The sequence below is a fragment of the Xenopus laevis genome, chromosome 3L, assembly GCF_017654675.1.
Source record: "Xenopus laevis strain J_2021 chromosome 3L, Xenopus_laevis_v10.1, whole genome shotgun sequence".
Classification (NCBI taxonomy): domain Eukaryota; kingdom Metazoa; phylum Chordata; class Amphibia; order Anura; family Pipidae; genus Xenopus; species Xenopus laevis.
Window position 1 is genome coordinate 136,677,528 of NC_054375.1, and position 72,089 is coordinate 136,749,616.

A 72,089-nucleotide genomic window follows, 5' to 3' on the forward strand; every position below is an offset into this window, starting at 1 on the left:
AATAAATCTGCCCCATAGACTCCTTCCTGTCACTCACTAACCTGTGTCCAGCCCTGACAGGGTTGAAGGAAAGCACACATAATGCAATTCCAATGTTTTGTTCTAATACTAAAAAAGGGCATGTGGTCTTAACCTTGTAATTATAGGTCTTTATGGTTGAAATTTGTAGTGGTTGAAATTTGTAGTGGGGGTGTTATTTCATTAGTTTGATCTTGTTAAGAAATCACATTCAAGATCATGAGGTTGATTATCAATTCTCAAATTACATTTTCTTCTGCAATTTTAATTCTTGAATTCAAATGAGAGTCTCCAAAACTTGAATGTTCAATGGTTATTAAGTGCAAAATTTTAAAAACTCAAATATAAAAGTTCAGCACTAAAATTTTGCAAGTTCATTTAGAAGTCAAAGGCAATAGTCCTAGCCAAAACACACGTGTGTAACGGTTTGGCACCCTAAATCTAGAACCGATGCCAAGCACCCTGGTCTCGGCTCGTGCTTCTACCTGTAGCAGCCGCCTTTGGCCTCGGGAGGAGCCCCCAGCTACTTGGATGCCGCCAGGTCTTAAAACGAGAGGTGCAAGGCGAGGGGTTCTAGACAGGCAGAGGGGCACAACTGTAGTAAAGTCTTTGGGCAGAAGGTCAAGGTACAAGGCATTAGGCAATAGAGTAGTCAGATCAGGCCGGGTTGGGGCAGGCAGAGAATAATCATAGTCAGGCAGGCAAGGGTCAAACCAGGTAGTCAATCAGAGGATTAAGCAGAATCAAAGTCAGTAATCAGGCAAGGGGTCAGGATACAGAATCATCAAAAGCCAGGCAGGGGTCAAAACAGGTAATCAGAATCAGTTTCAAACAGAATAGCAACAGCTAACAGCACCAGGAAACAAATACTATCATGGGCAGTTTGCACCAGACTGAATTCCCCTTTTTTACCCTGTTGTTTTCGCGTCATTGCGTCTTTTTGTGCGACGGCGTCATCACGCAAGTGCGTCAATAAAGGAAATGAGACGCGGACGCGTGCGCCCTAAGAAACAGCAATGGCGGAGGAAGAGGAAGCACGTGGCGGGCGTCCCTGCCACACCAATGGACCACTGGACCACCAGGCTGAGTTGTTTTCTGTTTGAGCACTCGAGGCTCAAACAATTTCTGTTTGAGCACTCAAGGCCAAAACTGTACAGCATATTCTAGATGGGGCCTTACCAGTGCTCTATACAGTGGAAGAATGACCCATTCCTGCCATGAATCAATGCCCCTTTTAATAAAGCTCAAGACCTTATTTGCCCTTGATGTTGCTGACTCGAATTGCTTGCTACAGCCAAAATTATTATCTACAGGGACTCCAAGGTCCTTTTCCTAATGGATTTGCTTTGCGCAGTCCCATTAAGGGTATAAGTGGCTTGGATATTTTTACATCCCATGTGAATGACTTTACATTTATCAACATTGAATCTCATTTGCCACTTAGCTGCTCAGATTGCGAGTTTGTCAAGACCCTGTTGCAAGGATGCCACATCCTGGATGGAATTAATTGGGCTGGATAATTTTGTGTCATCTGCAAACACTGATACATTACTTACAATACACTTCCCTAAGTCATTAATAAACAAGTTAAATAAAAGTGGACCCAATACTGAACCATGAGGAACCCCACAAAGAACCTTACTTCAAGTAGATAATGTATCACTATCAACCGCCCTCTGTACCCGATCCTGTAGCCAGTTTCCTTTCCATGTGCAGACGACTTTATTAAGCCAAACAGACCTTAGTTTAGAAAGCAGTCGTTTGTGGGGCACGGTGTCAAACTCTTTGGGAAAATCCAAATAGATATTGGCTTCATAAAGTCTGCTGATGTCACCATGTGGCGCCGATGTCATAGCCCATGCAGGTGCCTGAATGTATACCATGCCAGGACGTGCACCGGAGCAGATGAGACCAGGAGCTTGTGTCTGGAGGTAAGAACATGTTGGCTTCCCTGACCCCATGACAATTTTACAATTTGCAAAGGACAGTTTCCACTGACTTCTACATGACCTCATCAGCTTTTAGACAGAAAATATTTATTCTGGCCGGCCTGAACTAAGACTTCATGTGTATGACTTCCAGGCTCCTTTATGTTATTCTTCAGCACAGCATGCTTAGTTTAAAAGGCAGTTCACAGTAAATGTTTAAAAAATTATAGTCTGTATGTATACCATATGCTTCTCCTTGTAGGAAACAGTTTTCATCTTTACTTTCAAAGTGATACTAAACCATGATACTTTATGAATGTATATTTATTTTGCCTTACTTCAAGGATGTGTCTACATAGAACTTGTTCAGCAGTGCTTAAAAGTAAAAATATAACTTAATACATTGCTTCCCTAGTCTTTTGTCAGACACTACAAGCATTTCAGACAATTCAAACCTCTTACCTCTGTCATAGCGTTGTGTAATATCTCTTGGTAGAGGGGTAGCAGAATGACTTTCAACACCCAGGCTATCTTACTGTACTGTCACCTGAGATATCAAGAAAATAGGGTCAGATTTATTAAGGTTTAAGTTGTGTTTTCCACAAAAAAAATTAGTTCTCTAGGTTATTTTCAAGTCAAAAATCAATTTTTCAGGTAAAAAAACAAAACCTTGGATTTGTTGAGTTTAAAAAAAAAAACCCTGACCCTGGAAATAGCTAGAATTCAAAAATACACCATCTAAAACCTGTCAATGTCATGTAGAAGTCAATGGCAACGGTCCCTTAAAACATTTGAAGATGTTAATAGCCTTCATGATGTTCAAGTTTTTTTTTGGTGGGTTTCGCTCAATTCAAGTTTCTGGGTTGTTAACCACGAACTCACTGATTCGAGTCTTTTTCATTTGTGTTTTTTTGATAAATAACCCCCTTAACATATACAGTTTACAGAGAGGAAGAAGGAATGTTTCATGAGTAAAAAAAGGGGATGCATTGGGTTGAATAAAGGAAAAGGGAACAACGCGGATAAATAAGGGTAAACAAAGATATATGAGATGATTTACAAAGATAACACTAAGGTAATAGACAGAATTGGAAATAGGAGGAGAGACTGCGCTGATTAACAAAACAAATAAAAGATAATTATATAATATCGTTATACATTTGTTTAATATGTTTGTCAAAATGTTGTACTTTTCACGATTCAAAAAAACAAAAATGCAGCGGAAAATGCAAACGTCATCAAATCATTCAAAATTTTCCGACTGTGTTTTGTGATATCAATAAGTGACATATGATTAAACACCAAAAAATCCTTTTCATTAGATTACAATCTAACCAAATTTATCGAAGAGGTGGAGACTACCCACTTAACATCTACAGATGAAGCCACTTGGATTTGTGAGTTAAATGCGTCATGACTCAGAGTTAATTGAAGAAACTGTGTTATCTAAAGTTATCTTAACTCATTTAATGCATTTAACCTTTTCATTAGCATACCAAAGCACCATTGTTCACAATGGTGAATGCTTTAATTAGATGGGATGTTGTGTCACAGTTTTCTGTGTTAAATGAGATAAATGGGATATCTGTGTTTAGTTATTCTGTGTCAAACAGACAAACCAAAGTGGCTGCATCTGTACCATGTAAACCAGGGGTTCTTAACAGACAATACTAAATCTTTTAAAGTTTTTTTTAATCAAGGTCCTTTAAACTTTTGCCGTTTTTAAAGTGTGAATTAGGATCCCATTAGATCATTTGCACACAATGAGCCCAAGCACTGTGTCTTCATGAGAAATTAATCTTATATAAATAAAACTGATAGTGTTTTTATGCCCAAACTGTACATTTTTAATTAAAATTATGCTTGAAGATAGACTCCTTTCATGCACCAAAATGTTGGCACAAAATAAATGTTTACAAGGAAAAGCATGTGTGACGCAAAGGACTATTCAAAAATATTGTTCAACCACAGTACCAGACATCTCCCCTTTGCACGGAAATCCATGTAGTTGTCCTACATGGAACATATTATCTGGCCAATATCTAACTAATTATTCTCTTCATAATTCTTTTAACAGCCGTTTTTACTTCTTTATTCCTGAGACTGTATATTAATGGATTTAACATGGGAGTCACTACAGTATATAGCATAGACAACACTGGCTCAAGAATATTTGATTTTGATGGTGGGCTCATATACATCCAAACTATAGCCCCATAGAAAAGCATCAGCACAGTGAGGTGGGATGAACAAGTGGAGAAAGTCTTTTTTCTGCCATGTTGGGACTTGATTTGCAGAATGCTGTGTATTATGTTTATATATGAAATTAGGTTTAGGGAAAATGGAATGAGTGCAAATAAAACATTTTCCACATAGATGAAAATAGAAATCTTGGTCACATCACAGGAGATTTCTGCCAGAGCTTTGACATCACAGAATACATGATTAATCTTATTGGTCTGACAAAATGGCATTTTAGAAGCAAGATTAGTAAATAATGATGAATTCACAAACCCTGAAATCCAGGTCCATATAATTAGCAGCACACAAACTCTCCTGTTCATAATGAGGTGATAACTTAAAGGCTTGCAGATAGCAACATAACGATCATATGCCATTGAAGACAATACAATTACTTCTATCCCAGCCAAAACTACAAAAAAGTACATTTGAGTAAAACATTGAATGAAGGTTATTAGATTATTCCCTGAAAACAAAATGTCAATCAGTTTGGGAAGAATGGTAGTAGGTAAACTGATGTCTACGAAGGCCAGGTTGCAGAGAAAGAAGTACATAGGGGTGTGTAATTGCACATCATTGTATATAACAGTTAATATAAATAGATTTTCTGTAACTCCAACTAAATATATGAAGAGAAAAACAATGGAAAGAGGGGGTTGATTCTCTCCGTTACTAAAAAATGCATAAAGGTAGAATTCTTTAGAAATGGTCTGGTTCGCCATTTTTTTGAAGTTCTTATGAAAAGAAAATGTTTGTTGTGTTATTTAATCTAAAAGACTCTGTACTTTTGATTAGCATTTAATATGATCAGGAAGGTGGTTCAAAATCGGCAATAGCAACTGGAGCCACATTTATAGAAAAATGTAAATGACTAATTTATTACCCAAAAGATCTTTTTTATCAGGGGATTAATTATTCAAGTGACTGTTTGTATTGTGTGAAAAGAACCTATCTTACTATGAGATATGAATATATTACAGTAAACCAATTGGAACTATATATTATACTGCTGGAATACAGTACATGCAATATATAGAACCCTTGATTCCTGAAAATTTATTTAGCTTTAAAAAAAACAAAAAAAACTTTAAATACTTTCCTCCTACATACACAACTCTATGGGGCACATTTACTTAGCTCGAGTGAAGGAACAGAATAAAAAATAGTTTGAATTTCGAAGTATTTTTTGGCTACTTCGACCATCGAATTGGCTACTTCGACCTTCGACTACGACTTACAATCGAACGATTTGAACTAAAAATCGTTAGACTATTCGACCATTCGATAGTCGAAGTACTGTCTCTTTAAAAAAAACTTTGACCTCCTACTTCGCCACCTAAAACCTACCGAGCATCAAGGTTAGCCTATGGGGAAGGTCCTCATGGGCTTTCTAGCAAATTTCTGATTGAAGGAATTTCGTTCGAACAATGGATTAAAATCCTTCGAACCGTTCGATTTGAAGGATTTAATTGTTCGATCGAACGAATAGCGGTAAATCCTTTGACTTCGATATTTGAAGTCGAAGGATTTAACTTTGATAGTCGAATATCAAGGGTTAATTAACCTTCGATATTCGACCAATAGTAAATGTGCTCCTATGTTTTAATTTACAATCAGTAGGCAGATTCACAATATATTTCTTTAAAGAGACACCTGAAATAAAACCATTTTTTACATCTATCATAACAATGTCTTTGCATGCTATTTATCATTTTGCCATAAAAGTATTTGCCCGATGCTTTTATACTACCTATCTGATCCCCCATGTTCCTCAATGAGGGGGCTGCTGTATTGGTTCAGCAGTAGTCCATTAGTATTAGAAAATCTGACAGGTTAAGAAATGACAAGTTGGCAAAAATGTCAGTTTTAGAAACTTCAAGTTACTACTTACAAAAACAAAAACTGATCAATATGTTCTATAGGTAACTTTAAGGTGGCTATTTACTAAACCTTAAATTTATCTGGTCAGGCTTTTTCGGGCAAAAACTAAAATTTTCATGGAAAAAATCTGACTATATCAGGGTATCCAGGCAAAAACTCGAAAAAGATCAATCAACTTATGAAAAAAGCTCAATGTTGATTTTTTCATCGATCTGATTAATTTGGGTTATTTTATTAATTAATAATGTCAAATCATGCATGGACATTTGGTCACTGTTTTTTTTTTTAATAACATTTTAGATAAACTTGGATTTTATTAAATAACCCCTAATACAAGCCCAGTTTCTGTCTCCTGTGTATGGATATTTTGGCCATGCATGATTCCCCAGGGTGAGGACAGGTCTTTCTTGTGTAACTACCATGTGGGAGGAGCTACTAAATCCAAATGGAAAGGTACCTTGGGGCAGGTAGCACTACCTGGGAACAAAACAGCTTTTGGGGGAGGGGACAAATTACCTGGAACTGAACTGTGCTAATTTGCATTGGTCCACCCAGAGTGGATTGTGGGACTGTGGCATTGAAATACTATGCTAGGGGTTTGATAGTCCACACAGGTTCACCAGAGCAAATTTATATTGTGTTATTTCTATTTACAGGTATTGCATTCAATTTTATATAAAGTTATATTTGGTTACTGCAAAATGTGTGTTTATTTTCCTATTGGAACCCCCCTGAGGTATGCTCCTCAGTGACCACCAAGTGGAGGCACTGTCCTGTAAATCCCAGTTCCCAGCAAATCCCATTTCATGCAAATGGATTTCAGGGCCCTGGATTGAAAAGCATTAATTGCTATTTAAAAGTGTGTGATCCAATTCTACAAACAGTGTGGTAAGGAAAAAGTTACATTTATCATGTCAATGGTACATTCTCTACTTGGAGCAGGGTTCTTAAGTGGGGGCCCACAGGGTTCTGTATTGGTTCCACATTTATTTAACTTGTTTAAGAATGACTTAGGGGATGGTTTTGTAAGTGATGTGTTAGTGTTTGCATATGACACAAAATTATGCAGCCCAATTTATTCCATCCATAAACATATCCTTCCAGCAGCATCTTGACAAACTGGCAGATGAGAGTCAGGTGGTGGAAATTTGAAGATTATGCGCCTGGGTTTTGATATGCAAGCCACATATACCCTGAATAGGACTAAATAAGGCAAATCCATAATGGAAAAGGACCTAGGAGTCTTTGTAGATAATACACATAGCTGCAGCAAGCAATGCCAGTCAGCAGATGAAAAGTCAAACAAGGATTTGAGCTGTATTAAAAGGGACATAGATTCATAGGAGGAGAGCAGAATTCTACCACTTTACAAAGTGCTTATAAGGCCTCATCTAGAATATGCTGTGCAGTTTTGGTCTCCAGCGCTTAAACTGGATAGTATTGGACTCTCTAATGCTTTATTTACCAATAGGTCTTTCAAGAAGAGATGAGGACACCCATTCAGGATATCTAGCTTAATATTCAGAAAGGGTTTTTTTTACAGTGACAGCTGTGAAGATGTGGAATTCAGGGTTTCTGAAAATAACAAAGATGATCTAGAATTGCCACCTCACCCTTTAAAACCAATCACATATGGATTCCACAGCCTACATGGCTAATTAACAATTCATTTAGATGCATGACCGCACATAAATCAGTACAGTCTGCAGCATGCATCTAAATGAATTGTTAGTTAGCCATGCAGGCTATGGATTCCATATGTGTTTAGTTTTAAAGAGGTGAGCCATCAATAGAGATGTCGCGAACTGTTCGCCGGCGAACTTGTTCGCGCGAACATCGGGTGTTCGCGCTCGCCGGAAGTTCGCGAACGTCGCGCGACGTTCGCCATTTTGGGTTCGCCATTGTTGGCGCTTTTTTTTGCCCTCTCACCCCAGACCAGCAGGTACATGGCAGCCAATCAGGAAGCTCTCCCCTGGACCACTCCCCTTCCCTATAAAAACCGAAGCCCTGCAGCGTTTTTTCACTCTGCCTGTGTGTGCTGAAGAGATAGTGTAGGGAGAGAGCTGCTGCCTGTTAGTGATTTCAGGGACAGTTGAAAGTTTGCTGGCTAGTAATCGTTTTGATACTGCTCTGTTATTGGAGGGACAGAAGTCTGCAGGGGTTTGAGGGACATTTAAGCTTAGGTAGCTTTGCTGGCTAGTAATCTACCTTCTACTGCAGTGCTCTGTATGTAGCTGCAGTGGGCAGCTGTCCTGCTTCTGATCTCATCTGCTGACTGCTGCAATAACAGTAGTCCTTGTAAGGACTGCTTTTATTTATTTTTTTGTTGTTTTACTACTACTACTACTACTACTACTATAAGAGCCCAGTGCTATTAGTCTAGCAGTGTTGGGGAGTGGGACTGGTGTGCTAATCTGCTGCTCCTAGTAGTTCAGCAGCACCAACTTTAATTTTTTTTTTTAATATTCTTTTTTTTTTTATTTTACTTTTTTTTATTTTACTACCGCTGTAGTAGTGTATAAGTTGACCTTTTAGGCATTATTTGCCCTGTAGGCATTATTTGCACACTGTTTTCTTCAACCCGCCATCGAGCTGTGTGACCTTGTTCACATTCTGTCTAAATATCCATAATATTACCGTCTCCAGAAAAAACACCGGAGTCACTTTTTTCAAGCAGCCATAATATATTTTACGTAATCCGTATCCACCGCTGTAGTAGTGTATACGTTGGCCTTGTAGGCATTGTTTGCCCAGTTTTTTTGGCCACAGCCACTGAAGCACAGAGGCCAGAAAAAATATGCCATATAAATGCTGAAAATAGTCATTTTTTGCCATACGTTGACTCAACGTATATGGCAAAAAATGACTATTTTCAGCATTTATGTGGCATATTTTTTCTGGCAACTGTGCTTCAGTGGCTGCGTCCAAAAAAACTGGGCAAACAATGTCTACAAGGTCAACGTATGGCGAAAAATGACTATTTTCAGCATTTATATGGCATATTTTTTCTGGCAACTGTGCTTCAGTGGCTGCGTCCAAAAAAACTGGGCAAACAATGCCTACAAGGTCAACGTATGGCAGTTGTTTAAAGAGAACAGTAGATTACTAGCCAGCAAAGCTACCTAAGCTAAAATGTCCCTCAAATCCCTGCAGACTTCTGTCCCTCCAATACAGAGCAGTATCAAGCAGATTACTAGCCAGCAAACTTACTATCATCTGTCCCTGAAATCACTAACAGCTCTCCCCCTACACTATCTCTTCCAAGCACACACAGGCAGATTTTTCAGATACATTTTTGCCCTTGATCCCCCTCTGGCATGCCACTGTCCAGGTCGTTGCACCCTTTAAACAACTTTAAAATCATTTTTCTGGCCAGAAATGTCTTTTCTAGATGTTAAAGTTCGCCTTCCCATTGAAGTCTATGGGGTTCGCGAACCGTTCGCGAACCGCTCGCATTTTTGCGCAAGTTCGCGAATATGTTCGCGAACTTTTTTTCCGACGTTCGCTACATCCCTAGCCATCAACCCTAATCAAGGAACTGGTCCGGTTGCCGTCTTGAAGTCAGGAAGTAATTTTTCCCACTCTGAAGCAAACTAGAGAAAACTTCAGATTTAAAATGATGAACTTGATTGACATGTGAAAAAAAATGTTTCTGCGTTCATATGTTATTTTGGTTAAAAGTCAGATGTACTCTCTCTGACTTGCTTTCAAGGCTGCACAGATGTTGGAAACTTTCTACATGTTTGGTGGTCATGTCCAGTGGTAATTGCTTATTGGAATACATTTTTAGAATGAGCAAAGCCAAAAGACTCACTGTTTTTTTGCCTCGGTAAATGGGAACTAGGTAGTGATCACCAAACTATGTATGATATTTATACTGTATAAACCTAATAGGGATGCACTGAATCCACTATTTTGCAATTTTGAGGGTTAATAAACTCTCGAATTAGACCCTCGAAGTAAAATCCTTCGAATTCAAATATCGAATTCGAAGGATTTTAGCGCAAGTACTTCGATCGAATAAAAAACGTTCGAACAAGAGTACATCTCTAGCAAAATATAAGATGCACACATATAAGGTCTACTTACTATAGGTATCCTTGTAGCTGATCCTGTAATTAAAAATGAAATGACAAAGGAAAAGAAAAAGAGAAAGAAAATATTAAAATTAAAGGATAGATATGTACACTATATGTTACGATACACTACATACTAGGACAAATGACTTGTTTTAAGTTATATATGTTACATATGTTTCAGATTTATAAGGTTGTAAATTGAACAAATGTATAAAACCTTGTACTTTCAATTTTTTATATATTATATATATTGAATGTTACATGGTGAAAGATATACTGTAATAGACTATTTACTGTTCAATAAAAGTGAATACAAAAAAAAAACAAAAAAAACGTTCGAACAATAAAATCCTTTGAATCGTACGATTAGAACTATTTTAATCGATCAAAGGATTTTTATTCTATCATAAAAAACGTAGAAAATTGCTGCGGAAGGTCCCCATAGGCTAACATTGAACCTCGGTAGGTTTAAACTGGCGAAGTACGTAGTAGAAGTATTTTTTAAAGAGACAGTACTTCGACTACCGAATGGTCGAATAGTCGAACGATTTTTATTTAGAATCGTTCGAGTCGAAGTTGAAGTCTAAGGTCGTAGTAGCCTATTCGATGGTCGAAGGACCCAAAAAATTACTTTGAAATTCAATTTTTTTTTCATTCGAGTCCTTCACTCGAGCTTAGTAAATGTGCCCCTAGCTGTCATCTCAAAATATGATGCTACTATAATAGAAATGTCAAATGGATGACTATACTTTTTCTCTATGAAAAAGTTAGATGTACTGTATGTGAAGGATATTATCTTTAGGGTTGTTGGGAGCTTATTTTTGCTTTTTAAAATACAATATATACTCCAAATATTCCCCAAACTTCAGGCACCTGTAGGTTATACTGTAGCACAGTGTGGACTTAAATTAAGAGGTTTTTCAACTGTTTACAGAAAATATTTAAACAGAAACATGAAAATTGTAAAATAGCAGCATATGGGATACAAAAAGTTTTTAAAGTGATTTAACCCTATTTTGGCTTGACAAGTCAATTACCAACTAGTAGTGCAGAACATGGGCTACATGAGACCTCTTTTAGCAGGATAGGCTTTCTGTAAGGGTAATTTGCTTACCAAAACCTTATTATTTTACAAGACTCCAAGACAATGAAGGTTCTTCAGAATAACTGATTTATTTATTAGACAAAACTTTGGAATCTTGGGAAACTTGTCACAATGCCACACTTAGTATGGCACGGAGAGCTTCAAATGTCACGACTATTTGACCAAGGTTTTAAACATTTTACAGAGCATTCACTATAAAGAAATAGTACATGGAATTGCCATACATGGTCAAGACACTACTTCCATAGGAGCAGGTGCAAGTAAAATATGTTGCACCAGTAACGGTTTCCTATGCCCAACAATTTGGCTAACGCTACTAAAATATAGCCAGGATGTGTATTTGCATCCTAACTGATGTTAACCTTTTAGCCTCTGGTAGCAGGGCCTTGGCATTATATGAACAGAGTTTTATATGGCATTATAGGGCCACAATTAAATTCTCCATCCAGAGAGATTTAGGGAAGGAATTTGGGGAGTGGTATTATCATTTTATATTATTTTATTTGTCCCTTTATACAGACAATTTACCCGTCATTGGGTCCGTCATGTTAATATTTTACATATATTACCCGTCATTGGGTCTTTTTATCATGAGACTAATTATTAAAGTAATTTTGTTCTTACCATGTTATCATTATTCATGACCATATCTGATGTCTGTAAAGGTGTATACAAGCTAAAAAAGCATACAAGTTATATTTATTAACATTTCTAAAGGGAATTTCTTTTTGGAATTAACCCGGGGTGGTGGATTTATCAAATATCGTTTTTTTTAAGTTTTATTATAAAAACCCAAATAACTCCAAAATTTGTAATGTGTGCTTATTTATTAAAAAACTAAAATTAGATCCTGAGCATTATTTTCAATGAGTCTCCCAAATGTTGGGCTTTCTAAATCTCAAAAAATTGGAAATCTCTTGGAAACTAGTATTCAAATTGTTGGGCTTTCTAAATCTCAAAAAATTGGAAATCTCTTGGAAACTAGTATTCAAATTTGAAATTTATGCTGAATAAAATTTGAATTGCAGTAAAAAGCCAAATTCAAATGTTGATACATCTGCCCCTTAGTGTAATGATATTTAAAGAAATGTTTAGTTGGTATAGTTGCTCTATTTCCCCTCCGTTATTTACCATTCTGTTCTGCCCTTCTCTTTGAAATTTCAAATTAGGGATGCACCGAATCCAGGATTCGGTTCGGGATTCGGCCAAGATTCAGACTTTTTCAGCAGGATTCGGCCGAATCCTTCTGCCTGGCCAAACCGAATCCTAATTTGTATATGCAAATTTGGGACGGGGAGGGAAATCACGTGACTTTTTGTCACAAAACAAGGAAGTAAAAAATGTTTTCCCCTTCCAACCCCTAATTTGAATATGCAAATTAGGATTCGGATTCAGTTCTGTACTCGGCTGAATCTTTCGCTAAGGATTTGGGGGTTCGGCCGAATCCAAAATAGTGGATTCGGTGCATCCCTATTTCAAATACTACTAAATATGGATACTACTATATATTTATTAACCTTTTAAGTGCCAGCAGAATTTAGTATTTCATTTGCACTCAGTGCCAGACATTTGTTGAGCATTTTGCATTCAGTTTAACAATGTTTTTTTGTAGGAAAACCTCTGTGAAACTAGGGAAATTATATATATTTTTTTTAAACATACAAACTGACTTTATAACTTTTCTGGAGATATAACCAGTATTTTTGGTGAAATATGTAAAAAAAATAAACTATGAAAAATGTCCATTTCTTTTTGAGTTTTTTCTACATAGAAAAGTTATTTTTGTTTGTAAAAGTCCTTATACCAAACATGTAGCAGTAACTCACATACTGCAGCATAATTTACATGTAAATGTAAAATATCCCCTCAAGTTTAGTATTTTTAGAAACTACATTCCTACAGGTGTCTAGGTTGTAAAAAAAAAAAAAAAATACTTTCTATCAGTGCTTCTGGAAATGTCAGCATTTTTTCTTGCATTTCAAATGTTTTTCTAAAATGAAAACATAGACACATGAAGAATGTGGATTAGACAAAAAAAATAACAATTTTTAAACCAAGTTTGAAAGACAAACTTCTCCCAAATAAAACGGTCCAGAATAAAATTTGTGTGGGGACATGGCCACCAGACACCCCAAAAAAAGGAGCACTGCATAAAGGCAATTACAGTTGAAAATTTGATGGCTGAGCTTTAGGGGGGATGTAATTAAAAATCACAAGCAGTTTAAAATGGTGTTTTTGAGAATGTTTAGTGTAAAATCATTCGCTGGTGAATAGTGATAGGGAATCTGACCAGTTTCACTTCACCAAAAATTTGCGAAACATCGTTAATTCACAAAAATGCATTGAAGTCTATGGGCGACAAATTTCCAGCTCTCTGGATAAGCAAAATTCTACTATTATCCCAAATTAACCCTAAAATATATTTAACACACCATTTTCATTTAAGCTCATGGTTTTTTTGTTTCTGACAATCTGCACCACATTTATAAAACATATTTGCCAAAAAAATCCATAGTAATTTTGGCCATAAATTATGTCAATTTATGAAAATGTATGTAAATTATATGTCCTAAGAAGTTGCATTGAAAGTTAGGAACTTAGAGGCCAACTATAAAGTTTGGGACATTAGCAGTTGAGATAAAATCTTGCAAACCATGTCTGATCACATGCTGCTCCTGTCACCAGTGGTACACCAACATTATACAAAGTGCTATTCATATTCAGAGAGCCACTGCAACTTGTCTACCCTAACCACAACATAAATATTCAGTTTGTGCTACAAGGACAAAAAAAAAAAAGATTGTTCCAACCACAATTATAAAAAATTAAATGGACTGCACTAAGAACAAATCCAAACAGAAGATCATAATGTTTCTGCCACCCTGCACTCATACACCTTTACTGTGCTAAAACACTAAAAGCCTACACTAACCAGAGATACCTATATATTCAAAAACAATTTACATAAGTATTGCTCAGAAATACAGATACAAAACTATGGATAACAGGTAACTACACTGAAAGCCAGTTAAAAAGATTTGTGGCATCAGCATTAGAGATGCAATCATTTCATGGATTCATCACACATCACAAATGCTATAATGCACCCTGACGGTCAACCAACACCACAGTTCGCTAAACCACCAGCATAGTACAAGTGCTATCCATAACCAGAGAATCAAAGCAACTTGCCTAAAGCATGATAGCTCAAACAACTAGAAAAAGAGCAACTTCAAACAGAAGACCATAATGTTTATACCACCCTGCCATAGCAAGGAAACTTATTAGGCATATATTGGCATTATCTTAGGCACCCTTTGAAGAGCACAAGGGACTTGTCCATACAAAAAAATTTCACGTGTCCCTTAGTCATTGATGTAGTAATATATGTAGACCTATGTATTTACGAATACACATTTCTTAGTTCCTGCCGACTTCAAAAGATTGTAATTAAACCCCAGTTACGTTGTAGATGTCCTGAGCTTTTATGACCCAAACTGCTTTGGTTCCTAAATTATATGCTAACAGGTGGATGACAACAAAATACCCAGAGAAACCCTCTGGAGAGGGTCTTTTACATTTCAAAGAGGAACTGTTTGTACAGTTGTTATTGGTAAAAAGAATATCTAAATAAATTAGCTGGTCTAACTAAAAAAACCTTTTTAAGGTTTTGGTCAATGGCATAGAAAGTATAACAATGGAGCTGGTTTTGGCTGACTAGAGAAGAGAGAGAGGGGCTGACTAGAGAAGAGAGAGAGGGGCTGACTAGAGAAGAGAGAGAGGGAATCAGGGAAAGAAGAAGAGGGAGAGAGGAAGGAAGGAAATGTGGACACATTTTGAAAGACCTCTGTATCATTTGCTGACTCTGGGCTGGATAATCTCATTATCGTTTCATCGTTTTGATCGTTTCAATTGTTTCATCTCTGGGAACTTTGGTTGTATAATTTTACCTGGCTGTGGTAAGTTGCGGAATCTACACTTCATACACTATTCGGATAATATTGCGGAATACAACAACAGTTGACTACTATAAAAATATATATATTTTTATCCTTTGTTTATATAGTGCTTTATAGGGTTTTACATTATTCACGTCAGTTCCTGCCCCAGTGGAGTTTACCATCTATGGTGTTTATCACATTCACCCACACACACTAGGGTGGGCTTTATGAGGAGCCAAATAATCTACCTGTATGTTTTTCAAATGTGGGTTGAAACCAAAGTACCCAGAAGAAACCTATGCAAGAACATACAACTCCATCAAGATAGTGCCTCGACCTGAATCAAATCTTGAACCCCAGTACTGAAAAGCAGCAGTGCAAGCTATTATGTATAACTTGACATTATTCTTATACTTGTGTATAACTTGACAATACTCTTAGGGGCACATTTACTTAGCTCGAGTGAAGGTTTAGAATGAAAAAAACTTTGAATTTCAAAGTTTTTTTTTTGGCTACTTTGACCATCGACTTCAACTTCTAATCGAACGAATCGAACTAAAAATCGTTCAACTATTCGACCATTTGATAGTCGAAGTACTGTCTCTTTAAAAAAAACTTCCACCACCTACTTCACCACCTAAAACCTACCGAGCACCAATGTTAGCCTATGGGAACCTTCCCCATAGGCTTTCTAAGTAATTTCTGATCAAAGGAAAATCGTTCGATCGATGGATTAAAATCCTTCGAATCGTTCGATCGAACAAAATGCGGTAGATCCTTTGACTTCGATATTCGAAGTCAAAGGATTATACTTAGATGGTCAAATATCGAGGGTTAATTAACCCTCGATATTCGACCCATAGTAAATGTGCCCCTTAATCTTTTTGATTCAACAAAACAAACAAGTATATCAAGTATTGCAATTTCCCCCATGACAACACATTTTATCATTGGTCATTTGGGAAAAGCTGAAAGAGTATATAAACATACATTTGTGTTAACATAAAATAGCTGGGACATAAACAAAACCTAAAACGTAGGTAAGCAGAGAAGATAGTATGTAACAGAAATTAGCATTAAATCAATTCATCCAAATTATCATTAGATACAAGAAATATCTAGAAATAGTTATCAAAAAAAAATGTTTTATAGAGTAAGAAGGCTAGGCAAAAATATCATTTTCTATTTAACACAATCACTGAGATTCCCAACACACTGAGCACTAGAAACCATTCAGTCTCTATAAAAATATAGGGCAAACTATGCAAACCTGGGATTCCACTTGACAAAGGGTTTTCATGCATTGACATGTGTTGATTTTTTTGTATTAACTTTTCAAATAAACGTATTTATTTAACTATTTAGGATTATCGCAGATGTCAAAAAATTGCTATGTAAACAAACATTTACACTATAAATGTAAAATAGAAAAATGCATTGCTAAACATAATTAGAAATAATTAAAATCTAATTTTAAGCAACTTCCCAAAATATGTTTATTAAACATTTTCCATTTTCAGTTTGTAATTGCTTCTTATGGCTGACTAACTGCTGGCTGATCCAGATGTTGTAATCAGTGAATACTATGGGGGGGATTTACAAAAATTCAGGTTTTTCACAAATCTTATTTTTTCCTAAAAATTGGGAGTTTTTGTATTTCTCTAATTAATTTGAGTTTTCGGGTTTTTAATACCGAACTCAGCCATTCAAGTTTTTCCCCTTCAAAGTTTTTTTCTTAAATCAGATACTATTCGAGTTTTGAATTCATTCAATGTTTTAAAAGCTCACACAACTCTAAAATTCAACCTTTGATAAATAATACCCTCGGTGTAAAAACCACAAAAACTCTAATACAAAACTGCAGCAAAGAAATCAATGGGAGCTGCACTGATTCCATTGGACCATTTTTAATAAATTCAGACTTTTAAAGATTTTCTAATTTTTTGCTAATAATTGTCCCAGTTTTTTTTGAGGTATTAGAGATATTCATATTTTTTAGCACATTGCTCAGCTTTTTTTTTTCCATTCATACTTTTAATATTTAGATCTGTTAAAACTTTTATGGAATTCATGGTTTTAGACAAATAAGAGTTTAATCGTGGTTACAAAAACCTCTACAATCACTAAAATTTGACCTTAAATAGGCCTCTATTAGACCAAGAAATGCACAATTTAATCTTTAATTTTGCAAATGTTTGCTCAGTTTATAACTTTTTTCAAATTGTATATAATTATTATCTTTTATTAATACTATAATTTATATGTTCTGTGTTGAGCAAAAGATGATATACTGTATGAAAATTCCCGACATGGTTTTCAGGACCAAATGCTTTGTATTAGTACAGTATCATGTCATTTTAGGTAGATTCAAAGAATAGCTTTATAACATAAATAGTATCATCAAGCAGGTAAGTTGCAATAATTTATAACACTTAGAAAGTGAGTGCATAATTATTAAGGGGGTTATTTATTAAAGTCTGATTAGTAAAATCTCAAAATAGTTTTTTCACAATAAAACTCATATTTTAAGAGGCACCTATCCCAAATTGAATTGGTTTTTGGGCAAAAACTCAAAAAAACTCGAGTGATTCAGGTAAAAAGTTAGAAAATTTTGAGAGATTCAGGGTTTCGCTCAATTTTATCGAGTTTTCACTTGATTCAGGTGATTTTATTAATGAATAAGGTCAAATCGAGCATGGGAGTTTGGTCATGTTTTTAATAAAATATGAGATGAATTCGGATAAATTGTATCATCAAGGAGGTAAGTTGCAATAACTTATAACACTTAGAAAGTGAGTGCATAATTATTAAGGGGGTTATTATTATGGGTTAGAGGCACCTATCCCAAATTGAAGTTTTTTCAGGGTTTTTGGACAAAAACTCCAAAAAACTCGAGCGATTTAAAATAATGATTTTATAAATGTCTTTGCTGTCACACACTCTTTTGAACACAGACATAGATCTTCTTTCTTCCTCCATAAACCATTTGCCATTATATGCTACTTTTGCCCTGGGAAAGATGTAGCATCTTTCCCTGGGCAAAAGTGATATACCGGAGGTTTTGGTACCACTCTGAAAATCATAACTGATTTCTATAAGCTTGGGTTATAGGGTACAAGTAACTATATTCAGAAAATAATACCTAACTTTGTTTGTTCATGCAATTTTTTATTCTAATTTTGAAAAAAATATAGCAAGAATTATGAAAGGCTGTGTCACTTGTGAATATATGATTTAGAAGGCTTCACTTCTGAAACAACATAAATACAAACAGTTCATATTGTTCATTTGCAAGGCAGGTTTTACATTTTAAAATGTTAAAACTTTATTTTATTAAAATTCATTAATCAAGTATTTTGATTAGCTGTAGAAGGGTAAAGGTTTTGCCAACCTTTAGGTCCTTTGGTCCCCTGGGAATAACTTAGTCAGCTAGATTGGGTCCTCAGCTATAGAAGGGAAGCCATTTCCTTTTCCTGTGTGAAAGTACTCTGCTGGAAGTTCAGTGACTGGCCAGTAGATGTCATTGTTCTATTATATAAAAGTGCAAAATCCCATGTGCTCAGTCTCTTTTGGTCTGCACACTTGCTGGAGAAAGTACAGTGGTGATCCATAGGGCTTGGAACAAAGAAAGGTTCCAGAATAAGTGAAGGGCAAGGGCAGTTCTGTTATAGTCACTCTAGGAGTGAAATACAGAATCAGAAGTTATTTAGAGAGCAACTGGAGTGACAAAGCAGCCAGGTTAGTGACTCAAGTGGTTAGGCTAAGGGTTAGAGAGATCCTTGGTGCCTGGGACCCCTGTGAGATTTGCCTTCAGAGGGGATTGTGCACCAAAGTCAGGCAATACCACATCTGGAGTGCTATGGACACTCATCCTGAAAGTTGTGATTATTTGTGGGAAGCCCTTACAGATCATTTGTGTGACTACAAACAGCACCCACCAAAGAGAGACTGTAAAGGGATCTATATTCTATGTTATTTAATATCACTGTATTCTGCAAATAAACCTTTCAACTTTATCCCTGTGTGATTTTGGATCAAAGAAGTTCCCAGGGAGGGGTATTAAAGGCTCTAGTGATGGGCAAATCTGACCCGTTTCGCTTCACCAAAAATTAGCAAAACAGCAAAAATTCACCAAAATGCATTAAAGTCTAGGGGGGCAAAAATTTTTTTTTGACAAGCAACACATTTTTTATCACCCATTGGAGTCTATGGCCATTATTTTCGTGGTGAAACTTGGTGAAACATTTCTCTCATCATTAATTACAGTCCATTCTGTCCTGATCCTGGGTGGAGGTACTACATTTTATAGTGTACCTACTCTCCTATTTAGCGGAGGTACAGGACTTCTGTAGTGCCACAAGCTAGAAAATCAGTGCTAAATGTCTTGCAATAGCAGAAAATGACTACATGAATATTAAGTGGTTTTGTTTCTAATTTTGACATTATGGACTCTTATTGCTATTTCTTAGTGCCATGGAGAACAAATTTCTTTTCAATAAACTCTTCTACTCTGGTAAGTTCAGAAACATAATTAAATTTAAAGTCATCTTAGATAAAGAGGGTTCTTTATCAAAGGGTGAATTCTTTGCCTCAAATGAATTTCAATAAACTCAAATCTCGATTGGTATCTTACTTGAATGTGAAAAACCTGATTCTGCGCGTTCGAGTCTCGCAACCCAAAAACTTGAACTCAGTGAAAGAAAACTCGAAGTCCATAATCAATTCTTGAATCACTTGAATCACTCAAATCATTTCAAACAGGCTGTTAACCTCTTCAAATGGTTCAAGGGACGTCTGCTATTAACTTTATAGAACCTCGACAGGTTTTAGGTGGTGTATTTTTGGATTCAAGTTATTTCCAGAGTTGGGGTATAATAAATCTCAAATATTTTTTTTTTTTTTATATTTAATTTATTTATTCAGTTTTTTTTTTTTTTGTTAAAACAAAGAATAAAACACATAACAGAACAATACAGCAATAAATGTTTTCTCATTGCATAGTCATCATGACTCATTAAATACATTTATCTGTATCTCAAATATTTTTGGTTCTTTTTTTTTTTAAAAAAAAACATTATCAATTTGAGTTTTTTTAAGTGCCAGTCAACTTTCTTGAACAATTTGTCTCTTTTACAGTTCAATAGCTTCAGCTTAATATTAAAAAAAAATCTGCAGCCATCAAAATCATTTTTCAAAAATGGATTAAACAGTAAGAAGCTTTTCATCTTCTTCAGCTGTACACTATGAGTGGGAACACCTCGGAATTCCACCTCCTTGCATTTTTAATATTTAAGGAATTTCAAACGGGGCTTTCCATTGGGGTTTTACTAATGTATCTACTGTCTGTTATAGGAAATATGACAATAATTATCATTGTTTGCAACCAATCACAACTTCATATTCCAATGTATTTCTTCTTGTGCAACCTGGCATTTCAGGACATTGTCTATATTTCTGCAATCCTGCCAAAGCTGCTGGTCATTACAGTAACTGGTAATGGCACTATTTGCTTTCCATGCTGTATTACACAAATGTTTCTTTTTGCATTCTGTGTTGGCACAGAATTTTTCTTGCTGACTTCGATGGCTTATGATCGTTATGTAGCCATTTGTGTCCCTTTGCATTATACTGTTATCATGAACGAGAGATTATGTGCTATTTTGGCTTTTTCATCCTGGTTCTTTGCTGCCTTAAACTCACTTATGCACTCTGTATTAATATCTAAGCTGTCATTCTGCAATGTCCAAGAAATCAATCATTTCTTTTGTGATGTGAAAACTGTGCTTCGTCTCTCATGTACTGATACCATAAACATTCAAATATTAATATCTGTGGAAGGTATCGTTTTGGGGTTTATTCCTTTTCTACTTATCCTGATATCCTACATATATATTTTGTCTACTATTCTAAAGATTAGCAACTCATCTGGAAGACTGAAGGCATTTTCCAGCTGCTCTTCCCACCTTATAGTGGTTGTGTTGTTCTGTGGGACTTTTCTAAGCTTGAACTTAAAGCCAGAAGCTCATCTTTCTAAAGAACAAGACAAGTTACTATCTCTTATTTACATTGCTGTTGTTCCTGCATTAAACCCATTAGTGTACAGTCTGAGAAATAGAGAGGTTTTAAGGGCCTTGAAAAAACAGATTTTAAAAAGGAAATAATTAAAAATATGTAAAAGAGTAAAAGAATAGCCAACACATAAGATTCTAAAAACCACCTGTAGCCTTGCCAATATGTTATTTTTGTGTTTGTAAGTTACCTACCCTTTTATCACCCCTAAATCTTGTATCACATTTTTTATGATATCTATCTCCATCTGTACACAAGTAGCTATATATAAATAAAATAAAGATATACATACATATATTGAATTTAATTCTTATAGATAGATGTAAAGATTGATATGAGTTAAAATGTCATAATTCTAGCTATACAGTACCTCCGGGCAATATGTGTACCCTATAATTTCATCCTAATTGCTTTAGAGGTGGGGACTAAATTCCCAGTTTTTGGAACTGAGTAGGGGAACCATGTAGGGGAAGGGGGTTAATGTATTCAAGTAAATCGAGAGAATATTGGAATTAGTTAATGGTGTACAAAAGACAAAATTAAAGGATTTTGGTGAATTTTTTTAATGGAATTGCATGTTGATTCATCCCAATGCTGGGTTTGATTCACACTAGGACACTCTGGGGCACATTTACCTAGTTCGAGTGAAGGAATAGAATAAAAAAAAGTTTGAATTTTGAATGATTTTTTTGGCTACTTCGACCATCGAATTGGCTACTTCGACCTTCGAACGATTCGAAGTAAAAAAAAAACCATTCGATAGTCGAAGTACTGTCTCTTTAAAAAAACCCAACCCCCTACTTCGCCAAGTAAAACCTACCGAGGTCCCCATAGGCTTTCTAACAATGTTATGGTCGAAGAAAAATCGTTCGATCGATGGAATATAATCCTTCGAATCGTTCGATTCAATTGTTCAATTCAATCGATATTCGAAGTCGAAGGATATAACTTCGACAGTCGAATATCGAGGGTTAATTAACCCTCGATATTCGACCCTAAGTAAATGTGCCCCTATGTAGAGTTTTTTTTGTTCTCACAGTGTGTGGATGGCTTTCCTCCTACAAAACATACAGTACTTGTGTTTTATTAGGGTCCTGATAACACAGACAGGAATAATAGTTTATAAGCTCCCTTGGGGCAGGGGTAGATGTGAATGATTGCAAAAACTCTGTAAAGCACACAGCCTATTGTATCATAATTACATAAGTAAATACTTTTAATACAATTAAATAATATAAAAAGGTTTGTTTAACAATTTCAGCTAGTCTCATGTATCCTATGTATATTATATTGGATTATAGGGCAGTGAAATACTGACACTCCTAAACCCTGTTTCTGTATTCAGTACCTACCCACTTTCAAAGAATGAGGAACTCATTTAAAGCAAATGGGGTTTGAGGTGATGGGTGTCAGCACATTGTGCCATGTGATTGCCCCATCCTTGTATACATTATTTATTATATTATATTATATACTAATAAAAGTAAAGATGGGGCAGGAAGTGAAAGTTGTAAAGTTGCATATAATGACATCCATTGCTTCTATGCTCTTTAAGAAAATTGGAAAGTACCCAGAACAGAAAGCAATGGGGTGGGGGGTATAAGCAGATTCAACCTGAAATATATCCAAAATATATCCAAAAGGGACAGGGCAATGTGGCTATTAGGATAATTGTTAAAAAAAAAAATCCCTCCCCCCATTGTTTTTTAAGTCCCATGAACTCTCTGAAAAATGAAAGTGCCCTGTTCCCAGCAAAGGGGCAAGTGCATTTCCAAAGTTTTGGACGGAAGGCAACAGTTTAGGAAGTAGACAAAAGAGTAGCCAGGCAGGCCTGGGTCACTACAGGTGGAGTTCGAGCAAGGTCAAACAGGCCAGGGTCGGTACAGGCAGCGCTCAAGGAATCATCAGGCAGGCAAGGGTCAATACCAGTAAAATTCAGAATAGTCAGGCAGGCAAGGGTCAAAACTGGAATCAAAACATACAGGAATCGCACCCAGATACTAAACAAGTTAGACCTAACAAAGGCAATGAGTTTGGATTGAAAGCCCCTTTAAATATTCGAATATCACGACACCCGGTGTGAAGACATCATACAAAACCCGGAAGTGCGCGCCGTGTGTGCCATAGGGTACCCAGTGCTACGAAGAAGCAGAAGCTTGTGGCGGGTGTCCCCGACGAGAGTGCAGCGGGCATCCCTGCGGGTCCACTGGACCACCAAGGTGAGATGATTAAGTACCCTATGCAAATACAACATAAGTTCAAGAAATCAGATTTTGACTACTTCAGTTGAAAAATAAATTTAATGGCATAAATACTGCAGGTAAAATGTTATTATGCTAAAGTGCTCAAATCCCTTGGTGAATCTAAGTATTGCATTGAGTACTTCATTTGGTGAAAGTTCTGTAAAATTTTGTTTTGTGATTTTTTTGTGTGTGTGTGTGACCAGCTTCACACATCAATATTAGGAAGCAAGTGGGAAGCTATAACTAATACTCATGGAGAAACTGGATAGATATGTAGGGATGTGTAAAATAGCCACCCCCTAGTATTTTGTGCAGGAAGTCCCTCAATGTTATGGACACCTATTTGGGTCCTAAAATACAGTTGGGAGGGGTACTGTTTGCTCTTTCTGCTCTGAAGTCATGCTTTCAGTGTCCATTTTGTGCTGGCTCTAGCCTGAGCTAACAGGCTGAGTCCGTGTGGAATCTGAGTATTTTAGGATTAGTAAGATTAGGCTACTCACCATTATAGGTCACTCTAGGAGTGACAGATAGACAGGTTATTTAGCTGAGCAGCTCCAGGCTCCGACGAGGAGAGTCAGAGGGATTAAGATCCCGGGTACTAATAGCCCAGAAGTAGGGACTAAGTGTATAGGAACAGGGTAGATAGATTCCCCTCAGGTTCCACTTAGGGAAAGGCTGAAAGCTGGTTGTACCTTTATTGCTGCTGAGCACGTCCTCTTGCCTGTGGGGACTAATATTGACCAAAAGATGCTGTGAGTATTGCCTATTCAATGTGATACCAAATCCTGTCATGCTCTATTGTATACTCCACTGAGGATTGTGTATGTTCAATAAATCAGTTCATGTTTAAGTTATAAGAACCACTGGCGCCCAATTATTATACCCTGAATCCAGTTACAGTTGCTCTACACCCTGCCTCCACACTGTTGCGAGGGCTCACTCCCTAAGATTACAGGTAGGGATGGGCGAATAAATTCGCCATGGTTAAATTCGCGGCGAATTTCTGCGTTTCGCCGCGGGCAAATTTTTCGCGAAATTGCGCCAAAAATTCGCCACGCGACTCGTTTCGCCGCGCGTCGAAATTTTCGTCGCACGACGAGCCGCGCCGCCGCTAATGCGCGTCAAACCAAAAAGACGCGCGACAAACTGAACGTCACCCACAGCAGCCAATAAGATGTGAGCCATCCCTGAGCCATCCCACTGGCTATATAAGGAGCTGCAGAGGCGGCCATTACTCGTGGCGTTTCTGGTAGAGGTAGAGAGAGCAGGATAGTGAGAGATTTGTGTGTGATTTAGCTAGTGGAGTTTGTGTAGAGAGCTTTTTTTTTTTCTGAGTCAGTGCAAGTGGAGGTTGTGGATTTCAGTTTACTGTTTTCCCTCTTCTGCTTGCCTGCTCACCACCCAATAGCCCTTTTTAGGGCTAACTGTCTTTGTCTTTGTCTGTGCTGGTGTGTGTACTCCTTGTGGGTGCACACTTCTGCTGAGGGGATTTAGTTGAGGGTTTTATTTTTTTTCTCCTTTCCTTCCCCGAAATATCCAAACCCCCCCTTATATATATTTTTTTTTTTTTAAGTTTAGTTGCCCAATATGACGGGCCGTGGGAGAGGGGGGAGGGGTGCTGGTGGTGGTGGTGGTGGGAAGAAGGGTGGGATAGGGAGGGGTGGCCGAGGAAGAGGCCGTGGTGCTGGCCGTGGGCATCCAACCCCACAACAGCCCAGCCCATGTGCCATGCCCAGTCTGGGCACTGTAAATCAGTCGCAGCACAAGCTGCCATCAAAGCAGCTGCCATCACAGCAGCAGCTGCAACAACAACAGCAGCAGCTGCAACAGCAGCAGCAGCTGCAACAACAACAGCAGCAGCAGCCGCAACAACAGCAGCAGCAGCAGCAAATGCCACAGCAGCAGGTGGCTTTGGGTCGCAGTGGGGCAACTGGCACACGTAGGACTGTGCCAGATTTTTTTGCCACTGCTTCGCGACCCATACGCTCGCAGCAGGCAGAGGCAGTGGTAGACTGGCTGACCCAGGCTACCTCGTCTGCAGCGGGCACCAGTGAGCGGCAGGAGGTGGCATCACCTGCTAGCTCAGTGTGGGATGACACCCCATCCCTCTTATTTGATCCTGAGGTGGACTTGGGCCCAGACACCCAGGATCTTTTTGATGATCAGGCAGGAATGGGGGGGCATTCATGTCTGATGAAGAGGAGGAGGTCATGTCACAGCCCACATCAGTAGGGGATATTGGGCAGGGTCCCCTTATGGCAGGGCAGCAAGTTGCTGGTGTGGGGTCAGACACCAGCATGCTGGATGTGGGTATTGATGCCATGTATGAGGCAGGGTCTGGTCTGGGGGAGGATGATGACAGGGACAGACCCTGGGAGCCGGCTCCAGAGGATAACAGCAGCAGTTCAGGGGGGGAACTGTTTGTTGTTGATGAGGATGAAGAGCCGGCTCCACCGACCACTGCTAGGGGGGCAGGCAACAGGGCAGCACTGCGCCTAGGTCCAAAGCCTATGGGCGTACGGGTGGGGACCATCCCCAACCCTCCACAGCAGGCAAGGCAGTGGCCCGCACTTCAGCAGTGTGGGCTTTTTTCACGTGCCATGCAGAGGACCAGGCAGTAGCAGTGTGCCAGCTCTGCCGGCAGAAGGTTCGAAGGGGGCAGGCAGGGTCACATATGGGAACATCAGCTTTAAGTTCCCATATGAAACGTCATCACAGGATGACGTGGGAGCAGCACCAAAGTGGCAGGGCACCGGGTGGCAGTGGTGCTTCCTGTCCACCTCCTCCCATTCCTCAGGGAAGAGGTGCTAGCTCCCCAGACCCTGCAGCAAGGGAAGAGGATTCTGGGGCTCACAGTCGGAGGCAGCCACTGTGTAGCTCAGCCTCTTCTGCAGCCTCCTCCTCCTCAATGCGGCCCCTGTCCCGCCAGGTTTCCCTCCCCCAGTTCCTCACCCGCAAGACGCCTCTCTCCCCCAGCCACCCCCAAGTGCAGAGGCTTAATGGCTGCCTGGCAAAGCTTCTGGCAGTGCAGCTGCTGCCCTATCAGCTAGTCGAAGCAGCCCCCTTCCGACAGCTGATGGCTTGCGCTGCCCCTAACTGGCGGATCCCCAGCCGCCATTATTTTGCCAGGAAGGCCGTCCCTGCCCTCCACCAGCAGGTGGTGGATAATGTGTCCCTGTCGCTGGATCATGCTGTTGGCGGCAGGGTGCACTGCACCACTGACACGTGGACCAGCAGGCATGGGCAGGGGAGGTACATAACCTACACAGTGCACTGGGTCACCCTCATGAGTGCTGGGGAGGGTGCAAGCCGGGGCGCTCCCCTCAGGCTACAGGTGCCTCCCCGTGGGGTACAGGGCAAGCCCCACATGTCCACTTCCTCCTCCTCCACTATGGATGAGCCACCCCTGAAGCGTCCCCGCAGCTACGCTTCAGTGCAGCACAGGCGATGTCAGGCTGTGCTGCAACTCCTCTCCCTGGGCGAGAGGAGTCAAACTGCACCTGAGCTCATGGCTGCCTTCCAGACTCAGGTGCAGCGGTGGTTCACTCCCCGCCAGCTCCAAGCAGGTTACATTGTTTGCGACAACGGTCGCAACCTGCTGGCCGCCATCCACCTAGGGCACCCACGTGCCTTGCTTTGCACATGTCCTCAACCTTGTGGTGCAGCGCTTCCTCAAGAGCTACCAAGGGTTGGGTGACATGCTGGAGAAGGTACGTAGGGTATGTGCCCATTTTCGCAGGTCCCCCACCGCCAGCGCGTCTTTGGCACGGATGCAGCGGCAGCATAGTCTGCCACCCCACCGGCTCATCTGTGACCTGCCGACGCGCTGGAATTCCACCCTGCACATGGTGGAGCGCCTCGTAGAGCAGCGCTGGGCGGTCAGCAATTACCTGCTGGAGCACAGTGCCAGGGGTACTCAGGGGGCGGATTTGGGGTACTTTAGTGCAGAGCAGTGGCAGCAAATGAGGCAGCTCTGCCAAGTACTTGCCCCCTTTGAGCAGGCGACACGCTTTGTTAGCAGGGACAATGCGTGTCTTAGTGATGTCATACCCCTGGTGTTCCTCCTCAAGCGCACGTTGGATGGGCTGCTAGAGGAGGGTGACGTGCCTGAGGAGGAGGAGGAGGAGAGTAGGCCCCGTAGGCAGGCAGAGGGGGCTGAGGAGGAAATGGTGCCCGATGAGGAGGATGAGGGAGAGGAGGACTGGGTGCCTGCGCAGCATGGGGAGCAGGGCACATGCCACCCAACCACCCCAGCTATTGTCCGCGGCTGGGAGGGTACAGAGCAGGGGCAGGTCGAGCCAGATGACCTGCTGCATCTGGAGGGCAGTCAAGAAGAGGTTGGTCGGGGGCACCTCTTTTACATGGCTGCCCATATGCAGACTTGCCTCCGAAGTGATCCCCGGGTCTGTTCTATCAAAGACCGGGAGGATTATTGGGTGGCTACTTTGCTTGACCCACGGTACAAGGGAAAGGTGGGGGAGTTCCTTGTACCCAGCCAGAGAGAGAGGAGGATGGGTCAATTGAGGAAGGCTCTGTGCTCAAAATTAGTGGAGGCCTTCCCCCAGTCTGACACTTCTCAGGCCTCCACTACTCCACACACCCAGCAGAGACGGGGGCCTAGCAGCAGCAGCAGCAGCAAGGGCGGAGATCTCATGGGTGTGTGGAAGAGCTTTTTCGAGCCTCAACGGCCAGCAGCAGGCCCAGTTAGCACCCAAAGCCACCACCAGCAGCGGGTGGAGCATATGGTGGCTGACTACATGGGGTCAGTCAGCGTGCAGGATGCCATTCGCCCTGATGATGACCCCATGCATTATTGGGTCTCGAGGCTCGACCAGTGGCCAGAACTGGCACAGTACGCTCTGGAGGTGCTGGCTTGCCCCCTGCCAGTGTCCTGTCAGAGCGTGTCTTCAGTGCCGCAGGTGGGGTGGTCACTGAGAAGCGGACACGGCTATCCACTGGCAGCGTGGATAAGCTGACATTCATTAAAATGAATGAGGCATGGATAAGCGGGGATATCCAAGTGCCCATTGCAGACAGCAGAGACTAGCCTCCTCTCCTCCTTCTCCTCCTCAGATTTAGCCTCCTCTCTCCATTGCTGCCCATACTCTCCTCCTCAGTAGTATTGCCCATTCCCCATCTGTCTGCACCTGCTGCCCTTGCTGCTGCTGCTGCTGCTGCTGTAGCCTGCTACTAGCCCTAGTAGTACTGCTGCTGTGCTGCATTGTCGGCAAATTTTTTTATGGTGGGGGCCTATCAAAGCTCCTACTGCTATCGTAGATACTACTGTGCTGCATTGTCGGCAAATTTTTTTAGTAGTTGAGGCCTAACATGGCCTCTAAATATGTTTCTTCGAATACTGCCACATTGTTGGCTAATTTCTTCTGGTTGAGGCCTAACATGGCTTCTAAATAGGTTGCTTATAATTTTGCCGCTAAGTTGGCTAATTTCTTCTGGTGGTTGAGGCCTAACATGGCTTCTAAATATGTTGCTTATAATTTTGCCGCTAAGTTGGCTAATTTCTTCTGGTTGAGGCCTAACATGGCTTCTAAATATGTTGCTTATAATTTTGCCGCTAAGTTGGCTAATTTCTTCTGGTTGAGGCCTAACATGGCTTCTAAATATTTTTCTTACAATTTTGCGGCTAATGTCTTTGAGGCCTGCCTCATTTAATTCTTCTGGCTCTAATATAGAGTTGATTAAAAGTTACAACATGACTGTTGCTGCCGCTGCTATTGCTACTAATGCCTCGTTATTTGGCAAAAGTCTTCTGTTTGAGGCCTGCCTCATTTAATTATTCTGGCTCTAATATAGAGTTGATTAAAAGTTACAACATGACTGTTGCTGCCGCTGCTGTTGCTACTAATGCCTCATTATTTGGCAAAAGTCTTCTGTTTGGGGCCTGCCTCATTTAATTCTTCTGGCTCTAATATAGAGTTGATTAAAAGTACAACATGACTGTTGCTGCCGCTGCTGTTGCTACTAATGCCTCGTTATTTGGCAAAAGTCTTCTGTTTGGGGCCTGCCTCATTTAATTCTTCTGGCTCTAATATAGAGTTGTTTAAAAGTTACAACATGACTGTTGCTGCCGCTGCTGTTGCTACTAATGCCTCGTTATTTGGCAAAAGTCTTCTGTTTGAGGCCTGCCTCATTTAATTCTTCTGGCTCTAATATAGAGTTGATTAAAAGTTACAACATGACTGTTGCTGCCGCTGCTGTTGCTACTAATGCCTCGTTATTTGGCAAAAGTCTTCTGTTTGGGGCCTGCCTCATTTAATTCTTCTGGCTCTAATATAGAGTTGATTAAAAAGTTACAACATGACTGTGCTGCCGCTGCTGTTGCTACTAATGCCTCGTTATTTGGCAAAAGTCTTCTGTTTGGGGCCTGCCTCATTTAATTTTTCTGGCTCTGATATAGAGTTGATTTAAAGTTACAACATGACTGTTGCTGCCGCTGCTGTTGCTACTAATGCCTCGTTATTTGGCAAAAGTCTTCTGTTTGAGGCCTGCCTCATTTAATTCTTCTGGCTCTAATATAGAGTTGATTAAAAGTTACAACATGACTGTTGCTGCCGCTGCTGTTGCTACTAATGCCTCGTTATTTGGCAAAAGTCTTCTGTTTGGGGCCTGCCTCATTTAATTCTTCTGGCTCTAATATAGAGTTGATTAAAAGTTACAACATGACTGTTGCTGCCGCTGCTGTTGCTACTAATGCCTCGTTATTTGGCAAAAGTCTTCTGTTTGGGGCCTGCCTCATTTAATTCTTCTGGCTCTAATATAGAGTTGATTAAAAGTTACAACATGACTGTTGCTGCCGCTGCTGTTGCTACTAATGCCTCGTTATTTGGCAAAAGTCTTCTGTTTGGGGCCTGCCTCATTTAATTCTTCTGGCTCTAATATAGAGTTGTTTAAAAGTTACAACATGACTGTTGCTGCCGCTGCTGTTGCTACTAATGCCTCGTTATTTGGCAAAAGTCTTCTGTTTGAGGCCTGCCTCATTTAATTCTTCTGGCTCTAATATAGAGTTGATTAAAAGTTACAACATGACTGTTGCTGCCGCTGCTGTTGCTACTAATGCCTCGTTATTTGGCAAAAGTCTTCTGTTTGGGGCCTGCCTCATTTAATTCTTCTGGCTCTAATATAGAGTTGATTAAAAGTTACAACATGACTGTGCTGCCGCTGCTGTTGCTACTAATGCCTCGTTATTTGGCAAAAGTCTTCTGTTTGGGGCCTGCCTCATTTAATTTTTCTGGCTCTGATATAGAGTTGATTTAAAGTTACAACATGACTGTTGCTGCCGCTGCTGTTGCTACTAATGCCTCGTTATTTGGCAAAAGTCTTCTGTTTGAGGCCTGCCTCATTTAATTCTTCTGGCTCTAATATAGAGTTGATTAAAAGTTACAACATGACTGTTGCTGCCGCTGCTGTTGCTACTAATGCCTCGTTATTTGGCAAAAGTCTTCTGTTTGGGGCCTGCCTCATTTAATTCTTCTGGCTCTAATATAGAGTTGATTAAAAGTTACAACATGACTGTTGCTGCCGCTGCTGTTGCTACTAATGCCTCGTTATTTGGCAAAAGTCTTCTGTTTGGGGCCTGCCTCATTTAATTCTTCTGGCTCTAATATAGAGTTGATTAAAAGTTACAACATGACTGTTGCTGCCGCTGCTGTTGCTACTAATGCCTCGTTATTTGGCAAAAGTCTGGTGGGTGTCTATCAAGGCTCCTACTGCTGTTGCTGACACTACTGCTGCATTGTCGGCAATCTTTTTTTGTAGTTGAGGCCTAACATGGCTTCTAAATAGGTTGCTTATAATTTTGCCGCTAAGTTGGCTAATTTCTTCTGGTGGTTGAGGCCTAACATGGCTTCTAAAAATGTTTCTTCGAACACTGCCACGTTGTTGGCTAATTTCTTTGGGTTGAGGCCTAACATGGCTTCTAAAAATGTTCCTTCGAATACTGCCACATTGTTGGCTAATTTCTTTGAGTTGAGGCCTAACGTGGCTTCTAAATAGGTTGCTTATAATTTTGCCGCTAAGTTGGCTAATTTCTTCTGGTGGTTGAGGCCTAACATGGCTTCTAAAAATGTTTCTTCGAACACTGCCACGTTGTTGGCTAATTTCTTTGGGTTGAGGCCTAACATGGCTTCTAAAAATGTTCCTTCGAATACTGCCACATTGTTGGCTAATTTTTTTGGGTTGAGGCCTAACATGGCTTCTAAATAGGTTGCTTATAATTTTGCCGCTAAGTTGGCTAATTTCTTCTGGTGGTTGAGGCCTAACATGGCTTCTAAAAATGTTTCTTCGAACACTGCCACGTTGTTGGCTAATTTCTTTGGGTTGAGGCCTAACATGGCTTCTAAAAATGTTCCTTTGAATACTGCCACATTGTTGGCTAATTTCTTTGGGTTGAGGCCTAACATGGCTTCTAAATAGGTTGCTTATAATTTTGCCGCTAAATTGGCTAATTTCTTCTGGTGGTTGAGGCCTAACATGGCTTCTAAAAATGTTTCTTCGAACACTGCCACATTGTTGGCTAATTTCTTTGGGTTGAGGCCTAACATGGCTTCTAAATAGGTTGGTTATAATTTTGCCGCTAAGTTGGCTAATTTCTTCTGGTGGTTGAGGCCTAACATGGCTTCTAAAAATGTTTCTTCGAACACTGCCACATTGTTGGCTAATTTCTTTGGGTTGAGGCCTAACATGGCTTCTAAAAATGTTCCTTTGAATACTGCCACATTGTTGGCTAATTTCTTTGGGTTGAGGCCTAACATGGCTTCTAAATAGGTTGCTTATAATTTTGCCGCTAAGTTGGCTAATTTCTTCTGGTGGTTGAGGCCTAACATGGCTTCTAAAAATGTTTCTTCGAACACTGCCACATTGTTGGCTAATTTCTTTGGGTTGAGGCCTAACGTGGCTTCTAAAAATGTTCCTTTGAATACTACCACATTGTTGGCTAATTTCTTCTGGAGGTTGAGGCCTAACATGGCTTCTAATTATGTTGCTTCTATTTTTGCTGCTTAGTGGGCTAATTTGTTCGGGTTGAGGCCTGCCTCATTTAATTCTTCTGGCTCTAGTACAATTGATTACAACAATGCTTGCTGCTTGGTTGTCAAATGTATTCACACTATTATTACCCCTGAAACGACTGCGGCCAAAAGTCCTGTGCCTCAGTCATTATTCTTTCATTTGAAATGATAGGAGTGCTCTAAAAATGTTTACAGGGAGGGCATGTGTGTGTAGCAGTAACTGAGTGAAACATAGGTGCGAAATTCCGAATTGCTCTTCCCATTGATTTCAAAGCAAAACATGGCATATATACATTTTTCACTGTGTACAAAGCTTAAAAGTAAGGGAAATGTTTTAATGGTAGCCCCAAAGCCATGTCTGGTCTGGGAGTCAAAATAGGCCCTGGCATTCAAATTACACAGAGGCCCAAACAGGCCCCAACCATCAGCCCAGTAAATTTGACTGGAAACCAACCAACCTGGCAACCCTGGGTGACGCAAACATAGCCATAAACTCTACTTAAATTCATGCTGTAAGCAATAATTTAGATGGAATTTGTCCTCTATGAATGCTTTTGTCCTTGAGTTAAATAAACGAGACAACACAGTTTGCTTAATGGAAAGAGGAATTTCATTCCAAGATGATGTCCATCTTAAATCCCACTTTCAGCTGCATCTGCTATTTTGCAACTTTCAACTTCACAAGCAGTCTTGTCCCAGTTTGCTGTCCATAACCTTCAAAGAGAACAAACGCCATCCTTTGTTTCGAAACACTTTACACAACGTATTCATAGATCCAGTGCAAAGCCGTTAAAGGGGTGGTTCACCTTTAAGGTAACTTTTAGTATGCAATAGTATGGCAAATTCTAAGCAACTTTTAATTTGGTTTTAATTATTTGCCTTTTTTTTCTGGCAAATAAAGTTCTGACTCTTTGCAGCTTTTAAATGTGGGTCAATGAGTTGACCCCAACTAAAAAGCAAATACTATGTCAGGCTACAAATGTATTGTTAGTCATTGCTACTCCATTTAGGCCTCTCCTATTCATATTCCAGTCTCTTATTTAAATCAATACATGATTGCTAGGGGAATAATGTTACTTCTAATAGTGCCTAATTACCAAATATAGTGTGACTTAATATAATTTAATTAAAAAAATCAATGTATTTGAGTGTTACAGTAGTCAATTTAACAATTTCGGCGCCGTCGCGACGAGATTCGGCGCCGCGCGACGAGATTCGGCGCTGCGCGACGAGATGCGACGCGCGTCATAGCAAAACTGTGTTTGCGCATGCGCGCGTCGTGCGCGCGTCAAAAACGGGCGTCGCCACTATAAATAGCCCCGCCCGTGCTTACAGTTGTAGGAGTGCATTTTGAAAATGGCAGGACCTGGCACAATGGATCGGGATCAGCTTAGGTACTTTGTCAGGTACCTGCACCAGGAGGGATACGACAATATCCCTCCTGGAGTGAGAGGAATCCAGGCGCTCCGAAGGAGCATAATGGAACGGCTGAGGCGCAGGCTGCGGAGGGAGTACCGCCTGCGACTCAGTTTGCGGGAGCTCCAGAGGATCTGGAGCGATCTCAAAAGACGCCACAGCGCATTTGTGGAAGAGCTGCGCGTGGAGGTGGAAGGTAGAGTTATTTAAAAAGAAAACATCTTATAATGATTTGCTATTTTACAGCAAAAATGTATTTAAGTGAATGCTGTAATTAGGATTGGAACAGTTGACTTTGACTGACTGACATAATTGCAGACAAGTTAGATAACAAGTAAATGAGCTGTCAAATGGAGATTATTTAAACAGATTATAATAGATTTATTTAAATGGAATACATGGGTTTCCCTTCTTAACTACAATGAAGCCACTTGATTCCTATTTATTTTGGTATTTTGGAGCAAATGTGTATTTGTTTAGGCCTGTGACAAGGCTAATAAGAATTTTACTTCACATAAAGGTAGATTTATTTAAACGTAATAAATAGGTTTCCCTTCTTAACTACAATAAAGCCACTTGATCAGGCTCGGATCTGTGGAAAGGCCACCAAGGCCCGGGCCTAGGGCTGGAAGATTTTAGGGTGGCGGCATGCTGCCCAACCACACCCATATTGGTTCAGAAACACTGGGGATGCACAGGAGATACAATAGTTTCCCATGCAGCAATCCCCATTGCTCCTGTCCAGATGATAAAAATTTGCCCGAATAAAGGGGAGGGGACAGGGGCGACAAATGGCAGTGGGCCTAGGGGTGCCTACTATGTAAATCTTGCCCTGCACTTGATTCCTATTTATTTTGGTATTTTGGAGCAAATGTGTATTTGTTTAGGCCTGTGACAAGGCTAATAAGAATTTTACTTCACATAAAGGTAGATTTATTTAAACGGAATAAATAGGTTTCCCTTCTTAACTACAATAAAGTTAATTTTCCTGTAGTTACAACATGACACCTTATCCTGTATAATTTATACTGTACAAATGCAATTGCTGTGTTACTCAAACTGAAATTTATTCATTGCCAGCTGAATGGATCCAAGATGATCCCGATGATGATGGGGAAGTACCACCACCACCACCACCACCTGACCAGGCAGCACCGCCTCCACCTGATGAGGCAGCACCGCCTCCACCACCGGACCAGGCAGCACAGCCACCTGTCCAGGCGGCACCACCACCTCACCAGGCGGCACCACCACCTCACCAGGTGGCACCACCACCTCACCAGGCGGCACCACCACCTCACCAGGCGGCACCACCACCTCACCAGGCGGCACCACCACCTCACCAGGTGGCACCACCACCTCACCAGGCGGCACCACCACCGGACCAGGGGCTCAGTGTAGGCACACAAACAGAACATGCCTACTATGACCAGACTGAGCTCCTGGTCACCCTGGTCAACCTGGTCCACCAGGTTAATGCCATGCGGCAGGAGCTGGGAGAGGTCAGGGACATGGTTGAGTCCGGGCAGAGGGTAGTTCCTCCTCCTCCTCCTCCTCCACTTTAATTTATTTATTTTATATTGCAGCACCGTTGTGCTATGTTGTAAATTAAAAGTTTTTTTATATCTCTATATTTTGAGTTCATTTTTCATTTGACTAAACTAATACTCACATGGTACTTGAAATTGTTTGGATTCTAATAACACAACGATGACTATTCTTAATCGGAGTCATTAAAATTACATTACATAGTATTTCAGAATCATTACAATTACATGATGTAAATATAAGGTTCATTCACATAAACATATGGTTTATTCATTTTTATCTGCGATACAAAGCATCCAGATACTATCTGTTCAGATTTATTAGTTGTACTTGTGTTAGCAATCTACTATTAGATATATGAAGTACAGATGGTACTTTTTGGTTAAACAGTGATATAGAGTAGTAGTAGATACCATTACCAGTTGACCAGAGGTAATGTGAAAAAATCCACAAACGTTAAAAGTTTAAGAAACTTGCAAAATGGGAGCCATTTTTTCAAGATAGGAGTCCTCTAACAATGCAGGGCATGTGTGTAGCAGTATACTAAGTGAAACACGCATGTGTATTGGTCTTCCCATTGAGTCCAATCCAATTCAGCACATTCAGACACAAAGCAAAAGATACCATGTTCATTTATCATCACAGACTACAAAGCTTGAAACTAAGGGGAAAATTTTTATTTGTAGGGCCAAAGGTGAAAAAAGGTTATACAAACAAAACACCCATAGAAGATGGGCTTCATGAAATTGCACTGCGCGTCAAAAATAACGTCGCGCGTTAAAACACTTACTTGCGTCCGCGACAAAATATTTCGGCGCGCGACAAAATCGGGCCGCGCGTCTCGTTTCGCGAATTTTTCGCCGTTTCGCGAATTTCGCTGGAAATTCGCGAATTATTCGGCGAAGCGAAACGCGACAGATTCGCCCATCACTAATTACAGGTCTCATCCGGTGCACATTTATTGGGAGTGGAGCTCAATAGTGGTGTAAATAACACACAATTTATTATAGCGCTACAGATATAACAGTTAAAATGCTGATTCAAGGGGCTGAAGCTATTAATTTGTCTGCACAAGATATCTGCATGACCAAAATAGTAGTAATCCTCTACATTTTGGGTATCATACTGTTCAGAAGATCTATATAGGATTTATTTTCATGATGTATGATCTTTATATTTAAGCATGTGAGTGAGCTAAGATGTTTTCAACTGCAAGCTTTGACTACATTGGCAAACATGGTTTACAGATAGGTGGTTTGGTGTTAGGTCTGATTTTTTTTTGTACAATCAAGACATTTTCATAGAATCATTCAAAGTTGGCATGTGCACACATACAAATCCACTTATATTTACAAAAATAAATGTAGTGTACTAAAAACATTTTATGTACAGTATATGCACATGATTGAGGGGCAGAAGCACTGCTCAGTGTCAGATTGGGTGTCCAGGGCCGACACTTCTCTGCAATGCAAAACTGAAGGAGTGGCAGAGGAGTGTCTATAGTACTATTGGGAGTGGAACTGGGTCAGCAGGGTCTATGAAGGTCAGGGCCCACCAGGTTTTTTGACCCTGGCACTGATTTTCCCCTTGCTCCCTGCTCCTTTTGCCAGTTCATTGCCCCTTACACACTCCCTGTGGCTTACCTGATCTCTGCGTCCTCGGTACATCAAACATGACGTGTGACAAAATGGTCAAAAATCAGTCTAGCTATGAAACAGATGAAATGTCCATGAGTATCTGTTATTATAATGCCTCACGGAAATCTCCTAAATAGCAAATGAAAGGACCACATGTAAATATACCCCCAGAACTGTTTAAGTGTGGCTGTTGATCACACTATGTAATTCCCTTTTATTTTACAACTCATTTTAAAATCTAAGGTGCATATCACACTCAGCAAAAGGCTCATTTTCATCAGTAGCAAACAAATACTTCTCTATGTTTGTGAAGTGTGGGAGGAAAATGGAGACCCCAGAGGTAATCCATGCAAATGTAAAGGCTAGGCTTGGGCAAAATTGACCCGTTTAGGTTTGGCAAAAATTAGCTGCCAGCAAAATATCGCCAACACCCATTAAAGTCTATGGGCGTCAACATTTTTCTGACTCGCAGCAAAATCTTTTTGACATGCAACTTCTTTTTTTGACGGCATACGACGGCATACAAGTATGACGGCATACAAGTCTATGGGCATAATTTCCAAGGTGAAACATGGTAAAAAAAAATCGCCCATCCCTAGTACAGGTAGGGGACCAGTTATCCAGAATTCTCGGGACCTGGGTTTTCCGGATAATGGATTTTTCTGTAATTTGGATCTTCATACCTTAAGTCTACTAGAAATTAATTTGAACATTAAATAAACCCAATAGGCTGGTTTTGCTTCCAATAAGGATTCATTATATCTTAGTTGGGATCAAGTACAAGCCACTGTTTTATTTTTACAGAGAAAAAGGAAATCATTTTTAAAAATTTGGATTATTTGGATAAAATGGAGTCTATGGGAGACTTTCGGAGCTTTCTGGATATCGGGTTTCCGGATAAGGGATCCTATACCTGTACAGGTGAATATACAAACTCCCTGCAGATAGTGCCCAGATACAAATACAACTGAACCTTGCAAGATAGAAAACATATTTACCCATTTTCAATTGGTTATAATATGTATTTTCTAAAAATCTCCTTATTTAACAGATATAAAACTGATGCAGTGTGTTGTGTTTGCAAGAACTATAGTGGCATATTTGAAAATGAGCATTTAGTGGTTTAATTTTGGAGTCTCTAAATGCTACATAGTAATCCTATTCATATTGGGCATTAAACTATTGAGAGGACCCCTGGAATTCCAATTTAAGATGTTTTATGTTTATGCTTAAGGATATGTGGGGAATGAAAGTACATGTTCTGAGGCAATTTTAGAAATTTCATGAAAAACTCTAACTAGCAAAATGCAGTTTTGTAGGTTTACAGAAATACATACTGTATGTACTCATTTCTAATTTGTTTAAATGTGTAGTCTCCAAAAGTAAACAATTGTCTTACTGTTAGGGGCTTTTATAATACATGAACTCAGACATTGTGCTTGTTTTACAGTTTCATAGTGAAAATGTGCTTTATTTTAATTTTACTGTTTTAATATTTATGACACTTACAACCACCTTGTTCCCATATATAAAAACTCATTACAAAGCCAAGAGGTGCCAAAATAACTTTTCAGCTAAAGTGGCTAGAAATGAATAAATCACTAATACTACAGACATAAGTGGATTTCTGCTATAGTTGGAGGCACGGAAATCTACAGCAAATAAATACTTGTCACCTGGATTGCATTCTATCAATCTTTCCCTTCATTTTATGAGAAACGTAAAACTTCCAAGTTTTATATGCGGAACAAGTACAGGTTGCAAAACCTAAAAACAGAGACACACAATACACCTAATGGTGTGTTGTGGGTTTCCTTAATTGAGAAGGATCTGGGGATTTTTGTAGATAACAAGTTGTCTAATTCTGGGCAGTGTCATTCTGTGGCTACTAAAGCAAATAAAGTTCAGTCTTGTATGAAAAAGGGCATTAACTCAAGGGATGAAAACATAATTATGCCTTTTTTATAGGTCCCTGGTGAGGCCTCATCTGGAGTATGCAGTGCAGTTTTGTCTCCAGTCCTTAAGAGGGATATAAATGAGCTGGAGAGAGTGCAGAGACTAAGTGCAACTAAACTGGTTAGAGGGACGGAAGACTTAAATTATGAGGGTAGACTGTCAAGGTTGGGGTTGTTTTCTCTGGTGCTTGCGAGGGGACATGATTACACTTTACAAGTACATTAGAGGACATTATAGACAAATGGCAGGGGACCTTTTTACCCATAAAGAGGGTCATCGTACCAGAGGCCCCCCCTTCAGACTAGAAGAAAATAACTTTCATTTGAAAGTAGGTAGTTCTTCAGTGAGGTTGTGGGATGCACTGTCGGGTGATGTTGTGATGGCTGATTCTGTTAATGTTTTCAAGAGGGGCTTGGATGTTTTCTTGTATAAGCATAATTGACTATTGTGATACTAAAATCTACAGTTAGTATAGATATTGGTATACTGTATATAATTTATCTGAGTATATGGATGGGTTGGTGTGAGTGTGTATATGTATGTGCACTGGGTTTCATTTGTAGGGGTTAAAATAACAAATAAAAAACAAACAAATACAAAAAATATTGTCAAAGTGATACCTATATTGGCTAACAATAAAAATACATTGCAAGCTTTCGGAGCACCAAGGCCCCTTTGCCAGGCAAAATAATTTGTAGGGGTTGAACTCGATGGACTTTGGTCTTTTTTCAATGTAACATTACGAACTAGCCCTCATGTCTGGGTGGCAATAACCAACAAACTAGGGCTCCAGCTACGGGTAGGCAGAATAATCGTGATGAGGAGAGGTGCTGGTGAGGAATAATATCACATAAAAATAGCTTTTGCACTGTTTATAGTGGTACCGGGCTCTCTTGTTTGTTGCAGATTAACAAAACAAAATATTTATTAAATATCTACTAACTTTTTGTACCAGAGGAAGCATAGCATCAAAGCCCAGAAAGGCTTATGTTTGAAGGATTTTCATATTTGTAGGGCTAAGTTGCCTTCAAAATCCAAAGCAGGCCACCACCACCAATCTAAAATGGAGATACTTTAATTTATGGAAGTTGGAAAAATATTTGGTAAAATATTGGGAAGAAGATAAAGCCCAATCATGAAAGTTGTGTGGGTTCTAGCTGCCTCTATAGCTTTTTTAGAACTCAAATCATTTCAAATGAACTCATAACTCAAATGGTTTCTAATTTAAAAAAAACTCAGTGAAATCAGTGAATTTGAGTTGATAACCCAAAAACTCGAATTGATTAAGTTTTTGAGCAAAACGCACCGAAAAATACAAACATCATGAAGGATATTAGCATCTTCAAATGGTTTAAGGGACCTTTTGACATCTACATGACCTTGACAGGTTTTAGATATGTATTTTCAGATTCAAGCTATTTACAGCTTTGAGTTCAAAATTCAAGTTTTTTTAACCCGAAAAATCTATTTCTGATTAGAAAAAACCTCTCAAAAACTCAAATTTTTGATGGAAACACAATTTGACCTTTGATAAATAACCCCCTAAGTGTCTGGAAAGTTGAAAAAGTAACAAAAACATGTTAAATGCCTTTTATGAACTAAGGCTTACTATTTCTGTTGTTAAGTCCTGATTTCTTTCTTTGTTTTGCAAGCCGTGAGTGCAACAAACATTTTTAGGTTCAGGGCACAAAGGCCGATTCGGGGAGATGCCTGACCAGGAAACTTCAGGTGACTTTGGAAAATGAATTGCTCCGAGTGCCATACCACCGGCGATTTATATTTCAGCCAGCGGGAAGGCAGGGGAGGTAGTTCGGGGAGATCAGGGGAGGCAGTTCGGGGAGATTAGTCACCCCAAAGAAGAGAAGGTGTGTCGCTGGGCGACTAATCTCCCCAAATCGGCACTGACCCTTAGAGTAATCCCCACTGAAAAATAATTTGCTGTATAACTAAAGCAAGTGCAGTTCTATACAACTGTTCAATATTCATACATTTCAGTGGTATTTATAAATGAAAATATTATTGCACTATTCATTTATCCAATTTTGTTGTCTGCACTCACCCCTGGTTCTGACAGTTTTACCAGGGGAGGAGTGGAGGACTTTGATACAAATCAGTTTTTTTCTCTAGCTCTGATAACTAATCCTCTTTACAGTTCTTATTACAGCATTCTTTACTTCTTTATTCCTTAGACTATATATGAGGGGGTTTAACATGGGAGTCACTCCAACATAAAGTACAGAAAACACTGGGTTAAGGTTCTCTGACTCTGAAGGTGGCCTCATGTACATCCAGAATACACTCCCGTAGAATATTATCAGAGCTGTAAGATGGGAAGTGCAAGTGGAAAAAGCCTTTTGTCTTCCATTTTTGGACTTAATTTTCAGTATGCTGTGTACTATATTAATATACGTAATCAGATTTAGAGAAAACGGTATGACTCCAAATAAAAACACTTCCACATAAACAACATTATAAAATATAGTTATATCATTAGTAGATGATATTTTAGCCAGAGCTATAACATCACAGAATAAATGATGAACTTTATTGGTCTGACAAAATGACAGTTTTGAAGCCAGATCAGTAATAAACGATGCATTCACAAACCCAAAAATCCAGGTACCTACAATTAGTAGCGCACAAACTCTCCTGTTCATAATGAGGTGATATCTCAAGGGCTTGCAGATGGCAACATACCGATCATATGCCATAGAGGATAATACAATTGTTTCTATTTCAGCTAAGGCAGTGAAAAAGTACATTTGACTAAAACATTGTACAAAGGTTATGGAGTCATTGCCTGAAATCAACATTTCCATCAGTTTAGGGAGAGCGGTAGTCGGGTAACAGATGTCTACAAAGGACAAATTGCAGAGAAAGAAGTACATAGGGGTGTGTAATTGAACATCATTGCATATAACAATCAGTATAACAAGGTTTCCTAGCACACCAATCAAATAAATCCAGAGGAAGACAATGGAAAAAAGGGGCCTTTTCTCTCCATTACTAAAAACTGGATAAAGGTAGAAGCCTTTGGAAATAGTTTGGTTCATTTTTTTTTAAATTCCTATTGAAAGAAAGAAAATGTTTGTTGTGTCATTGTGTTGATTGTAAGATACAAATACTTCATTATTTTAATAAAAATCCTATGGCATGCCCAGCATACTTCTCCTTGTTTTCTTAGGTAATGTGTGCAAACTTATACTGACCTGATGCTGTCATCAGGTTGACTTTGGGAAAAACACCACATCACAATTTTTACATTCTTTTTGTACAATTTTTACAATGTTATTGAAGTAGGCAAATTATTTTCTCTTTTATGATTGCTTTTGTTCCTTAAAAAAAAAAAATATATATTTATCCAAATGATTTCCATAGTATTGTCAATTAGCTTGACAATAACAGCAGAATTGAAGATTCAAATATGTCAAAACATTCTAATGAAAAAACTAAAAATACTTATATTTCTTCCATATAAAAATGTTTTTAGTATTCTGCACATTCTAAATTATCATCTGACAACAAGCCTCCTATGAAGCCCCTGACAACCTCAAAATTCTGTTTCATGTTGGTGATTGAAAAATATGACTAAGACAAAAACGCGTCAGGCATATGATGCTGTGGCATGTTTTTATTTTGCTGAAATAACGATTCTAGCTTTTAACTGAGTTCCAGTGCTGTGGTGTTATGGTCTTCCTTTTTGGCAATTTGATGAAGCTTTGGACACCATTGAACTGAACCACACTTGAACAATATAGGATGGCATCACCAGTCAATCAGCGGAATTGCTGTTCCTTCTGATCAAAACATGACCTAGTTGTGAAACTTACTAAGAACAGTTTGTAATGTATCAACAGCTTAATATATTGTTCAATCAATTACTGAATGAAACATCATTATACTGAAGTTTAATCAATGCTGAATCCATACAGACATAGACATCCTGGTGGGTCTCCAACTACTGGCTCCAGTTGATCAAGGGCCACATATCTCCCCAAAGGCTATCCATTTGGCATTAATGTTTTTAGCTAACATATACTCTACAAACTTACCTTACATTAAAACTTCAGTACTGCTATGAAAGTGTTTTTACATCTGCTATATCCGCTGGAACCCTTTTTATAGCTATTTAAACAACTGACTAATGTACAATATTACCCAAAAGACTTTTTATCATGGGATTAATTATTCAAATTACAGTACTATTTTTTATACGCTGAGCTTTGGTTTTGTAGTGAACAGAGAATATATTATTAGAACAATTTTAGAATATAATTTGAGAATATATTTTAGCAATAAGTCAAATAAAAATAATACATTTTTTGATACCCTACTTTGTATAAAAAAAATATAAACCGCTGCTCAGTCAAAAATTCCCCAAATCCAAATTTACTATCCTCTTACCCTCAACAATGTTAAGAGGATAAGGATGAGGATACAGAGTAAATACAAGAAGCAAGTATTGTGCTTGAATATCTAAATTAATCAATATTAATTATTTTTTGCAAGTGTTAATGATGGTTGCCACTAGGAAGAAGACGTGAACGATCTAACCTGATCTGCTAGAGTAATGATTTGTAATGTCACCGTTAGTCTTGCATTGTGGTAAATAGACACACAATTGACTTAGATTCTATGCTGTATGAGGCAGGGGCATCCAGGGCCGGATTTACATAGCAGGAGCCCCTAGGCCCGATGTCGTTCGTCGCCCCATCCCCTCCCTTTTATTCGCTCAAATTTTATCATCGGCACCAGAACAATGGGGATTGGCGCACAGGAAATTAAAAATAAATACTATTGTATCCCCTGCGCATCCCCAGTATTTCTTAATCAGTGTGGTTGGGCAGCATGACACCCCCTAAAATCCTGCCGCCCTAGGCCCAGGACATATACAAACAATGCTAGATCTTTTTTGGCAAGAAATTGCTACAGAGGACACAAAAAACATGGGAAATCGTTTTATAAATGTGCCAGTTCATTAGCAATTGAAAGCAACAAGTAATTGATGTTTTACAAAATGAAATGGAAATTCAGAATGGTAATTTGGATTAAGTAGATTTAAAATAATTGGCTGCATTGTTCTTCTTAGTAAATCACAGGGTATGGGCTACAAACTTCTCTTCGGGTCTCCACTCCCTGACTTATTTCCACTCCTAGTCACTATCACTTGATGGATGTATGTTTTATCAACCTAACTTACTATGTTATCTTGTGTGTTGGAGAGTGTCACTGCACCCTTTATGCTCTATATGAACCTTTATAAAGAACATCAAAGCAAGTAAAAATGCATACATTTTAGCACTTTGCACATTGCACATTGTCAGTCAGTATACACATGGAATCACTTTCAAACACATCTGTATCCCTGCCTATGTATTCACAATGGTAAGTCAAGGTTACTAGAGTCTCTACCTCAAAGTTTCTGGTAACACTATGGGGCAAATTCACTAACCTGCGAAAATTCGCCAGCGACGGCTTCCCTCACATCGCAACACTTTGCCAAGTGTAGATTCGCCAGGACAACTCTAATTCACTAAAATCCGAATTTGCTTCCAGGGCACCGAACGCTGGCGAAGTTCCGCTAGCGTTACTGCGCCAAGCGAAGCGAAGTTGCGCTAGCATTGCCTAATTTGCATACGGCGGGAAGTTAAAGTTGAATGGACGTATATGTTGCAGCAAATACATTACACTACACAAGTCCAGGGAAGCTTAATAAAATAAAATAAAGTTGTTATATTGTCCTACACATGAGCTCAGTTAATAGTTTATGTGCCATATGTTAGGAAATGAAGGGGGGAAGTAGATTACCCCCAAAAAAAATGAACGCTCTTTTGCAGCCTATCACCCTGTAAAAAGGAAAAGACGCCAGCGTTTTTTGGGACTTAGAAAAATTTTTCAACTATTTTTTGAGGAACTCCTATCTACTCTATTGCACTTCACCTGGACTGAGGTGGCGAAGGCAAGTCTGGGGCAAGAGGTAACACTCAGTAAAATCCGCATCTTGGTGAATTTGCGTAATTATGTCCATTCGCCAGAGCGCAAATTCGTCTGGCGTTAGGGAGCGAAGTACCGCTAGAGTCTATCTCCTTCACAAGCGAAGTTACGCCGGTGACCGTTAGTAAATTGGCGAATTTCCAAAATGACGTCATGCTGGCGAATTTTTGTCAGCATTAGTCACTTCGCCCTTTAGTAAATTTGTCCCTATGTATTTCAGTTTTGTCACCTGTATACAAAAGGTTGCACGCATCACTTCTGTTTTCTTTAGGAAGATACATTAGTAGCAAGGGGACCAGTGGACAAGTAAGGCTGACAGACCCAGATTTTTTGAATGGCATTTCCTTACTACCAAAGTCAAGAGACAAATTGTCCCACTTGGGGTGCTTAATGTTATCTTACTGTATATGTTGTTTCTACTTATATTAGCACATTTGCATAATCAATATTCACTTCTCTTTTTAATCACATAATTAATTAACGGTTGGGAGGTAGGGTTATACTGATCAATAAAAAATACTAAAACGGATTGGCTCAGATAAAACACAGGTTAAGCCTTAGGCAATTCAGCATCAAGTAACTTAGAAAAGCCAATATGGGCAATGAAGAAACAGATGAATTATTGACAGCAAACACCATTGTCATGTTCCAAATCCTCAAGCATAGCTTTGGACAACCAAATATGATGGTGAGGCCTAGTCATACCAGTCATATCCATGAAAAGTGCTGACTGAAGACCCCGGACAAGACCCCGGACAAGATATAACAGCTGAAGTTCAATTTGACATGGAAAGCCAGCACAATGTTGCCTTCACCCTTCTAAAAATCGTTGTCACTTTTGCCTAAAGATCCTCAAGCTTATCTTTCAAAACAATCATTGCTGATTAAAACATACATAATTTTTTTCTTTTTTAATATATCAATGCTTTCCAAATTGTCAGGAAAACAGTATTTTGACTGAATTGACTTACTTATGAAACTAATAAAGGTGTCAATTAGTCACAATCACAATTAGGGGCCCATTCACTAAGGTCGATTGAAGGAATAGAGGAAAAAACGTCGAAAATTTGAATGTTTTTTTTGGCTACTTCGACCATCGAATTGGCTACTTCGACCTTCGACTACGACCTTCGACTTCAAATCGAACGATTCAAACTAAAAATCGTTCGACTATTCGATAGTTGAAGTACTGTCTCTTTAAAAAAAACTTCGACCCCCTAGTTCGCCACCTAAAACCTACCGAGGCCAAAGTTAGCCTATGGGGAAGGTCCCCATAGGCTTTACATGGTTTTTTTGATCAAAGTAACTTCGTTCGATCGATGGATTAAAATCCTTCGAATCATTTGATTCAAATGATTTAATCGTTCAATCGATTATTCCTTCGATCGAACGAATTGCGCTAAATCCTTCGACTTCGATATTCAAAGTCGAAGGATTTCAATTCGGCAGTCGAATATCGAGGGTTAATTAACCCTCGATATTCGACCCTAGGTAAATGTGCCCCTTAGTGATGGGCGAATTTGTTCCGTTTTGATTCGCCAAAAAATTCACAATTTCCAACAAAATTCGCAAAACGCATTGAAGTCAGTGACACCCGCAACAATTGTTATACGCACACTTATTGTGGGCAAAATAAGTCTGATTAATTTTGACGCGAAACACCGAAATTCGCCGCAAATTTGCAGCTGCCGAATTTATTTGCTCATCACTAGTCACAATGTGCTTGACTTTTTTGAGCTGTCAAGCACATTCATTTCCAGCAGTGTCGACACTCATCTGAATCCTAACTCCCTGGAGCAATTTGCACATGGATTAATTTATTGTTAACAAGAAATTGTTGAATCAAAACACTCTGATATAAAATAAACACACAACTATAGATTTTCAATAATAGTTTATGAAGTGCTGACAATAATTTGTCCTGAAACAAGTGTCTTTATGGCTCTCTTTATCTCCTTATTCCTGAGACTGTATATTACGGGGTTCAGCATGGGAGTCATAGCTGTAAAAATCACAGTGATCAACAAATCTACATTGCTGGGGTTTTCTGATGCCATGTACATCCATGAAGCAGCTCCATAGAACAGAAGGAGGGCAGCGAGATGCGAGGAACAGGTGGAGAACGTTTTTTTCCTACCAGTTACTGATTTAATGTGTAGGATGCAGAGGATTATTTTGGAATACGAAGTTAAGCAGAGTAGCAATGGAAGGACACCAAAAATCACAGTTCCAAAATATAGGTAATAGTAGATACCTATTGCCTCACAGAACATTTGTGCCACATATTTGATGTCACAGAAGTACTGCTTAATTGTATTGGAACCACAAAAATGTAACTGTGATATAATTGAAGCACTCAAAATACAGTTTGTAAGTGAAGATGTCCAGATTCCTGCCATAATCAGGGTGCATTTTTTAATATTAACTATGACGTGATATTTCAAAGGATCACAGACAGCTACATAGCGGTCGTATGCCATGAAAGCCAACAAGACACCTTCACTTTGAGCTGTCATTGTGTAGAAGAACATCTGAGTGAAGCATTCTGGGAGAGAGATGATGTTCTTGCTAGTGAGTAGGATGTGCAGCAGTTTGGGGAGGGTTGTTGTAGTGTAACATATGTCTATAAAGGACAGGTTGGCAAGTAAAAAATACATGGAGGTGTGTAAGTGAATATCATAGCATGTCACTGTGATTATACTTAGATTTCCAAATACCCCGACTAAGTACACAATGGCAAAGGCTATAAAAAGCATCGGCTGTTTCTCTCCTTCACTGGAAAATGCTAAAATGTAGAAGTAAGTAAATATGGTATTGTTGCCCATCAGCCTATTTTATTTCTGGAAGAGAGATAATACATATTATTCGTGAAGCAATCAGTGTCTTAAAGGTAGCTCTGGTAATTAAACAATAACTATACAGAAGATGTAGAATTAATTTTGAAATGTATCGGATATGCAACAAAAGCACACATTGGCATCACTAAGGAAATAAATGCAGCAAATCAACCTAATAAATAAAATAATGGTCTGTGTTAACATATTAATTGGTCTCTTAGGATACATTTCAGATGAAGGCAGGAATATCCAAGCACAAGCAATAAAGAGAGGAAAGAAAATGATATAGTCACTTGCACCTTATCATCATCATCATTTATTTATATAGCGCTGTCAAGATACGCAGTGCTTATATCGCATTAGAGAACATGCACATGTCTACTGTGTCCACAGCAGTACAGGGTATTAGCACCAGAGCCCAAAAGGAACACAGAAATGTGCCAGAGTGTAACAACTCAACCTGGTGGTCTAGTGGGGGTTCGATGGGGATGCCAGTCGCACCCTCGGCAGGGAAGCCTGCCGCGTCTGTTCTGTTTGGGGCAGTCCCGGTAAATTAGCAGTGTTCCGGGTTTGCGTGTTCAGCTGGTTCAGAAAGTCCAAACGCGACATCATCGGCCGGCGAGAAATTCAAATATTTAAATGGCTCTCTGCGCATGTTTGACCCTGCCTGTGACCAGATTACACTTCTGTCTCCAGTTTTGTACTACGCTGCTCATTTGGTACAGTATATTGACCCAGCTTGTGACCTCGATTACGCTACCATCTCCTGTTATTGTACTGCCCTGCTCATCTTGTATATTGACTTGAGCTGTGACCTCGACTACATTCCTTGTTCTCCAATTTAGTAAACATGCGGTTCCCTTGCCTGCCTAGAACTCTCTCCTTGGTCCTCTCATATTAAGACCTGCCGGCACCTGGGTGGTTGTTAAAGTTGGAAGGCTGAGCCGTGACAGGGACCTTGGGGTTTATTCTGGGTTCGGGACACCAATCGTAACACAGAGGATCTCCTGGTGGGTTCAGACTCTAGTGGACCTCAGCCAAGGATAATTGCCACCAATTATTTCCTATTCCAACCATATATAAATTATCCATTTTTAAATTGTTTGCCTTTTTCTAAGTGTGGGTCCTGCATGTCAGGTTTTGTGGTGGACCTTAGGAAGCACAGTCCAAATTCCAATTCCAAAGTCCAGAGTTAACATGTTAATTCTAGAACACCATCGTGTCGGTGTACCTCAAAAATTACATGCAATTCATCAATTTTATAGGTCTCTGTATTTATAGGTCCTCTGTATCTCTCAGTTATCTAAGCCAACAAATGGAGATGCCAAAGTATTATTTTGGAATGGCTGGTTTGATCTATGGAAAGACGGTAGCAATTCATGGCAGCGGTATAGTAGTCTGTGACTGCCACAGAACCTAACAATCCAAGGAATTTATTACACTGTATTGGGATAAATAAGTGAGACACTCAGGGTTTTTAGTCTTGGTCAGAACACTCTCTAACTTCAAATAACACTATAGGGGTCATTTACAAACTGGCAGACGGGGTTTAATGTGCAAAAAAGAGCACAATCCACCATTTGTTTGCACTTTGCATCCTACCTCCCAGCCTAAATGAATTGCACAGCTCTCTTTCATTCACTCCCTCAACTTCATTGATTTCTATACATGTGTTTTTAATTGCCTACTGCTTCATTGTTTCAGTGTATAGCAAAGGACAGACAAATACTGCTCTTGAAACCAATTACAATTACAATTAAGGAAACTCCCAACACACTGCCATTTAGTGTTTAACTACAAATCATGTCTTCCATGATTACTCAGCACGTCCAGTTGTTTTAGAATTACTTATATTAGATAAAGCTAATTAAAATTCCAAATTCAAACTTCACTTTGTCATGTTGTGGGGCTGCTTTTAATCAGTTTCAAACAATTAGTAGGGAAAATGGTTGATGCAAAATTAAGAAAACCACATTAAAAGCAGTTTTAGTGTGTTAAATAAATGAAGTTCAGAAAGACAATGATCCCAAAGGCCAAAGTAGCCCTTTAGTACATAAACAAAAAGGTAAGATCCTGCAATGACTACAGCACAGACCTGATCTCAATCCAGCTGGATTGTTAATAATTAGTCATAATTCTAAATTTGCAGTACCTTAATATGTAGTGTTATTCTTTCCTGCTTTATAAAAAGTCTATAAACCTAATACATGCCTTACCTTGCTAGTGAAGTTCAGCTTAATGTTTGTTTCTTTGTGAGTTGGAAACATTATCTTTGCACTCCTATTTGTTTGTAAAAGAAGTATTCTCTGGGCACCTGTTATGCACAAATAATATGCACCTCTGTCCCTTATGCCCTAGATATGATTTTATAATAATTAAAGATTGTTTGTCTTGCATAAAAGGGCCAAGAGACAGTAAACCATTTGGTCATGAAACACATGGGATTTAGAAAAACACTTTATTTATATATGTAGGGCAGAAAGATGAAAGTGTTGAGGGTATAAATGGCAAAGGAATAACTACAAATAGTACAGGACTATAATAATGCCCCTTTGTGGCATAGCTCAAGAGGGAATGTCTTCATTACTGTTCTATTGAACATAACAAGACATTGGTCATAAACAGTATAAACCTTGAACATGGGCCCACACAGTTGAAGCAGATTTTTTTATGACATTGCATACAATTCCCTAACCCAGTGCTTTAAGTACCCTATGTAAATAGGTGAGAAATAGGCTAGGTTAGTGTCAAAATCATCAATACATGCCCTTCATACTCATACTTACTCAGTCCACCTCCATATTAAGGTTATTTTACAAAATCAAAACATCAATAAAAAGTCAAACAAAACTATACAGATCATAATCACGATTCATGCCCCGGGTTCTAATGTTTCCAAGGTGTGGATCCATAATGTTTCATTTTTTTTAAACTCAGTATTATCTCCACATTTTAACACTAGAATAGATTCTATTACTGCTTACCACAACTGTGAAGCATTATGTTCAGCATTGTGGAACGATGTTCTGAAATTGTATGGGACTGAAGAATTAGTTCGCTTTTATTCAGGCAGCCATGCAGGTTGGTTTCCACACTCTGGAATATTGAGGCTTCTCACTAAGTCCTGCTGACATTCCCCTCCTGGGATATCAGCTCACCAGCTTCATGTCTGGCTTACCTTCTAGCTTTCTTCAGTCACTTTAGACTCAATCTCATTCAGCTGGTCATGTCTCATTCTGCTCCTTGCAGTACCCCCAGCCTCTCTGGAAGTTCCTAACACAGACAGGTAACCTTCCTGCTCTGTGTCCTGCTCTGAGAGACCTTCCTAACACTCTCATTATCATTAAATACTTTTCCACAGGACATATGGAAAGTGAACTTATGGGTAGAACTACATGAGCGACTACGGTGTTTCCGGCAGATCTGACGCGATTCGACAAAATGCTGGCGTCAAGTCAGATGCAACGGAAATAAGGTAAACAATAGCAATGTCGGATGTTGTCGCAGCGTTTACCTGACATGACTGTGGATGCAGACGCTGCATGCTGCATCCGACAGTCGTGTCAGATGAACGCTGCGACAGCATCCGACACTTGTATTTACCTTATTTACCTTATGGCATCGGACTTGGCGGCAGCGTTGGATCTGCCGGAAACGCTCCGAAGTCGCCCATGTAGTTCTACCCTATAGCTTCCAGGGCCAGACCACATTATCCTTTAAACTGATAAACCATTCTTTGTTTAGTCACATCTCCCTTGCAGCTTTTAACTCCTACAGGGGAGAAATTAAAGGCAAAACACACCTTTTTACACTTCTCTATGGTTATTCTACCACATACCACCCCCCTGCTTCAGCCCGAAGTGGTAAACACCATAAGCTTTCTTGCTCTAGGGAATTTTGACCTTTCTTTAGCATGTAAAAAATTGAACGCATACAACTCAATCTGAGTGTACACACACATGCTTTCCTGTAAACATTTACCTTTCAGTTAAAATGAATCATATCCCCTCACAATCAAATGAATCTGACTGTTTTGGCACCTTGGACACATATTACCTGGTACAACATTTATTTTCAGTGGGAAAAGGTATGTGAGTGTGTGCCATATGTTTCAATCAAGTCTGCTCAATGTGAATATAAATATATATGTATACAGTGGTGTAACTACCAGGGGTGCAAAGGGTGCAATCGTACCTGGGGCCGCACCCCCTTGGGGCCCACTGGAGCCATGATAACAGTTATTGTGGGAGGCTGGGCAGGGGAGATTTTGCAGCATGCATGCCAACAGCACAATTCATAGGGGGTAGGGCCTGATGGGGTCCCGGGTGCCCATCCTGTACCAGGGCCCGCTGGCAAGTAGTTACGCCACTGTATGTATATATACAAACCTTCACTTGCATATAGATGAACAGACATCTGCATGCATATACTGATACACCCACAAACATCCCCAAGCACTTATATAAACATGTGTGTATAAAGGGATAGAAATGGAAAGAGTAATTGCAGTAGGTTAAATATGAATATAGTATTATATAGCATAAATGCATTAACGTAGAATTCACTCTTGCAATGTCAGACAAGCTACTAATTTAATATAAAATAAACACACAAATATAGACTTTCAATTGTAGTTTATGACTTTCAATTGTAGTGCAGACAATGATTTGCCAAAAAATCTTGAAACAAGTGTCTTTATGGCTCTCTTTATCTCCTTATTCCTGAGACTGTATATTATGGGGTTCAACATGGGAGTCATAGCTGTAACAATCACAGTGATTAACAGATCTATATTGTAGGAGTATTCTGGTGCCATCTACATTCATGATGCAACTCCATAGAACAGAAGGAGGACGGTGAGATGGGAGGAACAGGTGGAGAAAGTTTTTTTCCTACCAGTTGCTGACTTAATGCATACTATTTCTGCAGATTATTTTGGTATAAGAAGCTAAACAGAGCAGGAATGGGAGATACTAACTGCCTCACAAGATATTTTTGCCACATATTTGATGTCACAGAAGAATTGGTTAATTGTATTGGAACCACAAAAACCCAACTGTAAAATAATTGAAACATTCAAAATAGCATCTTGAAAGTTGTCCAGATTCCTGCCAAAATCAGGGCACATTTTTTAATATTAATTACAAAGTGATATTTCAAAGGATCACAAACAGCAACATAGCGGTCATAGGCCATGAAAGGCAGCAAAACAATTTTGCTTTCAGCTTTCATTACATAGAAGAACATCTAAGTGAAGCACTTGGAGAAAGAGATGATGTTCTTGCCAGTGAGTAGGATGTGCAGCAGTTTGGGGAGGACTGTTGTAGTGTAACTGATGTCTACAAAGGACAGGTTGGCAAGTAACAAGTACATAGGGGTGTGTAAGTGAACATCATTGCATGTCACTGTGATTATACTTAGATTTCCAAACACCACAAACAAGTACACTTGTTTCTCTCCTTCCCTGGAAAATGCTAAAATGTAGAAGTGAGTGAATATGGTATTTTTGAGTGTTGGTAATTTAAATATAAAACTACAACTATACAGAAGATGTAATTGTGTTTTGAAATATAATGGCAACAAATACAGTATACGCAACAAAAACACAACTCGCTTGAGAGAAAGAGATGCAGCAAATGAACCTAATAAATGTATAAATAAAGGACTGTGTTAACATAAAGATTGGTATTTAAGGATACATTTCAGATAAAAGTGGTTATAGTGGGAATATCCAAATATAATCAATAAAGAGAAAGGAAAATTATATAGTCAGTCAGTTACACCTTGTAGAATTAGGGAGCATGCATATAAAATCTACAACATTACAGGGTAATAGCACCAGAGCACAAAAGGAATACAAAAATATATACAAGTAGGCTTGGACTGACCCAGTACCAGAGAATCTCCTGGTGGGTTTAGACTCTAGATGCATGCAAATTAATTCACAAATCTGCGGTGACAATTCACCAGCGTAAAATCCGCCACATCAAAAAAAAGTTGTTGCGCGTCAAAATTATTCGGATGCCCATTGACTTGCATTTTGACCAAATAGTTGCGTGCATAAAAATTCAATGCGTTTCACAAATTCTTCTCATTTCACGAATTTCAATGGGATGCAAATTGCTATTTTATTATCCATAATTCCTACAAATGAACATTAACATCAGTAAACCACATACAAGTGGCAAACTGTGCATTAACATTTCAGTAATGGCTTTAGTATGTGATTAACTAGGTACAAGTCAGTTGCATGTGTAGATGCAACATGCTCAGGGAACCAAGACATTTTTCTCATGTAGGTGTTGATTCCAGGTTTCCCTTGTGTCTGTGTGCATGCATAAAGCATTAGTTTACTTTTACTATGTTATAGTATTACTTATTCCTATTGAAGTTGCATTTAGTCTTTATTCTTTATAGTGAACCAAAGTGTATCTTGTATTGCAGTTCTACTTTGCATCTGTAACACCTATTTGGGCCATATGGGGTTAATTCACCAGCTATATGGAAGATTAAAGGTGTGGTGTAGAGTGACTACAACTCCCACAGGCTACTGTGCAATAATAAAACATACAAAAAATGGCGCCAGGAGGTGCTTGCAGTAAAACAGGAAAACGGTTTATTACTATGCACGAGGCAAGTAACCACAGGTTTAGTACTCACGCAGGAGTTGAGGCAACAGCATATAGAGAGGTCACACAGATCTGCAGGCAGGCTCACCTAGAGCAGACACAGGCTGACACTCCCTGGGGACAGACTTGGCAGGTATCCCACCTCTGCCACATATTCCAGTAGTGTCTCTGGATCAACCTCAATCACTCTCTCCTGATTCCCTCTCCGCTGGGATCCCTATACTACAGGCAATATGGCCTGGGAGAGATACCTCCAATCTATCACTGCTATGTTGGAGCTCAGAACTGCTCTTTCTCTCAAACCTCTCTGCCTTTCTCTCCTAGAGAGACTATGACAAGTCTGCCCTAGTATATCTATTCCTCATTCATGGGGTTGCCTGGTCCCCGACTTGGACACATGCCTTCTTCTGGGCCTTCTGTACTCAGCCCCTCTGAGCACATCCAGCTGGATCAGCATCCAGAGGCGAAAGAGGAAGAGGCCACTCCTTACACACACACTATAGTGCAGTGTAGCAGGAAGCTGTCACACCTTTCCTGGCAGATCACTGTAAGAAAAAGGTGGGGGCCTTAAAGCTGCAGGGCAGATTAACCCGTAGGGGCCCCTACACATCTATATTTATCTGTTACAACATGTCCCAGAAAACTATACTTCACAGACAGACTTCTCTCTTACTTCTCTCTTACTCTTACCTGCAGGTCCAGCCTGAATTTTTCAGCTATACAGCATTACTACTATTCATAGAGGCAAATTTACTAAAGGGTGAAATTTCACCTTGAAAGTCTCCGCTGTACTTTGTAAATTAGTAAGACATTATTTTGCAGCAATACCCATATTTATATGTAACGTATGGTATCCCAAAACCCAAAGCAAACCCCAAGGTCTCAGTCTCGGCTCACATTTCTTCTTAAAGGAGAAGGGAAATACGGAGGCATTTTATTGCCAATAGATTAGCTGCAATAGTGCAAGCTAGAATGCTATATTTATTCTGTAGAATGTTTTACCATACCTGAGTAAAAAGCTCTAGAAACTCTCTGTTTGTTTAGGATAGGAGCTGCAGTATTAACATGGTGTGACATCACTTCCTGCCTGAGTCTCTCCCTGCTCTGGGCTCAGATTACAGTAGAGAAGGGAGGGGGTGGGGAAGAGGAGCAAACTGAGCATGCTCATGTCCAGGGCAATGAGGTTTAAGCTGAAGGCAGGAAGTCTAATACAGAAGCCCATGTGTACACAATAGAAGGAAAGAAATGCAGTGTTTCTTTTGACAGGGGACTCAGAGCAGCACTACTTTGGGGGTTTACTGGTATATTTAGATGGACCTTTCTGATAAGGCTTACTTAGTTTTAACCTTTCCTTCTCCTTTAAAGCAGCTGCCTTTATAGCCATACTAGTGGCTTACACAGATCACCTGTGGCAGATTGGCAACAGGTGAAACAAGCCATGCCTATTTGCAATTACAAGTATAGCCATAGGAGTGAACAAGGGCCTTAACTGTCTTCTCACATAGACCAGTGGCAATGCAGACAGCACAGAAACTTCAGGTCCCTAGTTCAACCCCAGGCAGGCTATTACATTATCAAAATGCAAAGTTTTGACTTGGCAAATGAACACTAGTGTACTTTCAGCAGCGAAAAAGCACCCATAAAAATTATTCAAAATCCTATTTTATCACATTAGACAAGCAAAATGAACTTTGTTTCCTTCAGTCTGGGAATTCATAATTATTCCAAGCAGGCAGGAGCCATTTTGTGGACACTGTTATTAAAACAAGCCTTGTATCATCTCAAAATCTTGTTTGTACACCAGAATGGGGGACCCAATGTCCATCCCCATGCCCTGGTTACACAATTAAATGGTGAAGAGAAAGGGGGAATGTGTGGAGAGCAGTGACATCTAGGAAGTGCTGAATGGAAAGTGAAAGTAAAATGGAAAGTGAAAGTAATTGTCTGCCCCGCCTCTATGCCTAAAGCATAGAGGAGGGACAGAAAATATTTGATTGACAGCTATGATTGCTTTAATAAAAAATATAAATTGGATTTCTTTATATTATACAGCTTTTTGTGTCTGGGTGACAGGTCCACTTTAATAAAGAGAGCTGAAAAACCTATACTATATCTGCTTATATCTCAAGTGCTTTCATCAGCAGCTGTGTGCTTATATGCTAAATAAATGAGTGTGGGTTCCTTAGCCACACAGGTTGTTGCAACAAGGCAAGATACACTCAGAATACCAAGGGTCAAATTCACTAAAGGCTTCTCCACTTATGATGGGCAAATTTGCGCTGTTTCGCTTCAGCGAAAATTTTTCGAAAAGTCGCTGGTGTCTCGTTTTTGACGCCGGCGTCCGCCAGCGAATTTTCACCATCTAATTTTTGTGGGCGTTTCGTGAATTTATTCGCTGGCGGCGAATCGCGCAAAAATCATTGTGAATTCGCGCCTGGTGAATAAATTCACCCATCACTATTCTCACTCACGCGCCACTTTGCCAGGTGCAAATTCGCTACCACTACACCAATTCACTAAAATGCAAAGTTGCTTCCCTGCAGCCGAACGCTGGCAAAGTTGATTAGTCATCGGGAAACATTTCATAGCAAACTTTTGCTATCGTTCGTTTCTGCCTAGCAAAACTTCATTAGTACTCTTGTGCTTCGGTCAATTTCAATAGAGCGGGTACATATAGGTTGTATACATTATACAGTATGTCTTTATTAGAGATGTTGGTGCAAATACTTGAAGTGGCCACTTATTATTACAAGCAGTGGCGGAACTACCAGGGGAGCAGGGGGTGCGAGCGGACCAGGGCCTGCACCCCCTCAGGGCCCCCCCGGCAGCCCGCTCTCCAGTGAAATCCGTCGTGTACGGAGGGGGGCAGGGCCCTGCTGCGCGTCACGCACCAGCGTCACGCAATCAGTTACGGCACTGATTACAAGGAAGCAAAAATAAATATAGAAGAGATCCTCTAATGCCCTAGATATGAGCCCACCCTAAAACAAATGTGGCATGCCCCTCAAGTGGTTGGAAAAAAATTTTATCACAAAAAATTTTAATAATTTTTAATAATCCCACTTTAAAATATGAAAAAACACCAGCATTATTTAGAACGTTTATGACTTTCAGGCATACAGGATATAATGTCACTGACATAAGACTGAGGAGGATGTAGTTTCGTCTTATTAGTTTGCCAGGTCTAAGGTGGCGAAGGAAACTCTGGCGAAAGAGGAAATATTCTGTAAAATTCGTCTGGCGATAGGGCGCGAAATTGCACTAGAGACTGTCTCTTTCGCTAACGAATTGTCCTCTACACCTGTTAATAAATTGGCTATGTCCCTGCTGATGGAATTTCTGGTGAATTTTTGTAAGTAAATCTGCCCCCATGTTTTATGAATACTAAAAACATAAAAAATAGCACTTTTCTTCAAGCGCCATTTACTTATCTTTACTTAATAAACACATTGTACAATATCAAGTATATTTATAATCTACAATTAGTATAGATATTGTGATGTGAGTGTGGGTGTGGAAGCTGGGTTTCATTTGGAGGGGTTGACCTTGATAGACTTTGGTCTTTTTTCAACCAAACTTTACTTATTTATGAAGAAAAAAGCCCAAAAAATAAAGCCTGAAAAAATAGGGTCGGGCAAACTTTGGAAGCTTCCATCGAAAACTTCCATCAAATTGTTTGTGGCTTCTATGGGAAAACTCTGAAATCTACGAAAAAATTGTAGTTTTCTGAGTTTTTTTGCGCAGAAACCACAAACTCATCGGATATCGGTACGGACATCAGCGCAGACACTGGGACCTTCCCCAGTGCTTTTAGATGCCGGGGTTAAACCATCTGACTTTTTTCGTCTTTTTTTCCTCTGAAAACCACAAATTATTCGAGGTTCAGATATTCAGACCTTGATAAGTAACCCCCTAAGTGTAGTAATAGTATCAGACATAATGTAAAAAATCAGAAACATATTTTTAAGAAATTAGCAACATGGGGGCCTTTTTTATTACTGAAAAAGCAGCTGTAGTCTAGTGAATAGGAGGTCCTCTAACAATGTAGGGCATCTACAGTATGTAGCAGTATACTGAGTGGCACGTAATTAAAAAGGGACAGATTCAACCTTTGATAAATATTCCCCTAATAATCTCATGAAAGTGAATAGAGAGTAGTAAAATATCCCTAAGAGAACTGTGGTAAACTCTCTCTCAATGTGTCTCAATTTAATCATATGCCCTAATGAGAGATACTTCTAGCATTTGACTTTCTTGTGCAGAGTTAATTCTTCATTTGTGCAAACTAAAAAAATATATAATTTATCCAGTCCTTTAAAATTCTTTTGCACTTTCCTATTTTACTGGGACAAGAAGGAAGAAGGTTACACAGAGGGACACAAATCTACCTTGCCAGTTGGTTCTGGCCAGCAAAAGGAGCAGCAGGTTGCAATGGTCCTCCCTTCCTCCCTGTGAGGTGGAGGTCATGTTGTAGTCACAGTTGGCAGAGGTTATCATTACTCAGACCTCCAGGGGGAAGTAAGGTATTTGACAGGAAGCATGAGTAGATAAGTAGGTCTGGGAACCTGACGGTAAAAAAGCATTACATAGGGATTCTTTCAGTTCCCTTGGGGGTGAGTAAGGACGATTAGTTAATGAAAATATGATACAAACAGTTTGTTTAACTAATGTAAACTCATTTTAAAGGGGTGGTACACCTTTCAGTTAACTTTTAGGGCAGGACTCGATGATGTGTTTAGACCCGACACGTCGCAATGCGACTAAATGCATGCGACGTGTCGGATGGTTTACTGAAAACGGAAGTGAAGGAGAAATCGCATGTAACAACTACATTGATCCGACTGTCAGGTGAAATCGATTTGAAATTTTGAAATTAGTGAAAATCGGATGAAAAAATCCGAAAAAATCGTGAACATTGGATTTTTTTCCCGCAAAGCATATTTTCGGAAAATCTAATAATAAATAAGCGTAAAAAACCCGAGCGGATTTGATCAGAGTTTGTAGCAGAAAATATTGAGATAAATTCGAACTTTGATAAATAACCCCCTATGTATGTTATAGAATGGCCAATTCTTAAGCAACTTTTCAATTGGCCTTCATTTTTGTTTTTTTATAGTTTTTTAATTATTTGTTTTTTTCTTCTGACTCTTTCCAGCTTTCAAATGGGGGGGGCACTGACACCATTTAAAAAACAAATACTTTGTAAATCTACAAATTCATAGCTATTGCTACTGTAGCACTATAATAAACGGACTTTATGGAAGTCTGTTTTAGCTACTTTCTGTGTGGGTTAATACCACCCATAAGACTCTTTTCTATGGGGTAAGCCCTCACAGCGGGGTGAAGGCAGGGTGTAGTGCAACTGTAATTGTGTGCAATGCACAAGAGATTGGGCGCCAGTAGTTTTATTTTGCTTAAACCATAAACTGAGTTTATTAACCAAAACCAGAGTTCACAATGGAGTATGGAACATAGAGTAACACATAGATTAACCAATATAACAAGATATACTCACTGTACCAAACAAAGAATGACTCTCTGCAAAGTAAAGAGTACAAGTAGAGAGTTAGGCAGCTTTTCAGATGGTATTTCCCCAATCTTCAGGATTACCGTAGGTGGAACTCAGAAGACTACGTACTCCCCTGAGTCTAACACTTAGGCCCTACTATGGGGTCAGTAATACCCGGGATCTTAATCCCTCTAATATCTTCGTCGGAGCTTTGAGCTGCTCAATTACATACCCTATCTATCACTCCTAGAGTGATCTATTAGAGGGTACTGTCACTTCACTATACTCAGGCTGACCACCCCTAACCTCTGTGACATAACAGAGGAAAGGTTCAGCAGCAGTGGACCCTGACCTCATGGTTTTTAAGCCTTTAATATTATGCCACAGTGCCATCTAGCATCCACTGTGAGAACTGCAGGGATTACATAAACACAAGGCCCCCATAAGGACCCACTAAGGCGTCCATATCACTAAGGATGTGCCTGTCAATAAAGGGTAAGGGTGTCTAAATTTTCACATCCCTACACTACTTTTCATTACTCATCTTTCTATTCAGGGCCCCTCCTATTCATATTACAGTCTCTAATTTATATCAGTACATTGCTGCTAGGGTAATTTGCAAATTGTCTCATAATATCACTTTCTACTTCATACTAAAAGTTAATTTGAAGGTGCTCAACCCCTTTAAGTGTTATAGTTAATAAACAACTGCGGCCTTCTCTTTAACAAAAAGTGTCTAGGGGTCGTTATTTGGGAAAGAATATGGGTTATGGGCAAACTAGGGAAGGTTAAAAGATTGCAGTCTTTTGTTATCATGAAAAAATTAACTGACTGCAACAAGGCATGAACAAGTTTGTGGCTTGAACATCTACACATGATCCAGGCAATCTAACTAAGAGAAGTAGCAGCATTTGTGTAGAGTGCATATAGGGAAATTTAGGGATAATTTAATGTCAGATATTGTCTTTGTTTAATGAGCAACTGTGCAGGGCAGCATTTACAATTCCAGTTTTCTTATTATTTTCTCTAATGCAATGAAAGGCCTATTTTCCTCTTTTATCTCTAAACAGTCCTTCTTATGATATATGACACCTGTTCCCTCTTCTTTCATTTCTCATTTCTAAAAGAGAAAACAAGAGAAAAATCTGATATTTAATTAAACCAAAACCAAAGGTTGGTGAACAATCACCCTGTGCTCTTTATCACATCTACCGTCGCCAACTCTACCCATTTCCTTTCTAATACTTATCATAAAGCCTGTTTCTTTTTTTTTCCTTTGATTTTTCAGAAGGAATGTGGAAGCACTGTATTCTCGTAGGATAAATTTGAGTCTGTTAAATTAACTAGTTCTTCTAAGCTTGGGATGTGAGTGGATTTCCACCTTCTAGGGATTAAAAGTCTAGCAGCGGTGAGTATATGGAACACTACTTTCCAAAGTTGGGGAGGATAATTTTGTAGTCCCAGATTGAGCAAGGCCAGGTCAATTCAATTGGTTATCCCAGTGACCTGATTTAGTAATTGTGAGACATCTACCCAAAAGGGGGGTCAGCGTGGGGCACGCCCACCAAATGTGGAAAAGTGAGCCTTCTGATTTGTCACATCTCCAACATAATGTGGTTAGGTTGGTCTGTCCTTAGATTAACAGTGAGGCTCTTGTACATTTTTGAGAGGCCTTTCTGTTGTCCAGCTGCTTTGAAGCACAAGGTTTCAAAAGCCGTAGGCTGTTGTTGCAACTCTTTAATATATGGAAGTAGGAGATGCCGAAAAAGCCTGTTTTTTTTATCTCATTTCCTCCCATCGAAATCATTTCCATATTTTTTGCCCCCACTATTATCTAACGCTTTTTCTGAAGCCATTTTCTCAAGTTGATTTTTTTTTGAGCAAAATATATTGGGGTCTATGGGCATTTTATCAGCACATTCTTTTACACAAATCTATATTCATCACTAGAAAGATTTTGTTTGATGAGAAAAACATGGGATCAGTAGGCATGAACATTTAAACATAAGGAAACGTTCTTAGCAAAATAAAACATAAACACTTTGTTTTGTGTGGAGAAAGGCCACAGCCAAGTTTATTAAACAGCATCTGTAATTACTCCATTAACATTCACTGCTTAAATTAACAGTAATAACCAAGCCCAGCTCCGTACAATTGCAGAGCTTGCCATTCAGTGTATATATGAGCCCCGCCATGGTATCGGCCAGGAGCCAATTAACATTTTAAACATCCGCCACGCCAAGACCAGTTAAAACCTTAACTTGGGCTTGGCCCCCCTCCACAAAACAAGGCTTTTTCCACTGCATTTTGCAGTCCAACATTGAAAATATCCAATCCTATTTCTGACAAGTGGACTTTGTCCTCTCTAAACAATCCTTCAAAACCATTCTCTAACTCATGGTGTCTGTATACAGTTATGTTCAACTTGCCTGCAAACTTGGCAATTGAATGGTTAATTTTACGTCTGCATTTCTCAAGTGGTTTTAATAGTTGGGATTGCCAGCACAGCCGAGGGACAATTTCAGACCAAATCAAATAAACATCAGGCATAAATAAAGAAATTTGGCACAAATCTTGTTTTATGGACTTAATCAATTGGATTGTTTTTATAAACCCTATATCATTTCCACCTAAATGTATCACAATCACCTTAGGGTATCCCCATGTTTTTAACATCACTGTTAGAGTTTGGAAGAGCTTCTCCCATCTCATGCCCCTAATACCATTCCATATTACTTTGTACTTTTTATCTGAAAGGTATAAATTTGCTGCACCCTTCCGGATCTGTGCTCTCAGCTCTGCCCAGTGTACATAAGAATGTCCTAAAATCCAAATTCTCTGAATGTCGCCTGTAAAACAATTGTAAATGTCAATGACAAAACCTCATAACAGAGAAAATTAGACCATTGTAGGTCTCACGTATAACTTGTAGCGATTTGATTTCCACCGTCCTATCTTCTTTATTGATTGTTCACTTAGGCCCCAAAGGGCTGCCTGCATTGCTGCCCCGATCCTAAAGGAGTGTGAGCGGTATTTCTTATCTGCTAAACCAAGGGTTTCAAAACAAAAACTGAGAATTCTGCTGAATTGGAATTTCGATAAAAATTGCAAATTTTCATGTATGAACAATGGGCCTTCAACTGTCGGCCGTTTTTCAATGAAATTCTTGTAATTGGTAACTGGGCACATTAAGGGGTCAACAATCTGACCTAACCAAATTAAACAACCTCTTGCTTCTTGGTCAGTTTTGGAAGAACGTATGTTAATACACAATCTTCCATTTATTAACTGGATGTCATTTTGAAAAATACCTCCAGGCCTAAATTTGGATGGGGAAACCACCTCGCTAAGCCTTAGTGCAGCAAAATATGACAAAGAAAAAACCAATCTGAATAGAGACGTCTCGTATTCATTTCTACAAACTTGCGGCAGCACCAACATCAGTTTGTTCAGCACTGTTACAGTAATAGGTTGTCTATCATCTTTTCTGGCATTATGACGGGCTAACCCTTTAATTATTTGTTGCACCATCGGGTTCTTTGTTACATTAGCTGGTATAGTAATTTAGCCCAAAAGGAAATTCCTGCTAATTTCTTCTTGATAGAAGCTATGGACTGCCCATTCTGGCTACATTCCAATATGAAAATAATTAGAAGATCCTCTTCACTTAAATTAAACTTATTTTGGCACTTAAATTGTTGCCATTCCGACCAAGATGATTTATAATCCACCCAAGTTTTACAAGCCACAGAGCCTTGTAAAATGGCTATCACATTGGATATATCAGGTTCCAAAGGTGAGTCGGATAAGGGGTCCCAACCGCGCTCGCTTGTTCCTCTAGTTGCCAAAAAATATCGAACTGCATACGAGATAGAGAATCAGCAGTTCGGTTAACTAGACCTGGAATATGCTTAGCCTTTATCATTATATTGTGTTTAAGGGCTCTGAGAACTAACTGGCGTAATAGGTTTAATACTGGTGGTGATGAAGATGTTAAATTATTTATTACATGTACCACTCCAAGGTTGTCACAGTGAATAATTATTTTCTTATTTGCCAAATTTGGGCCCCAAATATCAATTGCTGCTAGGACAGGAAAAAATTCCAACAGGACTATATTTTTAGTTAATCCCGAAGAAATCCAATCTTCTGGCCATGTTCCAACGCACCACTGGTTTTGGAAGAATATTCCAAAACCAGTTGATGCTGCGGCATCAGTATACAACTGCAGGGCCTCATTGTCTATGAATTCCTCTTGCCAACATGTTTTTTCCGTTATATTGTTCTAAAAATTGTTGCCAAATTCGCAAATCATCTTTCACTTCAGCTGTGATGCGAATATGCCAGTTAGGCTTAGTCACTCCAGCAGTCAATGAGGACAAACGCTTTAAAAACACTCTACCTATTGGCATTATTCTGGTGGCAAAGTTTAAATGACCAATAAGGCTCTGCAGCTGTTTCAGCTTAATTTTTGTGGCTGATAAGGCATTAGCAAGCAATATTCTCAATTTTACTATTTTATCAGATGGCAACCTACTCTCCATATTAACTGAATCCAATTCAATACCCAAAAAGGTTATAACTGTTTCTGGGCCGACAGTCTTTTCTGGGGCCAAAGGGACCCCAAATTCCTGTGCTATCCACATAAAAGTATGTAGAAGTCTTTTACAAGTGTCTGTCCCCTGGGGTCCCATAAATAAAAAATCGTCCAGATAATGGATGACGAACTGGGACCCAGATTCTGTTTTTAAGGTCCACTCCAAAAAAGTTGCAAAAGACTCAAAATAAAAACATGAAAGGGAGCACCCCATGGGCAGGCACCTGTCAAAGAAGAACTTGCCATCAAAGTGGAATCCTAATAAATGAAAACAGTCTGGGTGTATAGGAAGAAGACGAAAGGCAGATTGTATGTCGCATTTTGCCATCAATGTGCCTTTACCGCAGATGCGTAATAATTTAATGGCTTCTTCCACTGAGGAATATGAAACCGTGCAAAGCTCAATATCAATGCCCTCATTCACCGAGTTCCCTGATGGAAAAGACAAGTGGTGTATTATCCTAAAAGTACCCGGCTCCTTTTTGGGTACTACACCTAATGGTGAAACTTTGAAATTTTCAAAAGGAAACTCGCTGAATGGACCCATGATTCTCCCCAGTAGGGATGTAGCGAACGTCGGAAAAAAAGTTCGCGAACATATTCGCGAACTTGCGCAAAAATGCGAGCGGTTCGCGGACCCCATAGACTTCAATGGGAAGGCGAACTTTAACATCTAGAAAAGACATTTCTGGCCAGAAAAATGATTTTAAAGTTGTTTAAAGGGTGCAACGACCTGGACAGTGGCATGCCAGAGGGGGATCAAGGGCAAAAATGTATCTGAAAAATCTGCCTGTGTGTGCTTGGAAGAGATAGTGTAGGGGGAGAGCTGTTAGTGATTTCAGGGACAGATGATAGTAAGCTTGCTGGCTAGTAATCTGCTTGATACTGCTCTGTATTGGAGGGACAGAAGTCTGCAGGGATTTGAGGGACATTTTAGCTTAGGTAGCTTTGCTGGCTAGTAATCTACTGTTCTCTTTAAACAACTGCCATACGTTGACCTTGTAGGCATTGTTTGCCCAGTTTTTTTGGACGCAGCCACTGAAGCACAGTTGCCAGAAAAAATATGCCATATAAATGCTGAAAATAGTAATTTTTCGCCATACGTTGACCTTGTAGACATTGTTTGCCCAGTTTTTTTGGACGCAGCCACTGAAGCACAGTTGCCAGAAAAATTATGCCATATAAATGCTGAAAATATAAATTTTTTTGGTTGCAGCCACTGAAGCACAGAGGCCAGAAAAATTATGCCATATAAATGCAGAAAATATGCATTTTTTTGGTCGCAGCCACTGAAGCACAGTTGCCAGAAAAATTATGCCATATAAATGCTGAAAATATAAATTTTTTTGGTTGCAGCCACTGAAGCACAGAGGCCAGAAAAATTATGCCATATAAATGCAGAAAATATGCATTTTTTTGGTCGCAGCCACTGAAGCACAGTTGCCAGAAAAAATATGCCATATAAATGCTGAAAATTGTCATTTTTTGCCATATACGTTGAGTCAACGTATGGCAAAAAATTACTATTTTCAGCATTTATATGGCATATTTTTTCTGGCCTCTGTGCTTCAGTGGCTGCGGCCAAAAAAACTGGGCAAACAATGCCTACAAGGTCAACGTATACACTACTACAAGCGGTGGATACGGATTACGTAAAATATATGAATGCTGCTTGAAAAAAGTAACTCAAGTGGTTTTTCTAGAGACGATAATATTATGGATATTTAGACAGAATGTGAACAAGGTCACACAGCTAGATGGCGTGTTGAAGAAAACAGTGTGCAAATAATGCCTACAAGGTCAACGTATACACTACTACAGCGGTGGATACGGATTACGTAAAATATATGAATGCTGCTTGAAAAAAAGTAACTCAAGTGGTTTTTCTAGAGACGGTAATATTATGGATATTTAGACAGAATGTGAACAATGTCACACAGCTAGATGGCGGGTTGAAGAAAACAGTGTGCAAATAATGCCTACAAGGTCAACGTATACACTACTACAGCGGTGGATACGGATTACGTAAAATATATTATGGCTGCTTGAAAAAGTCACTCCGGTGTTTTTTCTGGAGACGGTAATATTATGGATATTTAGACAGAATGTGAACAAGGTCACACAGCTAGATGGCGGGTTGAAGAAAACAGTGTGCAAATAATGCTACAAGGTCAACGTATACACTACTACAGCGGTGGATACGGATTACGTAAAATATATTATGGCTGCTTGAAAAAAGTCACTCCGGTGTTTTTTCTGGAGACGGTAATATTATGGATATTTAGACAGAATGTGAACAAGGTCACACAGCTAGATGGCGGGTTGAAGAAAACAGTGTGCAAATAATGCCTACAAGGTCAACGTATACACTACTACAGCGGTGGATACGGATTACGTAAAATATATTATGGCTGCTTGAAAAAAGTCACTCCGGTGTTTTTTCTGGAGACGGTAATATTATGGATATTTAGACAGAATGTGAACAAGGTCACACAGCTAGATGGCGGGTTGAAGAAAACAGTGTGCAAATAATGCCTACAAGGTCAACGTATACACTACTACAGCGGTGGATACGGATTACGTAAAATATATTATGGCTGCTTGAAAAAAGTCACTCCGGTGTTTTTTCTGGAGACGGTAATATTATGGATATTTAGACAGAATGTGAACAAGGTCACACAGCTAGATGGCGGGTTGAAGAAAACAGTGTGCAAATAATGCCTACAAGGTCAACGTATACACTACTACAGCGGTGGATACGGATTACGTAAAATATATTATGGCTGCTTGAAAAAAGTCACTCCGGTGTTTTTTCTGGAGACGGTAATATTATGGATATTTAGACAGAATGTGAACAAGGTCACACAGCTAGATGGCGGGTTGAAGAAAACAGTGTGCAAATAATGCCTACAGGGCAAATAATGCCTAAAAGGTCAACTTATACACTACTACAGCGGTAGTAAAATAAAAAAAAGTAAAATAAAAAAAAAATGAATATTAAAAAAAAAAATTAAAGTTGGTGCTGCTGAACTACTAGGAGCAGCAGATTAGCACACCAGTCCCACTCCCCAACACTGCTAGACTAATAGCACTGGGCTCTTATAGTAGTAGTAGTAGTAGTAGTAAAACAACAAAAAAATAAATAAAAGCAGTCCTTACAAGGACTACTGTTATTGCAGCAGTCAGCAGATGAGATCAGAAGCAGGACAGCTGCCCACTGCAGCTACATACAGAGCACTGCAGTAGAAGGTAGATTACTAGCCAGCAAAGCTACCTAAGCTTAAATGTCCCTCAAACCCCTGCAGACTTCTGTCCCTCCAATAACAGAGCAGTATCAAAACGATTACTAGCCAGCAAACTTTCAACTGTCCCTGAAATCACTAACAGGCAGCAGCTCTCTCCCTACACTATCTCTTCAGCACACACAGGCAGAGTGAAAAAACGCTGCAGGGCTTCGGTTTTTATAGGGAAGGGGAGTGGTCCAGGGGAGAGCTTCCTGATTGGCTGCCATGTACCTGCTGGTCTGGGGTGAGAGGGCAAAAAAAAGCGCCAACAATGGCGAACCCAAAATGGCGAACGTCGCGCGACGTTCGCGAACTTCCGGCGAGCGCGAACACCCGATGTTCGCGCGAACAAGTTCGCCGGCGAACAGTTCGCGACATCTCTACTCCCCAGAGACAACTCCTTAGAGAGCTTGTCTCTGACAACCTGAGGGTGATTGTAAACAGATTGTAAATTATCGGTTACTGATACTGATGGCTGAATTCTAAATGTTGGAATCCAAAATCCAAACTGAAAACCGAACTTAATTAGATCCGCCTTCAATTTGTTTGGATACCTGCTTAGCCAAGGCAACATTTTTGCCAAATTCACCGGCGATGTTGCCTTTGGCCATCTGTTCTTTTGTATTGGTTTTGCTGTTGGCAGAGAATTTTCGTACGCAGCGAAAGGCTGGGTGATTGCCTGCGCAGTGAGAACACTCGTGTTTGTACCTACATGAGTTTTGAAATTTGCATATGGTCTCGTTGAATGCCCAACATGTGTTGGGTTTTGGTGGTACTTGACGGGATGTGGATGGAAATGCCGGCTTTGGTGCCAACATTCCCATCCAAAGGTCCACATCCTTTTGTCCCCATGACAACCCTGGGTGTACCGCTAACTTCTGACGAAAACGATCATCATAGATGAACCATGAAATACCGCCATATGTGCGGTAAGCTTCCAAAATGATGTCAAGGTATTTAAATAAATGAGGGGATAGTTGAGGTTTACTAGAACATAGAACATTGGCAAATATGCAAAACGCTTGTAGCCAATTGCTAAATGTTCTTGGGACTGGGCGTCTACGGATTTCTTCGCTATCTCCTTTCTTATCAGATTTGAGGAACTCTTTGTAGGCTGGTAACAATGAGAGAATATCTATATAATCACCCTTTACTATCTTGTCCTTCACTGAGGTGGACAAATGTAAACCTAATGGGGTTGGCTGACATGTCACTATATCCCTTAAACTGGTTTCTGCCACTCCAGGGGGCAAACCTCCATCTTGCCTATTGACTCTTTCCTGCATATTATCAAATACATCTGATAAACATGTTAAAGCATTTTCAGAGCATTCATTTCAGTAGCATAATTACCTGCTTGCTGAATGGAGGGTCCTGGTTGTACCCTGCTCACACTGCCTGTGTCACTCGGTGCCTGCTGGAAAGAGAATAGGGGAGGGGAAGACATAACAGGCAGCGTTTTATTAAACATTCCACTGGACTCAGTGGGCTGGAAAAACTCCCCCTGCACAGCCTGACTAGTGCTAGCCATAGGCGGGGACATAGCTGGCCACGCGTTCCTGCTGTTAACAGTCTTTATTGCAGCCTTCTTTGTCTTTGCTGCATATCTCTGTGTGGAACGCTTCAGAGCCAGCTTTCTCTTCACAGTGGGTCTGCCTAACGTACTGGGGGCGTCTTCTGAATCAGGAGTAGCCGCCTCCTCCACGTCCTCATTGGTGTGCGACGCAATGCCTGTCTGCTGCATCATTCGGCTCAGTTCTTCCGGCCGTGCTGTCTGTATCCAGCTCATTATTCACTCCCTATCGGTCGGAGCAAGTCCCGCAGCCTGTCTATTGCTGCTCCCTGGTGCTGACATCTTCCCAGCGACGAGCAGGTCAAAGGTGAAATTCTTCTGAAGCTATCCCCAGGCTGCGCTGACACGGGTGCTCTGAGGAGGGCTCTATATATAACTTATTTTCGCGGGCTTTCAGCCGGCAGGGGGCCCTCCAATCACATACCTTCTGGCCCAGCTGTGAATTTAAAGCTATAGGCTGCCCTGTAATTAAACTTTTATAACTAAACTTATATAATGATATGAATGTATCTGGGATCTGAGCCCATCTACCACCTGTCATGCCACCATCCCATGCCCACAAGAGGCTAATTTGGCCCCCAATGGGACAATCTCCCAATTTAATTCTAAAACTTGCCCTATATTTATATAGAGTTTTTATTAGATAATATATAGGATAATAATTTGTATTTGCCATTTCAAGGAATGTTTATTTAAAAGTTGCCTTATGTAACCATTGCTAGCACCAGACATCCCTTCCTCTTCCTGCAGGCTCCTTTCCCAGGCTGCGAATGCAGAGCTGTTTGTAGTAATGCTCTCCTGGGCTCTCTTTTAATATAAATGAAATTGATTGGAGGATATGGTATGAGGCAACACATGCTTCTTTCATTTCTATTTGTAGAAACAATTAGAGGAACCGGCGAAAAATTTGCAAAACGGCGTCTCGTTTTTTACGCCGGCGTCCATTTTTTACGCCGGAGCCCGTTTTTTCGACGCCGGCATCCGTTTTAGGCCCCGGCGTCCGTTTTTCTCCGAAATTTTTTTGAAGCCGGCATGGCCGTTTCACGAATTTTTCCGAATCTCGCAAATTCGCTGCGAATTCGCACCTGGCGAATAAATTCGCCCATCACTAACTTTAATGCATTTCTAAAATGTCTTTGTATACACACCACTATGAATCTTCATGACTCTACCACTTCTGCTTGTCATCATTTACTGACCACAAGTTACCCAAACCTTAACCAAGCTTTGACCTCAATCACATAGAGGCCAATGCCTGTTATTTCTCTGCAATTTTTGTTTTGCCATGGTGACTTTTTCCATATGAAATACATTGTAGTGACAGTCTATGGGCATTTATTCAAAACAACTTTTTCCATGCAGAATTAATTACAGACTTTTGCCATTTTTTCACCATTATATTTAAAATACACATTTCTTTACTTTCTACATACACAACCCTCTCCTCTCTGAGTCCACTTTTGCTTTTCAAAAGTTACCAAACCTATAAACTCAGTAAACACTGCTATGAATAATATTGCACCTATCAAGGAGGACCAATCACATAATACCAACAGAAAACCTTCGCCTATGAAAAATTATGCTGGAACACTGTTAATGAAAGAGTAATATAACTCTTTAACCAACTTAAACTTAAACAAATACAGTAATGTCCTACAAGTCTTCAGTGTTTATCCATTATCCATCTATTTTTATTATTTTTTTATTTTACTATATTTATTATTAAGATTTAAACTGTTCTGGAATCCCAAGACATTTTTGAACATTTTTAAATCCTTTCATCATTTTCTTACACCACAGAGCACCTATTTATTGTTCTATAATTCCTTAGGACATGATAAACTATAACTTAAAGGAAAACTATACCCCCCAAACAATGTAGGTCTCTATTAAAAGATACTGAGTAAAACCGCTCATGTGTAAAACCCTGCTTCATGTAAATTAACCATTATCATAATAATCTACTTTTCTAGTAATATGTGCCATTGGGTAATCATAAATAGAAAATTGCCATTTTAAAAAATAAGGGCCGCCCCCTGAGATCGTAAGATTAACTGTGTACACATACAAACCACATGTAAGGTCACATGAGCCAATTAACAGACAGAGTTCTGCCTTTTGCTTCCTCACTTCTTCCTGTTACAGTTAGTGTTGTAGTATTTCTGGTCAGGTGATCTCTGAGACAGCACAGATAGAGTCACGAAATGGTGGTTCAAGGCAAGAGATGTAAAAGGGCAATATTTATGTAAATATATATTCCAGTTTGGTAAGATTCTTTAATATGTCATTCAATTTGATATAAACTATCTGTTGCTTAAGTATTCATTTTGGGGGTATAGTTTTCCTTTAAATCAGATCTAGAGAATGGTGTATGATTATAACTTATCCTCTTACGTGCCTTTTTAAAAGAAACTCTCTACCCCCTCTAATGGAGAACTGACTTCTCTTTTCTCTTTTTCTTTTTTTGTTTTCTTGATCCATGTCTTTCCTTCCATGTCTTTCCTCTTCTTCCATACTTGCTCCATTATTCATTATTTACTTACAGTTATAGCCCTTTTCTGCTACTGCAAGAGATCTATTA

At 39.6% G+C, this 72,089-nt stretch overlaps 4 protein-coding genes across 4 annotated transcripts; 1 reads left to right on the forward strand and 3 right to left on the reverse strand.

The window, feature by feature from the left end:
- Window positions 1-3,988: 3,988 nt before the first annotated feature.
- On the reverse strand, window positions 3,989-4,909 carry LOC121401259 (olfactory receptor-like protein OLF3). The gene has a single exon (XM_041585599.1). It carries the CDS (start codon window positions 4,907-4,909, stop codon window positions 3,989-3,991), a length of 921 nt encoding a protein of 306 aa, XP_041441533.1.
- A 15,394-nt stretch (window positions 4,910-20,303) lies between these two features.
- Window positions 20,304-21,946, forward strand: LOC108710624 (olfactory receptor 13F1). The gene has a single exon (XM_018251739.2). The coding sequence runs from the start codon at window positions 20,437-20,439 to the stop codon at window positions 21,352-21,354; it is 918 nt and encodes a 305-aa protein (XP_018107228.1). The 5' UTR covers window positions 20,304-20,436; the 3' UTR covers window positions 21,355-21,946.
- A 19,235-nt stretch (window positions 21,947-41,181) lies between these two features.
- On the reverse strand, window positions 41,182-42,278 carry LOC108710625 (olfactory receptor 8H1). Its single transcript, XM_018251740.2, has one exon. It carries the CDS (start codon window positions 42,136-42,138, stop codon window positions 41,209-41,211), a length of 930 nt encoding a protein of 309 aa, XP_018107229.1. The 5' UTR covers window positions 42,139-42,278; the 3' UTR covers window positions 41,182-41,208.
- Window positions 42,279-46,974: 4,696 nt separating this feature from the next.
- On the reverse strand, window positions 46,975-47,963 carry LOC121401260 (olfactory receptor 7A5-like). Its single transcript, XM_041585600.1, has one exon. It carries the CDS (start codon window positions 47,902-47,904, stop codon window positions 46,975-46,977), a length of 930 nt encoding a protein of 309 aa, XP_041441534.1. The 5' UTR covers window positions 47,905-47,963.
- Between the last annotated feature and the right edge of the window lie 24,126 nt (window positions 47,964-72,089).

Excerpts from the sequence above, each read along its gene's own strand:
- LOC121401259 (XM_041585599.1), bottom strand. The coding sequence starts at position 4,909 with ATGGCGAACCAGACCATTTCTAAAGAATTCTACCTTTATGCATTTTTT.
- LOC108710624 (XM_018251739.2), top strand. The coding sequence starts at position 20,437 with ATGAGTGGGAACACCTCGGAATTCCACCTCCTTGCATTTTTAATATTT.
- LOC108710625 (XM_018251740.2), bottom strand. The coding sequence starts at position 42,138 with ATGAACCAAACTATTTCCAAAGGCTTCTACCTTTATCCAGTTTTTAGT.
- LOC121401260 (XM_041585600.1), bottom strand. The coding sequence starts at position 47,904 with ATGGGCAACAATACCATATTTACTTACTTCTACATTTTAGCATTTTCC.